The 72089-nt window shown below is 36.2% G+C and overlaps 3 protein-coding genes across 3 annotated transcripts; all 3 read right to left on the reverse strand.

Moving 5' to 3' along the window:
• Nucleotides 1-24652: 24652 nt before the first annotated feature.
• LOC131875957 (uncharacterized) lies at nucleotides 24653-25054 on the reverse strand. The gene has a single exon (XM_059220700.1). The coding sequence runs from the start codon at nucleotides 25052-25054 to the stop codon at nucleotides 24653-24655; it is 402 nt and encodes a 133-aa protein (XP_059076683.1).
• Nucleotides 25055-26224: 1170 nt separating this feature from the next.
• LOC131875958 (uncharacterized) lies at nucleotides 26225-26917 on the reverse strand. The gene has a single exon (XM_059220701.1). The coding sequence runs from the start codon at nucleotides 26915-26917 to the stop codon at nucleotides 26225-26227; it is 693 nt and encodes a 230-aa protein (XP_059076684.1).
• A 707-nt stretch (nucleotides 26918-27624) lies between these two features.
• On the reverse strand, nucleotides 27625-28896 carry LOC131875959 (uncharacterized). Its single transcript, XM_059220702.1, has 2 exons — nucleotides 28179-28896; nucleotides 27625-27986 (listed from the first exon to the last, which is right to left on the reverse strand). The coding sequence occupies exons 1-2, from the start codon at nucleotides 28894-28896 to the stop codon at nucleotides 27625-27627; spliced, it is 1080 nt and encodes a 359-aa protein (XP_059076685.1).
• Nucleotides 28897-72089: the final 43193 nt, after the last annotated feature.

Here is a 72089-nt window from a genome sequence, read left to right on the forward strand (position 1 = left end):
CCCATATGGATAGATGCCTATCCCGTATTGGAGAGATGAAACCTCCTGCTCCGTATGGACAGATGCCTAACCCGTATGGTTAGATGCTCATCCTGGATGGATGAATGCCTAATCCTAATGGATGGATGCCCAGAGTATGCGATTGAATCAAACACAAATGATTAAAGTAAACAAAAAAAAAAGTGGTCGAATTTTTTTGGCTTAAGTAAAGTGGGTTATTACATGTGGTATCAAAGCAAAGGTTCAAATCTAGGCCTTGTGCTCACTTCAATTTACACAACTAAGGGAATGTTTTGCAATGGTAGAAATTAAATTTTAAAATCTTAAATCATGAACTAACTACATAATTTAATTTTCAGGTTAAACCTTAGAATGGCTAGAGGAAGAGGAAGAGGAGGAGGAAGAGGAAGGGGTAATGGAAGACATACTACCACTAGGAGACAAAGGGAAGCTAACCATGAGGAAAATCATGAAGAAAACCATGAAGAAAACCACGAGGAAGACCATGAAGGAAATCAACATAACCAAGGGAATAACGAAGATGGGGTCGAGGCTATAATCAACCTTCTAACCGAACAAAGGGATAAAATCAACTTCCTGGAGCAATCGATGCAGGACCTTAGGGCAAGATAGAATAACATTGAAAATCAAAGTGGAACTGAAAAATGGGAACCCTGGTAGCAATCGGGGGATTATGATGGGCAATAGAAAAGAAAATAACATATTGGAACTCTCCAAGGACTTAAAGAAAATCACCCCTCCTAAGTTCAATGGGAAGCAAATTGGTGAAGAAGCTGAGAATTGGTTAAATGAAATGGAAAAGTATTTTGAACTAAGAGATTTTAGCAAAACAACCAAGGCCTTATGGGGTTCCTATCAACTCACAAGGGAGGTGGCTAGCTGGTGGACCAACATCAAGGAGTAAAATGGGTATAGGAGGAATACGATCACATGGGATCAATTTGTTCACCACTTTTGAGAAAGGTGGCTCCCTCAATTGTTCTTTGATGAGAAGGTGACAAAATTCCATAATCTACGTCAAGGGCCCCTATCGGTCCAACAATATTGGGATAAGTTCGCCAAATTGCTTAAGTATGTACCTATGTACTAGAAAGATGAAGAAGGCCAAGCGAGGAAGTTCATTTTGGGACTAAATACCAACATAGGGGCAGAGGTTGACATGAATGGACCCAAAAATATAAACAAAGTACTTGAAAAGTCCCTAAGGCAGGAGAGAAAGATTCAAACCCTAGCAGGGCAGAACTATAATGGGAACTGTAGATCAGGAAATTGAAAATCATCAAAGCAATAACAATTAGGACAACCACAAAACCTAAAGCAGCTATGAAAGCAATCCCAATCCAATCAATGAAGACATAAAGATAAGATATTCAAATCAAATGAAATTGAAGCAAACCGACGCAAATATCTCCTTCATGTGGCTCCATTGTTCTTCTTTCACCTTCAAATTTGATGTGGATCTCACCTACAAGTGCAAAATGCAAGTAGAAAGCAAGTTGTTGAGAGATGAAATTCATAGCATAAGGTTACTCAAAAATGTGATTGATTGATTCCTTTGATTGAAGAAAATCATCCAATTTATAGACAAATTGGAGAGAGGACAAGATTAGCATGAAGAGATTTGAAAGGAAATTCAAATCAAGAATGGCAAAATTATGACAAATATATGACAATTGCTATGCAAGATGTATGACAAATTATGCACAAATTATGGCAAGTTGCTATGCAATATGTATGACAAATTATGACAAGATTGAAATGCCATTCCCATGAAATTAGGGGAAATATTAGAAAAATTAAAGAAAATAGGAGAAATAGAAATTAGGAATTAGGAGAAATTAGCAAATAAGAAAATTGAGGAAAAAGATGAAATAGAAATTAGGTGAATTAATTAATAGGTTTTCATCCATTAATTAATTCATGAAAGAGACCTAGGACTAAATAAATAGATTTATTTAACCCACGAAGAAGAAGAAAAGGATTAAATGAACAAATCATAAAACCCTAGAAATAAGAGGACAAGGAATTAGGTCAAGACAACAAGAAATGTAGGTTCGATCATGATTCTGATTGAAAAAGGACCAATATTGATAAATGATTGAGATTGGTTGACAAAAATCAATGACAAATTGACCAAGATTGTCAAGGATATCAAATTGAAGGCGCCAATTGACGAGGAACAATGACTAATCGATCCGAATTGACATGATTGAAAAGGACAAGGATCGATGACGAATCGATCGCAAAATGACAAGATTGACAAGGACAAGGATCGATGACGAATCGATCGCAAAATGACGAGATTGACAAGTTGATAATCGCAAATGATTGCTAACAAGCTAAAGATGATTGAAAGATTGACAAGAGGACAAAACCCTAATTCTATCATCGATTAGGATTGACAATGTCCAAAAATGATGATAAATGAGGAATGCAGAAGAAGGAATCGATGCTCGCAAATGATAAAGACCAAGTGCGCAACATAGAAGAAATGTTAATGCGACGCAAAAACCCTAAAATAAGGCAATGCGCAAATGTTAAAGTATGACTCCACAAGCGTTGACCATTTTTAGACGTCTACATTTTGCCCCTCTTTGAGACAATGCGATTCTAAGCATTGTTTCAAAGAACAATAATGAAAATGCCCCAAACAATAACAATGACATATGCATGCCCCCTCAAGGAATTGGCCGGAAAAATCCAGAAAAGAGGCCAAGTGATCGATAAGAATGACAAAAGACGATAGGTTCGAACGGATCAAAAATTGAAGGTCGGATGCACAAAGGACAAGCATTGGAAGGCGCAAAAGACCACGACCATCACAAGATGGAGAGCATGCACATCCATCTAAGTACTGACAAAGATCTATATAAGAGACAAGGAGAAGGAAAAGAGTTCATTTGCACTGGCCAAAGTGGAGGAGTTGTTGCTCAATAAAAAGAACCCTTGCAAAGAGATGACGAATATTCCAATGGCAGATCACCTTGGGGAATGTGTACGCACCTACAGATGATCGAACGACGTGGGAGCAGCGATATGTAGCTCAAAAACCCATATGTTCAATTTCATGAATTTTGCTTGATTGCGGGACATTGCGAGGCCCACAGGGGAGGGAAAAATGCAAATCTGCGCCTATGTTTATGGGTTCTGCACCTATGTTGACATGTTCTGCGCCTGTGTAAGGTACACAGGCACAGCTTGATGCTGTACAAGCGGAAGACAGTGTGCACAAGCTCAATTGTGCACTTATGACTCGAGTTTGATCGAAAGCAGCACGCAGATCATCCTGAAAAGAGGGATAAGGGTAGGATAGGTCAAAAATAGATAAGAAAACCTTGATTGGTGCATGGAACAAGGAAATGCAGCCCTTAGGAGAAAACCCTAAAACTGACAAATTGTGCCCCAATTGTGATGCAGAGTTGACAGTATCCATTGATCGCGCGAGAGAACAAACCCGATTGCTTCATGTTGCGATACAGACTCAAGAGTACGGACAAAGACACATTAGCAGGACTTGGATTATACTATATTACGTACATGCCCGAGATTAAGGCAAACATAAGACTTCTCACCGCATTGGCCAAGCGATGTCATTCAAAGACTTCCTCTTTCCATCTTCTGACTGGGGAGGCGACTGTGACACTAAAGGACGTGTGGCATATCCTCTGCATTCCGATTCATGGGGAGATGGTGGTGTATGACCCAACAATAGGGAAAGACTTGTTGTGCAGATTATTCGAGCGCGACGCAGATGACCTTGATATCATAAAGAGGGAGATCCGCTGGGAGACCATGGCAGCAGAGTATGATCAGCGATATGTGGTGATAGCAGTGGTTATGGCATGCCTATTAGCAGGTGACAGACGAGGACATAGATTCCCTATTAGATGGGGAAGAGTGCTAGAGCGGATGGCGACAGAGGGGACTGTATACGCATGGGGACCATGTGTGCTTGCCATGCTATATTTTCAGTTGCATCAGATAACATATCAGAGGGTACAGACTTTGAGCTGTGGGGTCACACTTTTACAGGTATGGGCATTTGAGTACATAGCCATATGTCGGTCGATTGCAGAGAGACAAGTAGTACCACATCAACCATATGTGTACTGCTATGGGGGAGCATTGAGACAGGGTCCATTCGGATACATATTGTATTCGCGACATGAGCTAGACAGGTTGAGAGATTTCACATGGAGGCCATATCATGATTGCCCTAGATGGTCAGATGATAGTGATGAGCTACCGTATTGTAGACAGGAGAGATACCTGATTGGGCGACCGGTGAATTGCCAGAGAGTGATTGAGATGTATCTGCCAGAGAGAGTCAGATGACAGTTTGGAGAGAGGCAGGTTGTATCGATAGGGACTGCACACTTTGCCCGATCCCACAGAGAGACGAGTCAGTGGGGGAGGATGATTCAGGCACACATAGCATATACCGACTTCACACAGCTACAGCGGAGACAGTGGGATTGGAGATCAGATGTTGTAGATGTCGGGACGACAGAGAGGTATGAGTGATGGTTTGCACGACAATGACCAGTGCCCTTGACGGATCCTGATATTCCAGTACCTAGGAGATAGGAGGACTTCCCACTCGCTGGAGAGGAGGAGGATGACGATGAGAGAGAGGAGGATGATGACGAGGGAGAGGAGGAGGGAGATGATGAGGAGGGAGATGATGAGGACGAGGGAGATGAGGACGAGGGGGATGAGGACGAAGGGGATGAGGAGGATGAGGAGGATGATGAGGGAGAGGAGAGTCCTTGGTGCACATAGAGAGATGAGCCAGATCCAACAGATCATGAGTTATTGCAGGATATACCCATAGGGCAGGAGATAGCTAGCATAGAGGAGATGCATATATGTAGGGCCGCCATAGCGAGTCAGCATGATCACATTGCTACATTGGAGAGACAGAATGCTATCTTGAGGACAGAGCAGGATCATTGGTCAACTGAGAGGGATAGGTATAGAGCAAAGATAGCCAGACTGACAGTGGCTCGAGATACAACGATAGCCCAGACATAGCAAGCAGAGCAGAGAGTGACCGAGTATGTTAGGTCGATTAGGGATGCTATTGCGCGTGAGATGGCATAGATGTTATCAGAGGTAGGAGATGAGATGCGCCATTTGAGGACTCTTTATGAGAGTGCAGTTCTACCAGAGCAGAGAGTAGCGTCATATCGGTCAGGATCGAGGACAAAGAGCATGCCACGCTCTCGGAGGTCAGTGAGCAACATGAGGGTGAGTGGACCTATGAGACCACCACAGCCAGGACCAGGGACAGGAGGGGCTTCATCCTCGAGACAAAGCAAGGATGAGGAGGACAGAGGGAGCACTCAGTGACATAGGCATGTGCTTCTTATGATGGAGACATATATAGTTTGACATTATGTACTTAGCCTACGGGCCATACGTAGGCAGACAGTCCAATTTTTGTACTCTGATATTTTTCTCTTTGTTTTGATATATGATATGATATGCAACTATATGATGGGATGCAATGTGTTATGACTTATGTTTACTTTCCATGTATGGATGTCTGATGCACTGTCTATGTACTATCTGTGTAACATGTATGAATGTTGTTTTTGTTTGTGATGCATTTATAAGATGAAATGGATAAAAATTCTTTGTATGGGCTTGATATAATGCAAATGTACTAACCAATGAATGCAGGATGCAACTTATTTTTATGATTTTTTAGAGATCGGAGAACTAGACCGAACTGACTGCCAAGACTGACGGAAGAAATGTTAGTAAGAAGAAATTAGACAGAGGACAGTTAGAGATGAAGGAAAACTTGCTTTCACAAATGCACATAAGTAGGTGAGAACCTTTATTTATTGTAGCAAAGAAGATGCAGAGCATCATGACATGGAAGGCCAGAGCTTAAATGCAACCCTTTTTGCAAAAGACAGACACATCGCACACAAGGAATGAGTGAAGCATCCTAGGGTGCATACATCAAGGGTCGAGGTCTGTGCGGCGTTCACAAAGCGAACATACTTATCACAGACACCCAATGATATAGTTGCCCCAGTTTGTGACAAACATTCCACAAACAACAAACACAAAAAAAAAGGAAAGGGACCATGAACCATCCCGGTCACTCTAAATCACTCAGTGACATCATCGAGCAACATAGGAACATGATCGAAGCCAAAGATAAATCAGTAAAAAGATAAGACGCACCAATTTAACCAAGTCAAACAAACAGTCTGATCATCATTGTCAAAAGTGGAAAACAAGAATGATCATGCTGTTTGGTTCCAGGCAATGCGGTACCCCGTCGAAGACAGGACATAGTCTGGTTTCGAGTATACCACACCCTGTATAAAACCCATGAAAATAGTGACAAGGACAAATGATATTGATGTTGAGTGATTGATATGACAATTTTGATTAGTTTGAATGCCTGGTTTGATTGAAAAGTTCATCTATTAATGCATGATTTCATTAAAGCACAATGTTTGATTGATTGTCGTTGGATGTATGCTCAGCGATCTGTCTATGCACAGAGGGGACCATTTATTGACAAAATGCAAAATGCCAAATTGTTTTTGGATTTTGATGTTTTTCACTTCATAGGAATTTCGAGTTTTTACAAATTTTTTTGTTTGTTCGTTTTTCAGGACTTTATTTGACTTTTTAGGGATTTTTTTCAGGACATTATTTGTTTTTTAGGGATTTTTTCAGGACATTATATGATTTTTTAGGGATTTTTTCAAGACATTATATGATTTTAAAGCTCCAATCCGCACACAACAATAACTCCAGTAATTGATCATGATAAGGGGCACCCACCCAATGAAAATTTGAAAGACATATACAGCGATCAGGACCAAAACATATGCACAAGGACTGGAAACCTGAGTATGCAAGACAATGATGTTGACCAATCACAGGCTTGGAACAGAACATTGGGTCAGGGCAAGGATAATCGTGATAAACCTGCGGGGAGGAAAAGTACAGCTAGGAGTCATGATAGATAACGTAGCAATAGTCTTTTACACATGGCACCTGTTTGCTAGGTTTTCACCATGGTACTTGCCCAAAGCGCCTGTTTGCCAGGTTTTCACTAAAGGGTGAATTATTTTTCTTTACTTACTTTTTTTTTCTTTTCAATTTTTCACTTTTTTTTTTTTGGATTTTTTTTTGTATTTTTTCAGGATCATATTGAAGAACTGGTGACAGAAAGACTATGCCTAGTACTTTCGAAGGTGCATGCTATTTACAGGATTTGATAGAGGTTCACCGTCTGGGGTTGCAAGCTGATATGCCCCCGAACCATAGGCTGCAGTAACTATGAAAGGCCCAACCCAATTAGGCTCAAATTTTCCTTTGATGATGTCAGTAGATTGTGTATTCTTCGGGTTCGCCTTTAGGACCAAATCTCCCACTTCGAAGTGTCACCCTTTGACCTTCTTATTATAAGAGCGACGGAGATGGTTTTGATATGCTTGCAAATGTGTCAGGGCTGTTTGACGTTTCTCATCTAACATCTCAAGCTGATGCAGCCTAGAGACTCTGTGCGTCTCATCATTAATCAAATGTTGCAGGGAAACACACAAAGAGGGAATTTCCACTTCCAAGGGTAAAATGGCTTCTACACCATACACCAAGGAATAAGGTGTTGCGCCAGTAGGTGTGCGGATGGAAGTGCGATAAGCCCATAGTGTTGGATTCAACTGTACATGCCAATCTCGACCAGTGTCATTGACAACCTTTTTCAAGATCTTAATGATGGTTTTATTTGATGCTTCGGCTTGACCATTACTTTGTGGATACTAAGGACTGGAAAAATGGTGTTGGATGCGAAACTTTTCATAGAGTTCCTTAACATCTTTATTTTTGAATGGACGACCATTATCTGTGACTATTGTAAGGGGAACCCCATATCTGCATATGATATAATTCAGCAAAAACTTTGAAATTTGAACACCAGTGATATAGGTCATAGGGATAGCTTCGATCCATTTTGTAAAGTATTATGTGGCTGTGATGATGAATTTGTGTCCGTTTGCAGATGTCGGGTGAATCTTGCCAATAAGATCCAATCCCCATTGAGAAAAGGGCCACAGAGATATGACAGAGTGAAGTTCTTGAGCTGGTGCACGAATGTAATTTCCATGTATTTGACATTTGTAGCATTTCTTGACAAAATCATGAGCATCCTTTTCCATAGTGGGCCAATAATATCCAACACGAACCAACTTTTTAGCTAGACTCAGACCATTGAAATGGCCCCCACATATACCATCATGAACCTCGCATAAAGCCATTTGTGCCTCGTCAGAATCCAAACACCTGAGGAGGGTGTGGTCAAAGGAACGACGGTAAAGGGTGTCTGTGATGATGACATATTTGGCAGTTTGGCGTATGAAGGCTCGACGTTGGTTAGAAGAAAGGTTAGGTGGTAAGGTTTGGGATTTCAAATACCGATAGATGTCATTGTACCATGAGGAATTAGGACCGACAAGAACACACATCACATCTGCTGTCGAAATTTCAAAAGAAGGCACCAACAACTGTTTGACCAAAAATTCACATTTGTCCATATTGTGGGGCATATTTAACATGGAAGCAATAGTTGCCATAACATCTGCTGACTTGTTTCGAATTCTTGGAACTTGACTGAAATGGATATCAGTAAATTTTATCTTGAAGAAATCCACCATATGCTTGTAGGGAAGAATCTTTTCATCTTTTGTTTCAGAGTCATCATTCACTTGACGGATGACTAACTGGGAATCTCCATAGACTTGCAGATGTGTAATGTTCCATTGGATTGCTATTCTGAGTCCTATGACCAAAGCTTCGTATTCTGCAATATTATTGGTGCAATGGAAAGTGATCCTATATGACTTTGGGATAGCATCTCCTTGAGGGGTGACTAACAATATACCTGCTCCTGAGCCATATTTTGTGTGAGATCCATCAAAGTATAATTGCCATTCCTTAGAAGAAGTAAGAGCAAATACTGATTCATCAGGGAAATCTGTCAACATTGGATGATCATCATGAATAGGTGCCTCTGCAAGTTGATCTGCTATGATTTGTCCTTTTATTGCCTTTCTCTCAATGTACTCAATATCAAACTCACTTAGGATCATAACCCACTTTGCCAGGTGACCTGTCAAAGTTGCCCTGCTAAGCAAGTATTTCAGGGGATCAATTTTTGCAACTAACAATGTCTGCTGATTTAACATATAGTGTCAAAGCTTTTGTGTTGCAAATGCCACTGCTAAACATGCCCATTCAATAGTTGAATAATTTAGTTCATAGCCCACTAGTGTCCGACTGATATAATAAATAGCCCGTTCTTTGCCTTTCTCATCTTGTTGGGCTAAGAGAGCTCCCAGTGCCATTTCAGTTGCAGAGATATACAATATGAATGGCTTCCCTGCTATAGGAGGCATTAGAATAGGTGGCGACATCAGATAATCCTTGAGAGTTTGAAATGTTGATTGACATTGCTCAGTCCATTTAAAAGTGACACCTTTATGCAATAAATGTTGGAAGGGATGACATTTGTCTGCCAAGTGAGCTATAAACCAGCGGATTGACTGTAACTTCCCTTGCAGACTCCTTAGTTGACAGAGATTGGAGGAGGAGGCATATCCATTATTGCTTTAACTTTTTCTGGGTCTACTTCTATGCCTCTGTGAGAAACAATGTACCCTAATAATTTACCGGCTGTGACACCAAAGACACATTTCTTTGGGTTGAGTCTGAGCTTGTAGGTTTCCATTCGATCAAAGATTGGGCCAAGGATGGCTAGATGACTATCTCTTGTGACAGATTTGCATAATAGGTCATCAACATAGTCTTCCATCAAAGTATGCATAAAATCATGGAAAATTGTTGTCATAGCTCTTTGATATGTTGCTCCAGCATTTTTAAGGCCAAAGGGCATCACATTCCAGCAGTAGGTACCCCAAGCACATGTGAATGCAGTCTTATGTTGATCTTCAAGAGCAATGCGATTTTGATTATATTCAAAAAAACCATCCATCAATGATAGCATCTCATATCCGACAGTCCTGTCAACTATGACGTCTATATTCGACAGTGGAAAGTCATCTTTAGGGCATGCTTTATTGAGATCCCTAAAATCCATACAGATTCTGATGCCCCCAGTTACTTTGCTAACCAGTCCCAAATTTGAAATCCAATCTGCATAATCAATTGGTCTGATAAAGCCCACATCTAATAATTTTTTGAGTTCTACTTTGACTAGGAGAGCCACCTGGGGATGCATCTTTCTAAGTTTTTGTTTGACGGGCTTGGCATCTGGCTTTAATGGTAAGCGATGAAGGACTAATTCTGGATCAAGGCTAGGCATATCTGCATAAGACCATGCAAAACTGATCTTCTTCTTGAGAAAGAAATTACCAAAATCTATCTTTTCTTGTTTTGATAGAGAAGCAGCGAAATGAATGACCTTAGGGTTGTCAAGTGTACCCAGATTTATCTCTTTGGTCATTTCCACAAGCAATGTTGATTTATCCCGACTTGACGAGGGTATGTCCAATCTTCCACCTTTGGGCGCCTCAGAGAGGTTTTCACCCACAGGTACGTCTTTTATTTTTACTTTTCCATGGTCAGAGAGTGCCTTACGGTTTTCACTCAAAGACCTATTCTTTTAATGTGAGTGGTTCTTGTTGGTCATGTTGGATAAGTTGTGGATAGACAAGGGGCATGTCATCATTAGTTTCAAGGAGAGTTAGGGCCAAGATGGTATGGATAAGAATGTCCGTGGTATCACTGTCTGAACTGCTCATATCTGATTCGGAGCTTGGGTCCCAGAATGACTCTATCCAAGCATTAGGACACGTTTTGGGAGGGGGAGTTATTTCATGTTTGTCTTTCATGGGCAAATCATCAAGGTCAAGGAAAACATTTTCAAGGGCATAGGAGCTAGAAGAAAAGGAACTCCACTCCCATTCATTGGAATCGGTTTCAGGTTGGGTATCCTCAGGTGTTGTTTCATCATCAGAGTCATGCCCCTTTCCACACGAGGTCAGTTTGGTAGACGAGGGTCCAATTTGTAATGGTACAAAACCTAACCCTAAAGTTGGATGTCGCATCTTAGGTATAATAGGTTCTAGTCTTCCTTTCTTGTCAGGGCCGAAACCACTGTAGCCATCATATCCCTTTTTTTGCATTATAGTAAACCCTTTTCCATACCACTCCACTGGCAATTTGACAGGTGGTGTATCGGTTTGATCCTTATAAAGCCAATCCATTACATCATCATCCAAAGTTTCCTTGTTAAGTTCACCCCATTTTGTAAATGTAGTGGGGGGCTGATATTGAATGACTGTCTTAGGTTCCTTTTGCAACAAATGTGGTTTGCCATGTGATTTTGGAGATATTGGTAAATTCCCAATGAGGAATGTTTGAGCCATTGAATACTCTCCGCATCCTTGGTCCTGTATCTTCAATTTTCCTTTGACAGCATCTAACAACTTATTAGGATCCACATAATTATGTGAGTGGGCCTCTCTATTGACTGGGACTTGTTGCTACGGGGAATCCTTTAGATTAGAACAAAATTGAAATGGATTACGATCTCCTGGAATTGTTATCTCAGTCCCATTGTAAGGATATTTTAAACACTGATGATAAGTAGATGGAACTGCTTTCATTGCGTGGATCCACGGACAGCCAAGAATCATATTATAAGGGAGATCAGGGTCTAAGACCTGCAGGAAAGTGTTTTCGATCACTGGACCTACTATGATAGGCAATGAAATTACCCCTTTAGATGGGCGCTCAACATCATCATATGCTTTGATTGTTATTCTTCTGGAAGAATCAATGTCATTTTCTGTATTACCAAGACCAATAACTACTCTCAAAGTACAGATGTTAAGACCTGCTCTGCCATCTGTCAAGACTCGTCGGATCTTGCAATTATGGACAAAGACTTCAAGATGTAAAGGATCATTATGAGGGAGCTTATCAGGGGAAATATCATTATCAGAAAAGGCAACGTGTTGGGAAACAACGAGATGTCCAATTCGGGCTTGAAATTGGTCAACATCAATGTCTATCGGGATGGTGGACTCAATTAAAGCTTTATCTAGGACTACGTGATGCATAGGGGACATTTTCAACAACTCAAGAATTGATATTTGTGCAGGTGTCTTCCCCAGATGATCTAGGAGATTATACTGACTCGTAGGAGTTGATTTGGGAGGAACTGTAGGAGCTCCTTTCAGGACTATTTTGGATCGACGAGTGGTGACTGCGCAAGAAGGACCTTGTCCCTTTATTCCGATGGTGGAAAAATACTCATTGGATGCTCAAAAACAATTGATGACATTGTTATAACCAATATTTGCATAATTAAGATTCGCTGTTTGGGTAGAGTTTGAAGAAGATGCTTTGCCCTTGTCATGATCAAGCAAAGGAGTTTTGAAAATTGTATGATCAGTGTTAGAGGTCGCGTTGGGTGGGTCTACCTCAATTACTCCTTGATCTAACAAGTCTTGAATCATATGTTTCAATTGAAAACATGATGCAGTTTTATGTCCTTTTGACCGATGGCATTCACAATATGCATTATCATTCCACCAATGCGGCTTTACCAATGGTTCTTCCTTGACATCTGGTAACTTGATAAAATTTGCTTGTATCAATTGTTTCATTACTGATTCAATAGGTTCTCCCAATGGCGTAAACTGTCGAGGAAGCCCATCCCTTGATCTGAAAGGTTTTCGTTGCTGGTTTTGTTGCTGACCTTGTTGTTGATTATACTGTTGGTATTGCGGCTGTTGAATAACATTGCTTGCTTGTGTCTGATTTTGTTGCATAGCTGACATATTAGGAGCACTCAATTTCTTTATCATGAACTTGGGTTGATCTGCATTCACTGCTCTTGCGTCGACAACTCCATCATTAGTGACATTCTTGTTTCTGTACCAAAATCTATTTTTGTCCCCTGAATTGTTTGTGTTGTCACTGTCTTTGTTGAGCTTAATGAGACCCTTAGCTACAAGAGCATTTTCAATGTTCATCCCTTTCTTAATGAGCTTCTCAATGGTACTAGGACTCTTTAGTTTAAGCTCATACATCATTTCTCGGACCAAATTTTGAATAAATAAGTTCACTTGTTGTTCTTCAGGTATATCTAGGGAAGAATGACTGTACAAGCTTCGCCATCTTTGTAAGAAAGTCACTAATGGTTCACCTTGCTTTTGCTTTGTGTTGCATAAATCTGACATGGTCACTTCATTGTCAATATTGAATGTGAAGTGGGATATAAATTTTTGAGCCAATTCCGACCATGTCTTTATGTTCCCTGGCAAATGCGAATACCAATCCATGGCTTGTCCTGTGAGACTTCATGTGAATAAGCGCATCAAATATGTTTCCTCATAGCTCACTTCAGTACATGCTGCGAAAAATGCTCGAATATGGTCTTTTGGATTGCCTTGCCCTTTATATTTCTCAAAATTAGGTGCCTCAAAATGCTTAGGAAAGGGAGGCATGTACAAGCTCTTGTCAAATGGATTAGGACATAAATCTTGGTCTGTGTATAATTTCTTTGTCCCTTTGATTTGCAATGCATCAATTTGTCGTTGCAACTTCTCAAGTTGTTGTGCAATTGTGTCAGATAGTGAAGATTTTGGAAGTTCATCATTCATTCTTGGGTGTACTCTTTGTTGATACATCGTGCTCTCCATTGGCTGTTGATGCTCTAAAATTGCTGTCTTTGGTGTCTCTGGCATATAAAGTTCTTGATACAGCTCTTGTTGCTGTGGTTGTGCCATGCCTTGACATTGACCCTTTTGCTATACTTCTTGTGATGGGATCATCATTTGTAGCCTTGGTTGATATTGTGATTGAGGTTGTTGTTGATATTGCATGGACATCAGTTGTGGTTGTGATGTATGATAACTTGTTTTTCCTGGCACATATTGAGGCACATGTTGTTGTTGATGCTGACGAATCGAAATTTGTTGACTTTGTGCCAATTGTTGTTGTTCTAATGTAAATCCCATCATTTGCAAAAAACTTTGTTTGGGAGGTTTCTGTTGTTTCTCCTTTAGATGGGGTATGGCACTTGCATTGAATTGTTGTGTTGTTTGTCCAATCCATTGTGGTGGTTGCAAGTTTGAATTGACTTGTAATGGTGCAGAAGACACTGCAACTTGTTGTTGAATGTGATATTGTTGTTGTTGCGCATTGCTTGTTTGCACATTCGATTGTGCCTTTTGTGCATTCCTCAATTGTTGCAACACTTGTTGTTGGTGCACACCACTATCTGTGGCTCTTTGTGTCGCCATTATTGAAGGATCTGTCACAATATTTTGCATAATGGGTACTTGAGTATTTGCCAAACGTATTGAACTTGATGGGACATATGAACTTTGTTGCATTGTAGAATTGTTTTGAACATTCGTAAGATCAGGCATTCCAGTCGTAAAGCTTTCTTGCATCTTAGAGTTTGATCCACTTTTAGGTATTCGAGGAATCACTTTTTGTTGAGGGACACCTGTCAACATTTGTGTGGCCATCATTGGATCTTGTGTTAAAGGTGTTGCATTAAACAATGGATTTTTTATTGTTTCGAATGTTGGCTTTTGTGGAATAGTCACTGTCAAAGTTTGTGAAGCATGCTTACTCAACAACGTGTGTGGAGGTTCTTGTTGCACATTTTCTTCGTTTGGATGTGGAGAGAAACTTAACAGATCACTGCCTTGTTGTTCTTGCACATTAGTTTGCTCATTTAAGGAGGTCACATTACTCATCATATCAAGATATTTTTGTGGAAACATCTTAAAGACCTTGTTCAAGAATTTATCCATCTTTTTTGTCAACTTCGGATCTTTAAGGAACATATCAACATCATCGAAAGCATCAGAATCTGATGAAGAATCTGGTAAAACATTTGGATTTATTTCTTGTTGAATGCCTTGATCTGAACCAAATCCTTGTGAAAGAGTTTGTTCCTCATGTAATGTTTGAGTTTGAATTTCATGTTGCAGGTTTAGTTGATTCCAGTCAAAAGGTGCATTTTCCCTTGGCGTTGGTGGAACACTCCCATATCCCGATTTCATGGGTACAAACACTGGCTCATATAATAGAGGTGGTCCAAGTTGAACCATTCCATATTGTGGTAATGATGTGTTTGATGAACCTTCAATTTGTAATGTTTGACTAGGTTGAAACTATGAGTTTGATACATTGTCAATGGGTTGATATGTTGGTTCGCCCATCTTCTTAGATTTTGACCTTGTTTCAACAGGCATGTCACTATGCAAATGCAATATCTTTGGGCTTTTTTTTTTTTAAAGGATGATGTATGATATGCAACTAAATGCAACCAAAATAGATGAAAATGCAATCTATGGAAAGAATGCAACCTATGTTCCTGTTGTTTTTTAAAGATTTGGACAAACTTTTTGGAATGCAAACCTAAAGACTCAACCTTGGGAAGTTGAAATGAAGCCAAGACCTTAAAGGACAAAGGACCAAATGACAATAGGACAAATTGACAATGTCTCACCTATATGCTTGGATACTAATTTAGGTTTGACAAAAATGATATTAATGAAAGGACAAATTTTAGACAAGGTCAAGACTCCCTAACAACAACTTAGGGTATCATCCAAAGTTTTGATTTTTCAAGTTTGACAAACCAAATTTTTGAGACTAAATGCAAGAAGGCAATGATTATGACAATGACTAGGATATGACATGAAAATGATCTAAGGATATGATATGCCAAGATGATGCCAGGACAAGATGACAATACAATGATAAGGATATGCGAAGACCAATGACTTGGGATATGCAAAATGCAACCTAGGCAAGACCTAATTTTAGCATGACAAGGATAATGCACGAATGTCACCTAAATGGAAATCTAGCTTGGATATGACAATGAAATGCAAACTTAGGGAAATGATTTTGAACCTAAGTGCAAAATGAGGACGCTTGCAATGAAAAGGACTAAAATGAAGGGAGATGACAATATGTCCTAGGACCTAAGTTGGACTATGCAAAACCTAGCCTAAAGTGACATGAATTTTGAAACAAAGACATTCAATGTTTTGACAAGCCATGTTCAAATGTTGGATGAATACTTGGACAAATTTGGACTTTTGTTTGGATTTTGTTTTGAATTGAAGGTTGTTGATTTTGAAAATCCAAAGTGATTATGAGCACTTTTGAAAGTTTGTTTTTGATTTAACTTTTGACAGTCACAGAAGACAAAAATGTTTGTTTGACTTTGACTCAAGACAATCAAGCACATTCACAACAAATCCTATGGCTGGCAAGGGAAATATCTGTTGAATCCTCTAACCATAAAATACAACACTCAGCCGGATAGCTAGACGCTTGGTAGCATTGGCTCCCCCTTACAGTGCACTCACTTCTCGGGCATACCAAGCTTCGAGTTCAAGGGGCATCACTTCCCAAGAACTTGCTATCTCTAACTGAGGAGTACATGAGAGGTGTCTTCGACATGCGCATATCACAACACCTGAGCCAACAGATAGAAGGATTTTGGCATCTAAAAACAAGAGATTCTAGTAAGGGCATCCATTCTGGTGGGTATTGATCCGGTGAATAAATCATCGCAATACCATTCCAACACTCATTGTCTACAACTTTCATTGTATCCATAGTTATTTAGAGTGGTTTGGAATAGCTTGGCTTTAGCCCGTCACCACTTTGGGTCATTCCCTCTCACCAATGCCTGTGCGAAGTGCCAAGAAAATCGGGAGGCAGGCCCAATTCTAAGGGTTAAAACATGCAATCAAATTAAAAACAGACATAGCATGCATGGTGTTAATTAACCTTTAAAAAATGAAATGTGCAACTACTTTAAAAAATCACAAGCAAGATGTTTTAATGAGAGTCTTTGACTGCGTCCTGCATAAGATTCGTTAGTAGTTGCATTTTTAGTCTTCATCAAACGTAACGCCAAGATGCTGCACAGAGAATTAGCACCAAAGAAAAACCAGAATGCAGAAAATAGAATGAAAACAAACAAATTTGCAAGTAAAAACCATTGATTTCACCTCTATTTCTAGCCTTGCATAGGCGCATTAGCATGAAGAGATTTGAAAGGAAATTCAAATCAAGAATGACAAAATTATGACAAATGTATGACAATTGCTATGCAAGATGTATGACAAATTATGCACAAATTATGGCAAGTTGCTATGCAAGATGTATGACAAATTATGACAAGATTGAAATGCCATTCCCATGAAATTAGGGGAAATATTGGAAAAATTAAAGAAAATAGGAGAAATAGAAATTAGGAATTAGGAATTAGGAGAAATTAGCAAATTAGAAAATTGAGGAAAAAGATGAAATAGAAATTAGGTGAATTAATTAATAGGTTTTCATCCATTAATTAATTCATGAAAGAGACCTAGGACTAAATAAATAGATTTATTTAACCCACAAAGAAGAAGAAAAGGATTAAATGAACAAATCATAAAACCCTAGAAATAAGAGGACAAGGAATTAGGTCAAAACAACAAGAAATGTAGGTTCGATCATGATTCTGATTGAAAAAGGACCAATATTGATAAATGATTGAGATTGGTTGACAAAAATCAATGACAAATTGACCAAAATTGTCAAGGAGATCAAATTGAAGGCGCCAATTGACGAGGAACAATGACTAATCGATCCAAATTGACATGATTGAAAAGGACAAGGATCGATGATGAATCGATCACAAAATGACAAGATTGACAAGGACAAGGATCGATGATGAATCGATTGCAAAATGATGAGATTGACAAGTTGATAATTGCAAATGATTGCTAACAAGCTAAAGATGATTGAAAGATTGACAAGAGGACAAAACCCTAATTCTATCATCGATTAGGATTGACAATGTCCAAAAATGATGATAAATGAGGAATGCAGAAGGACTCGATGCTCGCAAATGATAAAGACCAAGTGCGCAACATAGAAGAAATGTTAATGCGACGCAAGAACCCTATAATAAGGAAATGCGCAAATGTTAAAGTATGACTCCAGAAGCGTTGACCATTTTTAGACGTCTACAGGAACCACTATTTTAAAAGAAAGTAGGAATTCAAGGGGAACACTAACTTCAACAAAGGTCAAAGGAATAATTCTTCCGAAAGAAGGCCACCCCCTAATCAATATCAGAGGAATGGAAATAATAATAATAACAGGGGCAATAATAACAGAGGCAACTATAACAGGAATGACCAGCAGAACAGGATAACTTATCCACCCATGGCCAATGAAACAAGGAATGATCCCCCTAGGAATCAAGGCAGGAGGGGTCCTCCAGGTGGATGCTTTATGTGTGGGGGAAACCATTTTGCTAGAGAGTGTCCTAGGATGCAAGGTCAGATTAGGGCCAATCAACCCCAACAAGGGCCCCAACAAAGGATTCATGCAGCAGTTAGGAACCAAAGAGCAAGATTCCAGAATGTTCCCATGGAAACTACAGGTACACTATTTGAACAACCAATTTCAATTCTAATCGACACTGGGTCATCTGAATGTTTCATCTCATCTGAATTAGTAAGCAAATATGCATTAAAAGTTAATCAAATGGAGTCATCATGGACGGTTCAATATGGGGATAAGACAACTAGGGAAGTAACTAAGTGTTTTCCGAGGGCAAGGGTACAATTTCCTGAGTTTGAAACAAGGGTAGATCTCTATGTGGCACCCCTAGGATTATATGATGTAATTATTGGAATGAGTTGGTTGACAGATCATTAAGCTAATGTAGATTACTATAACAAAGTTGTTGAATGCTTGGATGATGGGGGGAAAAGGGTCAAAATCCAAGGAAAGTTTAACCCCATTAATATAGAAACCATATCAGCCATGCAATTAAAGAAGGAAAGAAGAAGAGGAGGCCTAATCTATATGGTTGAAATTGATGAAGGAAAAGAGGAAAATACCCCAACCTTTGAAAATACCCCTTTCTTACAAGAATATAAGGATGTATTCCCAAAAGAATTACTCGGCTTACCCCCTAAAAGGAAGTTTGACTTTTCTATCGACGTACTACCGGGAGCTGAACCAGTATCAAGGGAACCTTACCAAATGAACACAACTAAATTACAAGAGCTCAAAATGCAACTAGAGGAACTCTTAGCTAAGGGATTAATAAGGCCAAGTGTATCACCATGGGGAGCGCTAGTCTTATTCGTTAAAAAGAAGGATGGAACCTTAAGGCTATGCATCGACTATAGGATGTTGAACAAGGTCACAATAAAGAATAGGTATCCCTTACCTCGAATAGAGGATCTTTTTGATCAAATGAAAGGAGCAGCAGTTTTCTCAAAAATAGACCTCCGATCAGGATATCATCAACTCAGAATTAAAGAGGACATTCCAAAGACAACTTTCAGGACTAGATATGGGCACTATGAATTCACAGTAGTTCCTTTTGGTGTAACCAATGCCCCAGCTGCATTTATGAACCTAATGAATAATGTACTCCATGAATACTTGGACAAATTTGTTTTGGTATTTCTGGATGACATATTGATTTACTCTAGGAACGAGGAGGAACATTTAGTACACCTACAAATTGTTTTGCAAAGGTTGAGGGAACATAAGTTATATGGGAAACTGTCAAAATGTGCCTTCTTCGAGGAAAATATTCACTACCTTGGGCATATAATATCAAAGTAAGGAATAGAAGTTGATCCAGATAAGATAACGACAATAGTAGAATGGTCGATCCCTAAAAATGTTTCAGAGGTAAGAAGCTTTATGGGGCTAGCAGGGTACTATAGGAGGTTTGTGGAAGGATTCTCTAAGATAGCAAACCCCATCACCTCATTACAGAGGAAGGGTAAAAGGTTCGTGTGGATAGAACAAAGTGATAAGGTATTCCAAATTTTGAAGGGAAAACTAACTTCAGCACCTATTCTAAAAGTACTAGATCCGAATGGACACTTCACAGTCATAAATGACGCTTCTATTGAAGGTTTAGGAGGAGTACTTGTCCAAGATGAAGGGTTAGTAGCTTATGAATCCAGGAAGCTAAAGACTCATGAAGTTAATTATGCACCCCACGACTTAGAGTTAGCAGCGATTGTGCATGCCCTACAGAAATGGAGACACTTCTTCCTAGGGAAGCCCTTTGAGTTAAAGTCAGATAACCAAGGACTAAAGTACATCTTTACCCAACCCCACTTAAATGCTAGACAAAGAAGGTGGTTAGAATTTCTAAGTGAATATGATTTTGAAATCGAATAAATTAAGGGGAAGGAAAATAGGGTGGTAGATGCTTTAAGTAGGAGGAGACACTTGATGACTATAGCAACATTCAAAACTTCTTTCAAAAGGCAAGTAATGGATGAGCAGGGACATGACCCATGGTATGAGCAAGTCAAATTGTCTTTAGAATACGATCCAACCAATCCTAAGGTTGAAGGGTATACATTAGATGAAGATGGGTTGCTCAGATACAATAATAGAATCTATATTCCTAATTCAGGAGACTTAAGGAAAGTAGTCTTGTCGGAGGCTCATAATGCCCCTTCCTCAGGGCACCCAGGGGTTAACAAACTTTATGCAGATCTAAAGAATTTATACTTTTGGCAAGGGATGAAGAATGACATAGTCAAGTATGTGGCTAAATGTTTGGAATGTCAAAGAGTAAAGGCAGAACATAGACATCTAGCTAGATTATTATAGTTACATGATGTACCTCAACACAAGTGACAACCCTAACTCTGAGGAGACTGAACAGGGCAAGGAATCTGCGAACACCATCTTGGACACCACCCGTAACTGCACTGTGGAATTCTTCAATTTCCAGAAATGGGTTGTCGAAAACATCACCAATATGCAAGATAAGCAAAGGGAGCTGGAAGATAAGATTAATAAGCTGATTAAGATTCCTGACTCTGGGAAACAGAATGAGGATACAGAAAATAGTGAAGCTGAGGAGGAAATGGAGATGGAGGACTGGTTGGAGAAAGATCTGATCAAAGGGGACCTGAAACATTTGGAGGATGTTATTAGAGCTCTGAAAGAGCAGGTGGAGGAGGACAAAGACAACGTCAACACTCGGATCGCCTGTAATGAGAAGGCTTTGAAAAGCCTTATGAACCACAGCCTCCAGGTCCTTAAAGTTTCTTCCCAGAATATGAATGCGTTGGTGGATCATTTAGAAAGGAAAAATTAGGATAAGAACCTCGTAATTATAGAAGATGCTCCAACTTCCAGCCCCACCCACCAGAACCCTAGGCGCAGAACTAGGCAGACCACTATTGGGAAGGACACCAAAATGAAAGAGAGCCAGCTGGGACAGGAAAACAACGACCTGAGGGAAGTGGCCAAGGCAATGATGCTCTTGGTACAGAATGCCGAGGAAACTATGAAGAGTTTTTAATTAACTTGTAATGCTGGGCTTGGGGCCACTTTCTTGCTGGCCTCTTGCTATCCCTTTCTCTGCTGCTGGTTTTTTTTTTGCTGGTCTTTTGCAGCTGTCTTGTTTTGTTTCCTTCTTGGATATCTTTCGAATGTAATCGGGTTTTGGGTCCCTTAAAACCTGTTTTTACTTAATCAAAAACACAAGTGGCAAGTTATTAGCATGGATTTTGTGCAAGGGGTACCCATGTCACCTTCTAGGCATGATACAATAATGGCGGTAATTGACAAACTCACTAAGGTGGCACACTTTATACCAGGGAATTTGATGGATGATGCACCTACCTTGGCAAGGCGCTTTGTTAAGGAAATATTTAGGTTGCATGGAATGCTAGAGAAAATCATATCAGATAAAGATGCTAGATTCACTTCAAGGTTTTGGACAACTCTTCAATCAGCTCTGGGAACTCAATTAAATTTTAGTACTGCATACCATCCTGGAACCGACGGTCAAACAGAAAGGACAAATCAGATTTTGGAAGACCTACTTCGCATGTACTGCATGGACCAATAAAATAAATGAGAAGATTACCTACCTCTCTGGTAGAGTTTGCTTACAATAATACATATCAAACATCTTTGGGAATGGTACCTTTCAAAGCATTGTATGGTAGACCATGTCGAACACCTTTGAGTTGGGATAGCCTTGAAGATAGAGTAATTGTTGGACCAGATATGTTGAAGGAAATGGAAAGGAAAACTAAGGAAATTAGGCAAAGATTGAAGGAAGCCTTAGATAGGCAGAAAAGTTATGCAAACAAGAACAGGAAACCAAGGGAGTTTGAGGTGGGAGAGAAAGTCTTCCCAAGGGTTAGGTCACACAAGAGTTCCATAAGGTTTGAGAAAAAGACCAAGCTTGCACCTCGTTATGTTGGAACTTTTGAAATATTGGAAAGGATTAATCTAGTTACATATCGGTTGGCCTTACCTCCCCAGTTGAGCCAAATCCATGATGTCTTCCATGTATCTCTTCTTAAAAAGTATGTACCTGATGAGAAACATATTTTGAATTGGGATGCTTTACAGGTCCAGGAAATGGGAGGAATAATGATAGAGTCATTCAAAATCTTGGAGAGGCGCTAGTGCCAATTGTGCAATAGAGATGTTGATCAATGCAAAGTGCAATGGAACCAGTATGATGAGAAGAATGTCACGTGGGGAGATACTAGGGAAATGCAACAATTGTTTCCTTTTTTGTTTTAAACTAATCATGAACTATAGACTCTTTTGAATACATTCAATAAGTGCATCAAGATGATGCACAAATTAAGGGGGGGAGGATGTCACAACCCTCCTTTATCACTTTTTAATTTGATACAGTTCTATTATATTTTTGGTTGAGCTATTGAAAATAATTGAATGAATATTAAAAAAAATATATAAATAATGGACCCACACACACACACTTGCAGAATATAATTCAAAAGGCATTATTTATTTTATTTTTATTTTTATTTTCCCACTCCCAATTATGGCACATGTTGTAGGAGGAATTAGAAGCTTCTAGAGGAATCTTCAATACCTTGCATGTAACTCCCCCACTAGGATTTTAATCAATGTTTGCATGAGTCCAATATTGGAAAAGAATCTCATTCTTAATTAATTTCTCTAGATAGTGGAATTAAGGGTTTATTCTTATATATTGTATGCAAGTTTTCATAAGAGGGAGTTGATTATGTTTTGAAGAAAAATCTTCCAAGTTTTAGTAGTAGGATCTTCTTTGGTAGTCTCATTTTCGTTGTAGGATTGTTAAGTTGTTCTTGAAGATTTCTCTCAAGTTGCAAGGAAGGATAAAAAATGATAGCTAGAAGATTCAACATCAAGCTTCGATAAGCCAGGTTCTCTTTTTTGTCATCTCTCATTTACATATGAGAAATTTGTATTATAAAAAAAAATAGCTTCTAGATCTTCCTTGATATAATTTTTTTTTTATTAGATTGTAAATCTTTTCTTCTTATTTAGGGATAAATATTGATAAAAGTATTTTTCATATAATGCATGTAAAAGATAGCTTTATCATTTATTTAATTTTCCTTTAGAAAATATATATCAGATCTTGCTTTTGCTTTTCCAAAAAATTTTAGATCTGTGCAAAAATCATATTTCCCCTTATTTAAATTTCTTTTTTTGAGATTAAAATCTTCTCTGTGTGATTAAATGATAACCACTTGTGTATGAATCTGTCCTTGTTTTTCTTCTCTTAAATTCATTACTGGATTGGGAATTTAAATGTAAATCGTTTTTTACATTAAATCTTACTTCCCTGTGAAAAAAAATAAAAAATAAAAAATCTCGCCTCTGTGTGAATACAAGTTGATATTCTACATATGAAGTTATTTAAATATTTTTTTTCTTGTGAGTAAAAACCCATCTCTCTCTCTCTCTCTGAATGTAGATTTGATCATAAATCTTAATTCCTTATGAGCAGTCTTACTTCTCTGTGAACAGAAAATGTATGATAATAAAATATAAACCTAATTATATCCATTACTCTCTGTGAAAAATGAAGTATGAATCTCTCTGTGAATATTAGTTCTGTACATTGCTGAAACAATTTAGTTCTCTGTGTTATTCATCCGTGTGAATAAATTCTTATTCTCATTTGTTTTACATTAATATTTCTATTACACATATATCTGTTTATATATTTCTCTCTATGCTTAAACAAATTGAAAATGAAAACTATATATATATATAAAGTATTTATATTATCATAAAATTTTATGCGAAACAGTGCAAAATCCGTAGATTAAACTCTGCATGGAACGATGTGCCGATGTAGGGGGAGTGGGCGGAGTTATTATCACCACAGGGGACCACGACGGTCCCTTCACCATTGCAGGCCTATACCCGCAGGTCCGCAGTGGTGATGGGACCCATGGGCCCCCTCTCCCACTTGCCTATTAAAAGCCACAACATAAATTCTATTTTTTTTTTGGCAAATGAATTTGTTAAAATCTTTTTGTATATATATATATATATATATATATTTAAGGTAAGTGCTACTTTTACGGGGATAGTGCCCTATATTAATGTATCAAAATACAGTTACATACTATTTGCCTTCAGACATAACATAAAAACTAAGACTATCCACCCGCCACCCTGATTACATAATCCCGATCCAAGATATACTATGAAGGCAGACCCATATATCTCTTGCCACCTACATATCTTGGGTCGGGATGTTAATTCCTTGGATTTTTTAACCGATGCCTTTGCATGAAGAATCCATCTTGCTCAGCTCAATAATACTTTCTGTCATCGAGCATTTGTCAAATGTGACAATTTCATTATTGCATTCAACTCCCAGATTTGCTAGATGGTCTGCCAACCGATTCCCTTCTCTGTATACATGATTGATATCGTAAGTTCCAATCGAGCTGAGTAGCTGGTTAATTTGAGGAAGCCATTTTTCCAAATTCCAACTGTGAAAATATGATTTGATTATCCCATTTATAACAATCTGTGAGTCTCCCTCAATGATGATTTTGGAGAGTCCTTTTTGTACACATAGATTCAATCCTGCCTCTAAAGCTCTGATTTCTGCCACATTATTGGTGACATGGCCAAGGTCACCATATGCTCCATGAAGAATATCTCCCATGTTATTTCTAATCATGACACCCAGGCCAGCTTCTCCCAGGTTTCCTCTACTCGCACCATCGAAGTTTAGTTTTAGCCAATCCTCTTGCGGAGCTTTCCATCTGACGTTCTTTCTATCCAGTTTCTTATTGGTGGTGAGCGGGATGTATGTCTATCTTTTCAGAAGCCAATATTTTTCCATCATGTGATCCCATTCATTATATCCATTATTTTTATATTTGCTTACTTTTCCATTGATAGTTTCTTCAATTGCACTTTTGATATTGCAGATGAGTTTGTCTATTGGGAGCTCTTTTTCTTTAAATATCCTCCTGTTCCTTTCATTCCATATATGCCATGTAATCAATGATGGTCCAACTATCCAGAGGTCGCTCCATTTTGAGTTGTGCTTGATAGGCCATGCAATGAGGAAGTTATATAATTGTTCATTCCTGACACATTTGAAATTTGTATTCTCAAAGAACCAATTCCAGCAAGTTTCCACATAAGGACAGTTATAAAGTAGATGATTGGCAGTTTCTTCTTGTGTTCTACACATGATGCACATGTTGGGGCCCTCAATGCCTACCATTTTTAATCTATCCCCAGTTATAATTTTGTTGTAGAGTGCTATCCACAAGAATGCTCTTGCTTTTGGTAGGAGCTTCTTGTCCCAACATAACTTGTTCGGCCATTCTGGATTAGAATTTTTATTCCTTTGAACTTCATATCCAAGTTTTATTGAATATGCACCAGATTTGGCAGCACACCAGAAAATCTTGTCTTCTTCTAATGATATTGGGATGACTCTGCCTTTTAGTATTTTGTTTGTTTGGTTGCATAATATTGGGCATCCATTAGTGAACTGTTTCCATGCTCTTTTCCCATCCTTTTCTTTAGCTGTGTCAAAGTAATCACCCACAAATTGGCCCCAAGTGTTCTCCATGCTCTCGATCCAATCATGATTGTTGATTAATTCCATCAGAGCGGGTTCCCCTTCCCAAGAATCTCTCCAAAATTTAGCCGTTCTGTCATTCCCAACATGCCAAGAAATATGCTCCGTTATGATGCTTCTACAGTCCCACAGAAAGTTCCATGTGGCTGATCCTCTTTCAGAGTTCTCCATGGTAAGAATTCTGTTTGGGTTTTCCGAGTCCAGATACTTCCTTTGGAATATCCTGCACCATAGCTTCTAGGGCTCAGTGTACATTTTCCATGCCAGTTTTGCGCCCAAGGCTTTATTCTGCAGGTCCATTTTCCCTACTCCAGCACCTCCTTCTTCTTTTACTAAGCACATTGTATCCCAATTTATGAGAGGTATCTTTTTGGTCTCCTTAACTCCTTCCCATACAAATTTCCTTAGAATATTGTCTAAGTTTTTTCCAGCAGCATATGGAAGCTTGAAGCAAGACATACTGTAAATTGGGATAGCTGAAAGTACTGATTTTACCATGGTGAGTCTCCCTGCCTGTGATAGCCATCTATTCTTCCATTGATCTAATTTTGCTAAACAAGAATTCTTCACATCATCCCATATTTGGGATTGTCTGCAACGTTTGTCTATTCTGACTCCATGATATTTGAGGGGGAGGTCTGCAATTTCTATCCCCATGAGATTTCCAATTCTTTGCTGAGATTTCTTATTGGTGTTCAAAAATATTACTTGTGATTTCTGCTTGTTCATAATCTGCCCGGACTGTTCTGAGTAGTTGTCCAATGTATTCATAATGCATTTTGCTTCCTCAATTGTCACTTCTCCAAAGATAATGGTGTCATTGACAAACTGAGAATGGGTGACAACTCTCATATGTTCATGCACTTTGATTCCTTTCCATGTGTTTTCTACTTGTCTTTTTTGAATCAGTTTTCCTAACACTTCAGCCATGAGCACAAAAAGGGCTGGGGACAGAGGGTCACCCTATCGCAGACCATTGATGGCACCAAAGAATCCGCATACATTTCCATTTACCAATAGTGAAAAGTTTACCTTAGATATGCAAAATTTGATACACTCAATCCATTTTCCAGGGAATCCAAATTTTTTAAGGACACATATTAAGAAATTCCAAACAACATGATCATATGCTTTAGCTACATCAAGTTTGATGATCATACCTTTTTGCTTTTCTTTATGGATAGAGTGAATGATTTCAGAAACCAAGATGATGCTGTCCGCTATTTCCCTTCCTGGAGTGAATCCATTTTGATTTTTCAAGATGAGTTTAGGAAGTAGGTTCTTTAGTCTTTCAACCAAGGCTTTGGAGATGATTTTGTAAATTGTGTTGCATAGGGATATGGGACGAAAATCCTTCATTGATTCACAGTCCTGCTTCTTGGGTATTAGCGCAATTAGAGTGTGGTTTATTTCTTTAACGAACTTCTGCTTCTTTCTGAATTCCTCAACTACAGAACAGATGTCTTTGCCCATAAAATCCCAACATTTCTGGAAGAATTCTGTAGTCAGTCCATCCAGGTTGGGTGCCTTATGTGGATGTAGAGCAAAGGTAGCCTTTTTGATTTCTTCTAGTGAAAAAGGTGCAAGAAGCATTTCACAATCCCCTTCTGTTATAAGTTTGTTAATCACCTTTGAAATTATAGGGAAATTCTCATTGTCATTCTGGTCCTTTTCTCCCATAGCCCTATGAAGTAATCTAGTGCTGCTTGCTCTATTTCTTTCTCAGATGTTTTTAGTGAGCCCTGTTCATCCTTGATTGCGCTGATTTTGTTCTTGGCTCTTCTAGCTTTGGAGGATGCATGAAATAATTTTGTGTTCAAATCTCCATCCGCTATCCACAGTTCTCTAGACTTGTCCTTCCAGTATGTTTCTTCCCTCTTTAAAATCTCCCCATACTGTTCTTTTAATTTTTTTTCTAATTCATTGTCGAAATTTGTCATTCCGTCCACCATAACCCGATTACTAATAGTTTCCATTTCCTCTTCTAATCTGGTTTTTTCTGCAAATATGTTCTTGAAGGAGAATCTATTCTAGATTTTGAGTTTATTTTTCAGAAAGTGGATCAATTTCATGAATTTGTAGCTTGGGGAACCAAAAAAAATGTTTCCTTCTAACCACCAATTTTTAAGATTGGTCATGAGATTTGGATCGTGCCACCACATGCTTAAAAATTTGAAATGGTTTTTCTTACCTGTCAACTCTTGCGTGATTGAAAGGGATAGAGGGAAGTGATCTGAGCCGATTTGAGGAACAATGTTAGTCTCCATGAAAAATTCACCCCTTATCCACCAATCCCCGACAAAGAAGTGGTCTAATCTTTCTGAGATTTTTGAAAAATTAAGTCTTCTGTTTGTCCAAGTAAACTGACCATTTTTTGGTATAATATCTATCAATTTGCAATTTGATAGAAAATCCCTGAAATCATCTATCACCTTTGTAGATTTCTTGAGACCTCCCTCCTTTTCATCGATGTCCAGTATAGCATTGAAGTCTCCTACCATTATTGTTTTATCCAAATCAAGCAACCTAGCTTGATCAGTAATTTCTGTCCAGGCTTTCAGTTTCTCTTCTGTTCTAATAGGTCCATATATGTTGAACAGAGGAAAATTGAGGTTTGTTGTTTTATGGTGAATAATGCATGCCATCCAATTGTTGCATGATGCAATCGGATTGACCTCCACACAAGCGGGGTTCCACATTAATCCCAGCCCTCCAGCAGTGCCTTGAGCATCTTGGAAAACACCTTCCCATCTGAAGCAGTATTTCATAAGTTCCATAGCTTTTTCTCCACTGAGCTTGGTTTCTTGCAATATAACTAGATCTGAATCTAACTTGTTCAAAACTCTTTTGAACAAGTGCTTTTTGTCAGGGGCAGATAGGCCCCTGACATTCCAGGATGTAATCTTCATCTTTCTCCAAGGGAGGGGTTTCCTCCCTTGGGTACTTTCATGTAATCCAATATACTAATAATTCCTTTTTCCTTTGCTCTTTGTTCTCTTATCATCATGTGGCTCCTTCTCCCTCTCATTCCTTTGGATCTGCCAAGAAAGGTGTTAGTGAATTGACTTATGCATCTTGGATCTAATATATCGAGCTCATCTCTGTCCTCTGTTGGTTATGAGTTCTCCGAGCAGGTTTCAACTTGTCCTTCCAAGTCTTCCTCTTGATTGTCTTGTGCCTCCTTCTTAGTTAATTTTGGCTCAATTCCTTTGTCAGATTGGATTTTGTCTGAAGACTTGTTCACCAAATCCTCAGAGGGGGTCTGTGAGACGTTCTGTGGGGTGCCATCTGTTTGTACTTTTAGGGGGATGACCTCTAATCCTTGGCCTTCCTGTGGCAGAATGTTTTCTTTTCTTCTCCAAACTTTTTTAGGGTTCCTTTGGGGTCTGTCAAAAGCTTTTTTAACAAAAATTCTGCAACTTTCAGTTTGATGTAGTCTACTTCCACATTTTGTGCATGGCTTTATTTCCTTTCTATTTCAATGTTTTGGGTCCATTCTCCATCCATTGATAGGAGGGTGATTGATTGTGGAATCTTTTTAATGGCTGCAATTTTCAATCTCGCATGTGTATAGATCTTGTTCTATAATTCCTTCGTCAATTTCTAGCAGAATACCCAATGTTCGACCAATTTTTTCCAGACTTTGATCGCTCCAATACTCTATTGGAAAATTAAATAATCTTATCCAAACTGGTGTTTCATATTCTGCCAAGGATGTTGGATCAAAATTTGGTGTCCATGGTTGGATGTATAGAGGATATGTGTCTAAAAACCAGTTTTTTAGATCTAGGGTGTAATCTCTGTCCATGCCACCTTTGAATATAGTGACGAAGAAATTTGATGACAACATGCTTTCCCCAATTTTCATCCACCCATGTGCGAATGATTTTCTTGGGTATTTTTGGTCCAACAAATTTGGCGATAGCTGCATGAGTTTCAAGGATGTGTCTGTCTTCATCTACTTCCTCAGTGAGGTCGATTTCAATTGTGTTGCTTTCTATTTTTTGTTTTGGATGCCAATTGTTCCAGGCATTTGTGGTTTTCTCCATTGGTTTGTGACATGCTTGTTCTGCTTGACTGTTTGGCATTCCCTGATCGTCACAGTCTACTTCCAGTATTCTCCATTTGACAGGTTTTCGCAGGTGGTCTTGCCCTAGTTTCTCTCTTTCACATGCATCCTGGTGGCTTTCGCTATTCGGCTGCTCCTTTTCGCAATTCGACTGCTCTTTCTCACTCCCCATTGTTGTTGTTGGAGTTTCAACTTCAAAATTTAAAGATAATTATTCTTTGACTGGTTCTAATCGCTCTTTTTCCCTCACTGGTAGACACAGGCATTTTCTTCCATGCTTTTTTCCTTACCGCAGACCTTCGCAAGAAAAATAACAGGCAGTATGCTATCTTATTTCTGATATCTTTTAATATATTTGTTGACTGCAGAATAATCAAACCATACATAGTTTGAAAGGATCCGAATCTGATTGTTGTGTTCAACCTTTTCTATTCACCAATTATCGCTGAGAGTATATCACTAGTCTTATAATGGATAATTGAGGAAAAAAGAAATGCCTTAATATAGTTGAAATTCTCCCTCAAGGTATTCAGAGGTGAGAATTCTGGGATTTACCATTTACATTGCTCAGGTGTAATCCCCTGCTTGTTGGGATTATTTGGCTTCCAGCAATTAGTGTCTATCCCCAGCACAAGAATTTCTCTAAAGTAGAGTTTGGACCTTGGGCGTCCTAATAAGTGTGGGCTAGGGCTACTTTCGGGGGCCTCACCATCTGGAATACCAATCATCATTTGAGTGTCAAGATAATGTTCATATTGATAATTTGCTATTTATTTATTATCTCTTTCCCATTAGTCACTCGCAAAAGCTGAGAATCTTTTTGTATATATATTTATTTACTTAGTTTAAATAAAATCAACTCAAGTAGATTTATAATTAAATTATCTTTAGTAAATTTACAATTAATTTACCCTTAGTAAATTTTATAATTGTAAAATTTAATTATAATTAGATCTTTCAATCTATTTAAGATTCGTTGGGCCACTTAGTTGGCATTTTGGATTCATCAAAAATAATTAATTCATGATTGAACCAAGAATTGTCAAATGTCTCAACTAATTGCTATTTTTGGAACCTATGACTATAATTAATTATTCCCGTGGTAGGAATAATACATTGCTTAATCTTGCACGCAAGTTACACTATTCTTGTATCATGCAAATTACTTATACATTAATTGCATTTATTAACGTTTTCATCTCCATGCAAGTTACACATTTTTAATTATCAATATGCGAGTTTGTAATTGGCATTATTATGTAAGTTAGATTTCAAGTTTGAAATATTAATTGTAGAAAGATGGTTATTTTTTTTTATCAAGTGGTACATGAATACCATTGATGTAGTTATTTCAATTAATTAAACTTTACAATGTCTAATTACGTACATTCATTTCACAATTGTTTAAACCATGATGTTTTTCATAGCTTCTTAGTTAGAAAACTAAATAAAGGAAGTTGGAAAACCAAAACCTAGCAGCGTTCGGTATATACAGTGCCTCTGGGTCATGCTTACGGGTAATGCCGTCGTGTTGAACTACTGCACTTAATGCCTAATAAAGCTACATCAACGACATCTGTGGCATCGTCCCTATAAATCGTCGGGGAGTAATGAGGGACACTTGGAAGTTAAAATCAAAGGGGTAGGTAATCCCCCTTGGATTGATAATCTAATAAGATAATTCTAAAATGATCTTTCATCCGCTGAGTTAAACCATAGCAAACCCCTATAGGGATGATTGAGTGAAATGCTTTTATGAAATTGATTTAATCTCAAAGAATTGTTGATGATTGACAATTGGTCAAGGGAGACGCTTATGATAGGTATTAGGATCTAGTTGTTTTAGGCCACAAGCAATAGGCCATCTTGAGCCTTTGCTTAAGTGCTACCACCGTGGGTAGCAACCGCAGAGAAATTGTCTGGGACATTGACCCTAGAAAGGGTTGCGTACCCACTAAATAGTTTACATCAAACCATAGAGTAGAAAATTGAACTACATACTTTACGCCTTGATCTCGTGCTGAAACGGGTATGTAGGTAGTCTAGGGACGGAGTTGTCCCTAGTACTTAGGCGTTCATGGATGGGGTCTAGGTTTGGTAAGAAGAAGGATTGAGTAGAATCCTAATTTGAAAGATAAGTATAATAAAAAGGAAAAAAGTAATTCAATGCATACTCGGAAGGAATCCTGTATGGATTCTCTTGACTTCCCAAGGCTTTAAAGCCAAATTCCGAGGTGGAATTCAAGCTTGTATTATGTTATTTTAATTTCTCCTAAGGACGGCAACCTCGGTGCACTCCTATTAGAAGAGTGTAGTACTTAGTGAGTGACTCAGGACCCGGATGGTCCCGATGAGTCTAAGTCTTTGGCCAGAGCACCTCCTATCCCAATTGGATAGATGCCTACCCCGTATGGATAGATGCCTATCCCATATTGGATAGATGAAAACTCCTGCTCCGTATGGATAGATGCCTAACCCGTATGGTTAGATGCTCATCCCGGATGGATGAATGCCTAATCCTAATGGATGGATGCCCAGAGTATGCGATTGAATCAAACACAAATGATTAAAGTAAACAAAAAAAAAAGTGGTCGAATTTTGTTGGGTTAAGTAAAGTGGGTTATTACATGTGGTATGTGCTGACTCTCGCTTAGAAGATTTTTCTGCTTTTGTTGCTGATGATGTTTTTATTCATTCCAAAGAATTTAAAACATTCTTGTACAATTTTAAAGGGAAGAAATTGAGGGACTCTATTCCCAACATAACGCCTGATAACGAGGCTAAGTTGTTAAAGAAATTAAAAGAGGAAATTGATGCAGAGATAACCACAATGACCCCTCAAAAGGGGATGCAACATCTTACAAAGGCTGGGGTGATTTTGTTTCCTGGATGGGACCTCAGTGCTTCTTTTATCTTTGACAGTTTATTGCATTCAGAAAACAAGGAATTCAAATTGGATATACAAAGTGTAAATGATGTATTTATTGGTTCAAGATTTGATTAGGATGAGGAATCTTTGAGTTTATGGGCTCTGTACCCTCCCCACAAGAGACCAAAGATCATTGATGTTTACAAGGCCTTTGGCCATATGATGAAACTAAAAGTTGGTGAAATTGATCCAATTGTTTCTGCTGATATCGGAGTGGATATTTCAAAATTCAATAAAGCACAGATGGTCAGAGTAGTGAGGGAGAGGAACTAGTACAAGGCGTTTTATGAAGAAACTCTAAGGAGAAGTGGGAAACATGTGCCAATGGCTCTTACTCCGGATAGCTCTCAATGGAAGAAAAAATGTGAGGAGTTGCAGCAAGAAAATAAAAGGATATTAAAACAGATGCAACGTGTGAGGGTAGATACTGCTGGTGTATTACTAACTAAAAGATTTGAGGTTTTACAAGGCTTTCTGAAAGAATTTTGGACAGTGTTTCAAAAGAACACGGACAATGTAGTTTCGCACAACATAATTTCAAACAGATTGGGAACAAGGTTGCATGATGAAACAATGGCCAAAGAGGAAACATAGGAAATTGAAAAAATAAAGAGGTTGCGGGCTAAACACAATAAATTTGATGAAAAATTACAATTTGAATATGATGAATGCAAAGACATTGTTCATCATGGTTTCCCATAGTTAATTGATCAGAAGGGTGAGATAAAGGATAAAGATGTATGGATCTCAGTATGTCGCAGTCTTCTTAATGCCGCCCTTGATATTGCCCAAATTGATGGAATTTAATTGAAAGAGACTGCGAAACAGATGGAAAACTTTGTCATGCTGAAAGTCATTGTCAGAGATATCATCCACGATGCAGACACATATAAGTCAGAGAAGTACTTGGAGCATATCCAGAAGTGCGGCAAGATGCTGGGAGACCAGACCTGATGTCTAAGTTGGAGCCTAGAGTCATGGTTTTCTATGTTTTTATAATATGTTCATATTGTAAAGACAATTTTTAGGAAGTTAGTTTTTAGTTAGTTTTTGTTAATTTTAGTTTTAATGAAAGGGTATGCCCTTTCACTTTCAAATTGAATCCTCATCTATAAATGGAGGATCTTTTAGAACAAGTGGGGGAGATACCTCAAGTTTTTTGATCTTATCAAGACAACTTTATACAACACTTATGCAGTTTGTTTTCTAGAAATATCAAAGTTGATGGATGATACATATTGAAATCAACTGGTTTGATTATCTATTTTCAATATAAATTTCAAGTGTTCTTCATTCTGAATGGTATATGCTTTTCAATTGATTGATTAGTTCCATGTGATAAATCTATTTTATTAGATTGCATCAATGTGCTATCTTATGCTATTGTGATTGTGACTAATTTCCAGTTTCAAAGGTTGGTTGGCAAGTTTCAAATTGTCTTATTGGTCTTTCAGAGCAAAGTTAAAATTCAATAAGACTAACTGCATTTTATATTTCAGTTACAATCCATATAGATGCTTTTGATGTGATGCTCTTATTTTGAAAACAAGTTATTAAAACTGTCTCCATGGTTATATGTACGATCTTTCAATTTGAAATAATATGAAATCAGTAAGGGATGAAGGCACTGGTCTGTTGTTGATCTGATATAATTAAATCAGATATTTTCAGAAGCAATCTTCATCAAGGAATCATACTTTTAATTTATACAGGCATAACTTCATAAACATTTATAAGTAAGCATTTCATAATTTTCAACAAGCAATAAATATAACTAGACAAAATTCAAGAATCATTTGCCTCCTCGAAAATTCGCTATAGAAAAGCCTTTAACTGGAATTCAAGAAGTTCATGTTTCTCAGCCTAATTGAAATTGAAGATCATTAGAAAACTATTCAAATGCTAAATTACATCCCACTTTAACTTAAATGAAAGAACCAATAGAGAAGTTCCTCTCACCCTCTGAGCAAGCCCTATCTGATCAAAGTTATCGTGCATATCTATAGATTCTCGAAGCCTATCATAATCTTCCTCTTCTACATAAATTTCATTCAAAGCCTCATTAACAACAACTACATTGCTGCTCTATACTGCAACCATGTATGGCTTCACAAGATGGATATGTCCAACGTGGATAACAAATACAATAGAACAAAAGATACTCATGAAATTTTTCCAAACCAAATAGATGCTAAAGAGAACATCTAGAAAAACTTAATACCCAAGTGAAAGACATCTAGGTAATCCTAAAAATAGTAATAGAATAAAAGAGTTTAGAACCATACCTTACACATGATGTCAACCACTCGTGTGTGGTCTACCCTAAGGGAAAGGACATTCAAGAGGTCATTAATAAGATCTAGGTGTTCTTTCAAATAAAAGTGTACAACTTTGTAGTACAATTCAACATTGGCCACTTTAACTACAACATCTTTGAATTACATATGATCCCATGCCTCTGGAGAATGGTTCATGATAGTAGTGGCAACATTATCATATTCATCATCTTGAATATATAAATATGTAAGTTCCTTCTAGTGTTGCTGCTCATCACAAACACATATATGAGTTCATCAAAGCGACCCCTATTTTGATAGTAATCACTGACCTCTTCCAAGTCATCCACCTAGAACAAAAAATATAAATTTCTCACCTTCACAGTTACACATAACACTACAGATGAACCTTCTCAGATTATCATGAAAAAAAAAACAAAAAAAACAAACCACTTACTTGTGGGGTTGTTGTTCGTGTTGGCTCTGTTGGACCCTGCAATTAAGATTCAATATACATTATTCAATAAGATTAACTGTGCAACATAATGAAATATTGAAAAGTGTGTTATCTTATTGAGCTTCGCTTGGTCATTCATTGTTTCATCCATTAATAAAATATAACATTCATTCATTATCACATAACGTTCAATAACACATAACATTCATTAACACTCATTAACACGCAACATTCATCAATATTAATTAACACATATCATTCATGAATATTCATTAGCACATAATTACATTCATTAACACATAAAAATCAATCATTATCAAATAATTTAGATTACAATCATTTTTTTATTTATTTTTATTTTTTGAAGCTATGGAAAGTCTAAGTGGAGCATCGTTTTCTTCATCACTTCCCCCCTCTTTAGTTGTTCTGCCCTCTGCCTGTGATCTTGATGTATGCCTATTCCTCTTCTGAGGATGAGGACACCGATGCAAAGGGGGGTCCTCTGCAATAACAAAGAAATGGATTAAATTCAAATCATTTTTTATTTTTGTTACAAGTATTTCATTAATTTAAAGAACATAACCATGGTGCTCTTTACCTGATGGGGCCACATCATCTTCGAAATCATTTTGTCTAGCCTCAACCTCAACATGCTGAACACCCTCTAGATCCTCTAGAGTTGAAATACGAAAGGTTACATTAATAAATACACCAATTGCAATTAAATATGTTTAAAGGATTAACAGTGGTCCTCTTTACTTGACTGGGGAACATCATGTTCCCGATGTTGTCTACCCGGATCATGCTCCACTTGGTCACCACCGACTGCATGCTCTAAAATATTAACAAAAAAGGTTACATTAATTTCTACACCAATTACAATTTAAGATGCTTATTTGTATTAATAATTACATAAAAAAAATTGAATAGCAAATGAATACCTCCACTACTAGGATGCACATCCAGACCTTCATGTGGAGGTTGTGTTCCATGATTATCAGGCTGAATTCCAATGTCATACGCAATGTTATGATTGCTTTCTTAATTCAAACAAATAAATTCACTTTATGTTGGAACTTAACATCAAATAGATTATTGGTAAGGTATTCAATTTGAAATTATTTTCATATAGCTTATTTACTTGTGTGACGGATGCACCAGAATCTCGTGTTTTCCCACTCAATTCTCATAGCCGTTTAGCCACGGTTGTATAGCCTTGTTGGTAGGCAATTCTCTTGCCATCTTATGTGGGCGTTCTATTGAAATCAAAGCCCTGCATTTTTGCTTAGTATCATGAATTTCGCTTGTATTTTTTGATAAAAAAAAATTGTTTGCAAATTCTAAATATTTTGATGCGATATTTCATTTACTGATTCTTACAATTCATGCGACAAGTTTCATATAACTACCAGAGCCAAGTTTGTGTTGCCCGTGCTTTTCTTGTCTTTCCTTAGTTGCCTTTGACATGTCACTCAGTCTATGAAAAGTTTGAAATATGTTAGATTATATAAATATAAAAAGTAATCAGTACATAATTACATTCTTAATAGTATCACATACCTTCTTCTAGCATCTAGTGGTGTATTTCCTTTTTTCCTTTCAATTCTCTCATTCGCATCCAAAATCAAGTCCTTCCACTCCCTCTCTAGAATCATGGGGGGATGCTCATACTTTACATTCTTCTCTAAATGTGTCTTATACTGGTCCCTCACATACTTTAGATATGTGCCAGCTTTTTCAAGGAGCTTGGTTTTGTCGAACGTGTCATTTCTGAACAACTCAACCATACGGTTTGTGAGTTCATCTTTTAACCTGTTTTCTTGGTCATTCCACCTTTTAAGCAAAAACAAACCTATTGGATTTAGAAATAAACTGAAGCTACCTTTAATATAGTTCAAGAAATGGATCAAAGGAAAACTATTCTAAAAATGACGTGAAATAAAAATAGTGGATTAGGGTTAGTTCACATATGATGTTCCACCTTTTATGTATGGTGGGCCCAAACATCTGCAATGCAATGTGATTAAGATTTTTATAAAAAATATCATTTCCTACAAAAAAATCATGGGATAATTAGTCCAAAATGAGTGATCAGTAAGTAAATTACAATTATACTATATATAATAATAATAATTTTAAAGTACCTCGAACCTTTTGTATCTTCAAGGGAATCAATTCTTCATCGCTCACCACCAATGTGGTCTGCAACGTTCCTATACTAGCAATACGGGAAGATCCAGGAAATGATGGTACACTATCACTAGTATTCGCTTCTAGCGCATCCTCATGTGCATCTCTTGCTGCAGAAAATGAATCCACTGTGAAATGACCCCAAGAAAGAACACTTCAAGGGAAATAAACACATAACAAAAGAGAGAGAAAAAGAGGGATCTACCAATAGTGGGCGGGTCAACATGACGAGTAGTAGAGGACGTCTGCATGCTGCTTGTTGCCGACATTGCAGTCAGCAATACAGATGGGGATAACCTCAAATGAGACTGCCTTTCCACAGGAACATTGGTAGCACCTGAAGAATAATACATTAAATATATGAAAACTGCAAGAATTGTAAACAAGGATGAACCTTTATTAAGAGTTATAATGAAATATGAACCTTTATTAAGTGTTCGATGGTAATCTTAATGATACAACAATATGAAGGAGAATAAGGAAGGTAGGTTTTGATGCAGGACAAAGGTATGCAAATTTGTGATAAGAGGGCAGTGTAAGTGATAAACTAGTATAGTCCTTACAAAAGATAGTCCATGGAATCTATTTATTTAGATTGCTTCAATGTGCTATCTCATGTTGTCAAACTTCATGCTGTTTTATTGGTCTTTGTAATGTCTCTACTTTGAAATATAACTTAATAATAGTAAATTAAAATACAAGTGATCAGATCAGATCAAATGAGAACTTCTAATTATGCAACTAAATACTTTATTAACAATTTAATAAACTATTATTACAATCATATATACACACAAAACTTATTATTATTCATTCTAAAGAGAGAGAAATAGTATAGACATGGAAAGGCATGTGTAAATAACACTGGCACTAAAAAAGAAAGTTCACAAGTCCAAAGAACGAGTAGTTTTAATGTGTAGAACATGATCATCACCTGCACTACCTGCAATACCTTGATCATGTCCACCAGGTTGATGATGACACATGAAATTATGTAAAAACAACATGTACATATTTTAGTTAGTGACATAAAAGTGTATAAAATATAAACCATTATTGAACTTTTGTTATAATTAAAACTTTCATTACTGCTTACTTGCATATTTTCTGCTGCTTGCATCAATTGATTCACCCTATCTTTTATCTCATCAGTCTGAGGGGTCGTGCATACCAAAGAAATAATATCTTTATTAATTTTTGTGATAGACATTTTTATCACTTCTACAGGGTTTGTGGAAATTGCATAGTCCTCATTGCTTAATACTGTACTGAGGTGCTGATGTAAGGGAGTTTCCTTTCCCTTTCCCCGAACATCCGTCTATGACAAGAATATTATTAACACTATAAAAATTACTCCAAAACACTCAAGAAAATAACATAATAATGTAACAGTTTGCTTTTATCTAGTTTGTACAATTACAATGAGGTTTACCTGCTTGGTAGAAGTGTCGAGACCTACATCCCTGTCTGTGCTATGTGACGAATCCAGGTAGCCCTATGACAAAGAAAAAATATAAACACGTTAGCAAAATGAAACCAATAGACTTAGCAAAAAAACTTAATAATAAGATGGTATATTGGAGTCATTAATTGGAGGTTGGTTTAAATGGTATATAGTACGTACCACCCCATGTTAGTAACTTTGTTTGTATCTATACGATTCAAATTGTAATCGATTAGCAGCTCTTCCCCTGCACTTATTGATTTTATTGCACATATGAATAGTTGACCCAGGTCGCATACTATTTATAAAACCTGCAATATTCCTTGTTGCTTTTGGCCTTCCAGCAATGTATAAAACCACTCATTTGCTTTGATCATTATCTTTCTGTTGTATATAATTTGCTGACAATGCATACCTACGCATACTTTTTTATATCGAACAATCGACATCCAATTTTTGTAATTGTAACAAGGTCCGACATACTCCATCAATTCAACAACTTTGTTGTAACAAACCTTTATGTCGTCCATGGAAAATAGGCCCAAACCATGTAACGATGAAGGTGTTATGCGATATATCCTCTCGTTAACACAAAAATTGGTGTTTATTGGAGGAAGTTTCTTGGGTACCCATTGTTTCTCTAGATGTTTGTACCTCAAGGGCACCTTGATGTCACCTTTGGTCTCATTATCATAAGAACATGACCCCCCTTGAGCAAGGAAAAATTCCATGCATTTATTGAATTTTCTTCTAATCTTTTAACCTCTAGTTGATCTCCCTATTTTAGACCTACTACATGTCTCACTTTCGTCAACTATTCTTACATTTCCCTCACTCGAGGAAGACACATCTGACAAATACCTATTTGGTGGTACCTGCACTCCATCAAATGAGAGAGTTAGTTGGTAATGAGAGAGATATTTTGCAAATGAGGGTAATGTTGATGAAGAAGTCGACCCTGAAGTTGACGTTGAGATTAAAAATTGAATAAGTCCAACTAGGGCCTCAAGTGTTGATAACTGTATTAGATTTGCTGCTAATGTCAAGGTTTGAAGAACTAAGGAAGTTTGTTTTCCTAGTAATTTTTTTAAAATAAACCATTTCTATATGGTGTATTGACTTATACCTATCGATCCATGAGACTGTGTAGGATCCTCGTCAAAGGGGTTCAGGTTCCTGCATATGTAATTCAGTTATCTTATGTTAGCTACAAATTACATGATACGTGTACTAAAAATTACATAGTACACAACATGAACAATATGCAATCATCATAATCATTGTATATTTTTTATTTCTTACCTTTACTTTATGTAGACTGTGTAGGATCCTCAACTAAAGGGTTGACAATGTCAATAGTCAATTACTTGTTTACACCAAGGGTGGCAGCATCACACAAAATATATACATGAAATCAAAACCAATAATTGAGCATAATAAGCATTACATTTGTAATTTGATAAACAATAAATACATATATATCATGAGCATCATAAGCATCATATATGTATCATCATATATGTAATTGAGCATCATAGACATCACATATGTATCATCATAAAAATGTAATCTATCACATATGTATCATAAATCACCGTCCATCACATAGCTAATAGAGAATCCACATTCCATAAATAAACACAAAGTTCAAAACATGTCAAATGTATCATCACAAACATGTAATCCATCACATATGTATTTTAAATCACCATCCATCACATAACTAATAAACAATCCAAATTCCATAAATAAACACAAAGTTCAAAAAATGTCATACATTTCATTCATGTCATTGATCTTCTTCTTCATCGCCATCATCATCATGATCATCATCGCCATCATCATCATTGCCATCATCATCATCATCATCATCATCATCATCATCATCATCATCATCATCATCATCATCATCATCATCATCATCATCATCATCATCATCGTCGTCGTCGTCGTCGTCGTCATCATCGTCGTCATCATCACCATCATCACCATAACCATCACCACCACCACCATCGCCACCACCACCATCATCATCAGCACCAACATCATCATCATCATCATCATCATCATCATCATCATCATCATCATCATCATCATCATCATCATCATCATCATCATCATCATCATCATCATCATCATCATCTTCTACTTCTTCGGTATCTTCTTCTTCCATCTCATTATACTTTATCAACCTTCCTCTTGGATCGTGTCTAACAACAAATGACCAACCCAGTTTATGTGGAACCTTTGAGTAAAATACCTGCTCACATTGGCTTGGAAGAACATAAGACTCATCCCCAACTAGCTCAAACAACCTTGTATTAACCATTGTAAATCCATTATCATGTTCAATAACAGTTCTATCAGGATCATTTTTATTTAGTCGTAGCCTATACCATTTGATGACAAACAAAACTAATTTAAAGGAATTAAAGTCACACTCAAGTATATCATCCAAAATGCCATAGTATCGATTTTGAGACTCTTGAGGATGTATGCCATTTCTAGATGAAATATTGGTCACCTCAAAGACTGCAGTTATCCCAGAATCACAAGTTTTCTTCGTGTCATCCAACTTTTTAATGCAAAATTTATGACCATTGCAACACATAGCCTTGTGGTGTTTGACCTACAATATATATAACATGTTAAAATTATTGCATCGTGAGTTGATAAACATACGGGTGATTAATAAAATTATACGTATCTGTTTATCTCTTAAACCATATGCTAAATCAATTTCCCTTTGCGTAACATTGGAATCTCCATTATGATGAGCTTCTTTAACCAATGAAGCCACACCTTCCCATGTTAATGTGCGACCAAAATGTTAACATCGTTCAATCCATACCGTCATCCAATCAAGATTGTTTGCAATATACAAATGTAGTGCATCCCACTCCCGACCAACTATACAAATAATTAATAGATGACTTACAACCGATTTATTTAAAACATTAAGAATTAATTAACTACAATAACATCTTATAATTACCTCTCACTTTCCTCAATCTACCTTCTGCCATCAAGTACTCCCCTTCGAATTTGTTAATGGGGTTGGGATCCCAAATGTGATCTACGTGGATCTCTGCTGCAAACTTAGGAAGATATTCAACAATGTACACCATAGTCTGGTATACCGTATATCCCTCCACCATAGAACCCTCAAGATGTGCTCTTTGTCAAACCAAAGCCTTCAAAATTTTTAAGTGCCTCTCAACCATCCACATTGACCTAGTGTGTACAGGTCCACACAATTCAATCTCCTCAACTTGGTGTATGAGATAGTGTTCTTGTGCATTGAGTTGAAGGTAGACACTTTTGCGTTTCACACATTAAATGGGGAATTTTTCTCTTCCAATATTTTATTTCTTTTTTATGGATTTCTTTAAATGACAACCACCTAGAAGAGATTCAAGACGCAAAAATATATAAACGAGACTTTACAAAATAATATATAATATCAAGTAAAACAAATTGCAAATATATTATCTATACAACAAATTGAACAAAGATCACTACTTACCTCATGTATTTTCCAAGATCATATATGACTTGCTTGACATTATTGTCAAAGTTGTCTAGGAGAGATAGAGGTAGAATGTACTACAACAATTATCAAATGATCTTTTCATTGTTTTCTAACATAATACAATGAAAAGTACATGCGTCGTATACAAATATTTAGTAATTACCTTAATGAAGGTATGCCAATCATGTGTTTTCATCCCTGGCCCAAATTCACTTTTCTTTGATATGAGATTGTTTATGTTCTCAACAAATCCTTTGGGAAATCAAATTTTTCGTATGACTTCCTTTATAGCATTGCTTTGTTGGTTTGTTAATAACCAAGGAAGGGCACTTATATTAATCTGGTCTCAATTTCTATTTGATTAAATGACATTTTTCATTGCATGATTGGATTCCACAATGTCACTACAAATTTTGACAATTTTTTCTTTGTCACGCCTTCCATCCAATATTTTCCATAATGTCTCTGTTATATTCTTTCCAATATGCATTGTATCAAACAAATGCACAATTTGTAGTTGCTCGTAGTAAGGCAACCTACTGAATTGTCTGGGATAAGTTTTTAGTCCCTTTGGAAGGTGGTCATCCATGCCTTGACGACCTTCAGTATCATCAATTACATCATCAGTAAACAAAACAAAATAGAAAAATACAAATTCCAAACATAAACCATTAAATGAAATGACATTACCTTGATGATTAATTCTATTATATTCCAACTTCCATAGGCAAGGTGTCATTCTTCGTGGCTTTGATGTAATCTTTTCTTTCCCATTGAAAAGATGTTTTTCAGTATTTGGATACTTAATGATTTATGTGGAGGAAGTGCCCATACTCATCAAACACCTGCTTTCCTAAACTTTTTGAATGACGGGATTTCATCTTTGGACCACAAACTGGACATGCAAATTTTCCCTTTGTTTGAAGACCTACAAGATAATGTATAATTGGATTAAATATATTAATTTTTATAATTATATTTATAATGCGCAACTTGAACACTGTAACATACCACAAATATGTGTTAGCCCTGGGGCATCATGTATTGTCCATACAAGCATTGCATGGAATTAAAATTGTTTTTCTCCTATTGGTCTAGAGACGTCATACATAGTGACACCATTCCATAACTCTAGCAACTCATTGATAAGAGGCTCAATATACACATTCATATCTTAACTTGGTACTTACCTAGTTGAATGAACAAAAATATTACATAATTATTATGACCATTTTACTGCAATATTTATAATTAAATGTACTTGACTATTAAATGATAAAATACCTGGAACAATCATCACCAACATTATGCGCTCCCTCTTTATTGACATCCATGGAGGAATGTTATTATTGATAACAAAAACTGACCACACTGAGTAAACATATCTCATCTCTCCAAATGGATTGACACCATCCGCTACCAATGAAAGATTGAGATTATGAGGTTCTTCTTTAAAGTGTGGCCACTTTTCCTCTATGTCCATAAATGTCGAACCATCCACAAGAATTCAAATAATGTCATCTTGACTTCTATTGCGTGCATGGTAATCCATTAATTGTGCCAAGCTAGTGCACTTGAATAATCGTTGCATACGTGGAATAATAGGAATATAACGAAGAACCTTGCGAGACACCTTTTTTGTTATTTGATCTGTTCGATATTTACTGATATGACATTAAAGGCATTCTATTGAAAATTCATGTTGTTTATGATATATAATATGATCATTGGGACAAGCATCTATTTCTTGATACTCCATTCCAATATCTTTCAGAATCGAAGATAATTCTCGGTATGAGCGAGGTAGAATATTTGATGGTGGTAACAAAAACTCACCTATCAATCTATAGAATATTAATTTGTTAATATAAAGAATATTAATGGCACATGATTCACCCTTTATTAACTATAATGACATATACAACATACCTTAACATACATGAGATTGTTATGTTGGATAAACCATTCATAACCTTGAAGTTCACCAACAACAATACATCAGAGATAAGAGTTGTTTGAGAGCCTTCATAAAGGGGCTCGCATGCCTTCTCAAGTATAGGTAAATCATGAACAACATCAAAGTCATCTTGATCATCATGATCAGCTACGCCAGTACTAAATGTGTCATGGATCAATGTATTTGTACCATCATCTTCAATTATGTTTTCTGGCACATGATCGTCATCTTCCATGGGATCATTATCTTCAGCTTCAATATTCACACCTCCATGTTCCTCCACATCGAAAACATATTCTCTGGGTTGTGTTGGTCCATATCATGTGCCTTGAGGAGCTCTACCTATATAAAAATGATCAACATAAATAAACTATGATCATGATCTCATCATGAAGTGATTTTTTATGTATATAAATTATTAAAAAGATATAATGAACAACTTACCAATAGATGATAATCATGTCCCCCTTCAATGTGACCATGCTCCCTACAATGTTTCTTACTTGTTTTGATTAGAAGTCTTCTAGTTTTTAATCCCTTACAAATTTTGTAGGGACAATAAAATTTTCCATCACCTTTTATTTTCAAGTTAGACCACAGTCTAGCAATTGTCTCCTTATTTTGTTCTTTGCTGATATTTTTTGACATGGTCTTTCTTCACAGGCAAAAAGTTGGGCTATCGAAACTTCGGTGCGTAACCTTCACAAACTACGCAAAAGGATAACATAAGTACGTAGAACTTGTTATATAGAAGTTGAAATTTTACTTAAAATTAGACTCTTTTCAATTACGAAGACTATTTTATTTAAATAGTTTTCTTGGCTAAAAACGAAGCTTGATTTTGGCAAGTTGATGAAAAATATTTGAGTTTTAAAAAAAGAGAAACCTTTTTATTGTGTCATCTAATAGAATCAACTTAGGAATGATGAATTTACAAAGAAGTCAACATGAAACCAACTTCATATGAAAGAGAATTGAATTGACTATTAGAATCCAAAATATGAAGAAACTTGAGCGGTTACATTAAGAGTTATAATCAGTTCTTTTGTTGCAACCCTTTCAACAAGGGTTTTATGATAGTTTTGACATAAACCATTAGAACTTTCTTTATAGTCCATGGATGACCTTCAAAACTGTCTTGAATTAAAGATAACTCTTCATTCTACAACCTCAAATAGGTTATGTAATAACCCACTTCTACATAACCCAAGAATTTTTGACTATTTTTTTTTTTAAATTTATTTGATTGTGTTTGATTTGATCACATACTCTGGGCATCTATCCAATTGGATTAGGCATTCACCCATCCGGGATGAGAATCTAACCGTATGGGTTAGGCATCTATCCATATGGGACAGGAGGTTTCATCTATCCAATACGGGATAGGCATCTACCCAAACGAGGTAGGCATCTATCCAACTTGGGATAGGAGGTGCTCTGGCCAGAGACTTAGACTCATCGGGACCATCCGGGTCCTGAGTTACTCACTAAGTACTACACTCTTCTAATAGGAGTGCACCGAGGTCACCGTCCTTAGGAGAAAATAAAATAGCATAATGCAAGCTTGAATTCTACCTCGGAATTTGGCCTAAAGCCTCGGGAAGTCAAGCGAATCCATACGAGATTCCTTCCAAGTATGCATTGAATTACTTTTTCCTTTATTTCCCTTATCCTTCAATTATGAGACTTTGCAAACCATCTACTTGCCTTAACCAAAATCCTAGACCCCATCCCCAAACGCCTGAGTACTAGGGACAACTCTGTCCCTAGACTGCCTACATACCCGTTTCAGCACGGGATGAAGGCGTAAAGTATGTAGTTCTATTTTCTAATCTATGGTTTATTGTAAACTATTTTGGTGGGTATGCAACCCTTTCTAGGGTCAATGTCCTAGACAGTTTCTCTGCGGTTGCTACCCACGATGGTAGCTCTAAGCAAAGGCTCAAGGTGGCCTATTTTTTGTGGCCTAAAACAACTAGATCTTATTTCCTATCATAACCGTCACCCTTGACCCATTTATCATCTGTTGAAAAACTTTAAGATAAATAAAATCTGAATCATACGCAACCAATCCCTAATGGGATTTCCTAAGGTTAAACTAAGCAGATGTAAAATTCATTTAAAAATTATCATTTTAGATTATCGATCTAAGGGGAATTACCCGCCCCTTGGACTTTAACTTCCATATGACCCTTATTACTCCCTAACGATTTATAGGGACGATGCCACATACGTCGTTGTTGTAGCTTTCTTAGGCGTTAAGTGCAGTAGTTCAACATGATGACGTTAACCATAAGTGTGACCCAGAGGCACCATATATACCGAATGCTACCAAGGTTTTTGTTTCCAGCTCCTCTTGCTTAGTTTTCTATCAAGAAATTCAACTATGATACTCTTGAAAAGATTAAAATAACATTACTCTAATGTAGTTGAAGTCGAGACCATTATTGCAAGAATTAAATAATTAAAAATTAACCCATGAAATTAATTTTATATATCAAGAAAGAGAATCACTTGAAAGTATCAACCTACTACGGCAAAGTGATCAAAGTTCAAAGGAGAGAACTATCATCTAGTTTTTTGACATGCAACATCATTTACGCAACTAGTGAGATAATAAATATGTAAAAGGTGTAACTTGCATGATAATAGTAATGAGTAACTTGCATAATAATAATAAAGTAACTTGCATGGTAATATTAAATATAACTTGCATGAAAAATAAAGAATAGGAAATTAAATTTCATTTTCTAAACTTGATTACTTGGAAGAGAAAAGTTCCTTGGACAACTTGAACAATGAATTAACTTAATTTGCTGATTATATCCATTTAAATTAATAATTCAAATAAAATGAACCAACTAATTAACTAAAGGAAACTATTTAGGTGAGTCTAAACCATGAGTCTATTTGCAAGTCCATTCTACAATTTAGATCCTCTCGATTTGTCTCAGCAAGGTTGCGATATCCTTAGCACAATTAATTATTCCACCTAAAGTTTGCCCCAATCATTTGGCAAAGTAAATTCCCAATTTTGTTCCCTTTAATTAAATTTTTTTAAAATTTAGTTCATAAACTAATCAACTCCATTTGTAAAATAGACTTTAATTATAAACCACCCCATACCAATAAATTGTTTTAAATTAATACAAATCAAAAATTTCATATTAGTATTAAAAAAAGATTTCATCTTAATAAATCTATCATTCCACTAATAAATAAAAAACAAAATTTACATTAAAGAATTTTTTCTTTAAGAGAAAAAAAAAAACAGCAAATAATAAATAAATAAATAAAAGAAATAAACTAAAATATATTTATTAATTCTTTCTTGATAAGGATTAAGGGAGGTGGGGAGTGGGGTCCCGCGGGCCCCTCCCCACTACCTACATGCAAGGAGTTAGATGCCAAAAAAAGATTTATTCCCTTTTCGAATAAAGTTGAATGATATTAATATATTTATTTTTATATGTACATATTCATATATTCACACACACAGAGAGATATATAAGTTTTAATAAAACTTCAGAGAGGGGTTTATTAAATCTGAAAAGATAATTGTAAATTTTCACAGAGATAGAATTTTACTAATAGGTACAACGTAGATGATAAGAGTTAAAAATTTGTTGTAGGTGCATTCACAGAGAAAATAAAAAAAAAGATGAATAGAGAATAAAATTTATCACATAAATGATAAATAAGTAAAATAAGATTTATAGACAGATGAACAAATATATGTTAGAGAATAAAATTTATCACATAAATGATAAATAAGTAAAATAAGATTTATTGACAGATGAACAAATATATGTTCGGAGAGAGATAAATTTATTCACAGAGAAATAATAAATAAGTATAAAAGATTCATTTACAGAGAAAGAATTAAATTTTATCCATAGGGAAAGTAAAATTTATTTGCAGGGAAAGATTTTTTTTTTTTTTTACATAGATGAACAAATATATGTTTGTAGAGAGATGAATTTATTTCATAGAGAAACAATAAATAAGTATAAAATAAATTATACACAGATGAACAAATATATGTTCACATAGAGAGGGAAATTTATTCAGAGAGAAATAATAAATAAGTATAAAAGATTCATTTACAGAGAAATAATAAAATTTTATCCACAAGGAAATTAAAATTTATTTGCAGGGAAAGAAAAATATATACACAGATGAACAAATATATGTTCACATTTATTCACAGAGAAATAATAAAATGCTCGCATAGAGATAAATTTATTTACAGAGGAATAATAAATAAGTATAAAATATTCATTCACAAGAAATAAGTATACAGAAGAATTAAATTTCTCAGGAGATTATTATAAAAAGTACAAGAGGATTCATTCACAAAGAAATGATAAATAAGCATAAAAGATTTATGCCCAAATAAATATTACAAGCTTTTTGCAGGAGCATCAAAGGGAGAAATTTTATTGGAAAGAAAAGATTTTTATTCACAAATTATTTAAGATTAAAATCCAATAAGGCAAAAAGTAAAAATCAGATTTTCTTTCTTTCCTTCTAAATAGATTTAGTAAATAAAAAGGAAATCTGCATATTCATATTTGAACGAATTATATATATATATATATATATATATATATATATATATATATATATATATATATATATATATATATAATAGAATTTCCTTTGATTAACCTTTCTAAAAAACTAAGATGATGGTTTCTCAAGCATAGATCTTTTATATGAAATAAAATCTGAGAGAGGCATAAAACTATTTCCTTTTGCAAAATACAAAGTTTTACATATGTAAATAAAAGAATGCGAAGAGAGGAGAACTTGGATTATCGAAGCTTGATATAGAATCCTCTCCAAATTTTCTAGCTATCCTTCTTAGATCCTTCCTTGCAACTTGGTGAGAATCCTTCAAGGGTAACTTAACAAATCTAAAAAATAAATTTGACTACTAGAAAGATCCTATTACTATTAGCAAGAAACTTGAGAAAATTTTCTTCCCATCCAAACACAATCAGCCTCCCCTTTTTGAAAGCTTGCATACACTATATAGAAAAGAGTCTTCAATTCCACTATCAAGAGAGTTAATTGAAAATAAGATTCTTTTTCCTAAATTATCCTCATGCAAAATTGATTGATCACTTAATGGAGGAGTTACATGCAAGAAAATGGAAATTGAAAATTCCCTCTAGAAGCTTCCAATTTCTCCTACGACATGTGCTCAATTGAATTTGAGTAATTAAATAATTTTCCATTTAAATTATATTTTCAAGTGTGTGTATGTGTGTGCCCACTATTTAATCCTCTTTTATTATAATAATTTCTTCAACCTTATTCAATAAATCATTTCTAACAAAACCACAAAATAATAATAATAACAACAACAATAGTAGTAGCAAGTTTTTATCAAAAATGGAGAAAGAGGGTTATGACAGGTTACTAGGGGCTGGATTCAATCCAAATCTTATTAAGAAAAACATCTAAAGCAACAAATAATCATGACTGTAAAAAACAACAGTTAAAAGTATTGAACAAAATATCAATTTTCTCATTGAATCTTCATCAAAAACATTTTCCAATACATACTTTATAGAAATACACTTCCTTCCTATTTATCCAACAAACAATTACATGGAAGTTTTACTTTCAAATTGATATACAACCCTGTAATTGTCACAACCCTACAAAATTAAGTTACAGTCAGAGGCTTTATTTGATCTAGCCTTACAAGACTTTCCTCCAACTCTGTCACACACATTTAATCCAAATAAATGATGGATTTTATAGCCTCTCATGGTTCTATAACTATTCCAACTGCCCCTAAGACCGAAATGTACAATTTGACAACATTTTATGCATTGTTGCATTACAACTTTTTAGTGAGACCTTGACAACTTTTGCCTTTTGACATGAATGACCACTAAACATTACTTAGATACTTTGAACACCTTATAATGGACTCAAAACAACATATTAAACCTTTATTAACCTTCTATGGGTACATTTACATTATTTGAACAATCAGGACCTGAATAAGACTATTTGACAACTTTTGACAAAATGACTCAGTTAGCCTTACACATTGATTTCAAGCTTGACAAGCTTGTTTATTTCTCATTACTCATGATGAGTATGTAGCTTCTTAATATTAGTACCATTTAGTTATCCATTTTCTTTAAGCAACAAGAGAGTATGGATGTCTTTAAGTATGGATGTCTAGAAGTGGAAGAGAAATGGAAGAAGTCCATTAGAACTCCACAAGTCTGCAAATCAAACCATCGGTGTAGCCTACCCCAAAGAAAGCACCCTAGAAAATCCAAAGGTCACCGGGAAGTGATTAACTATCTCTAAAAGGGGATAGGAGTTATCCCGATACCCAATAGACACATCGGGAGGATATACACCGACCGAGTCATTACTAAAGTATCATCAGCGTGACTTTCGCTATCTGAACATGCGAATTGTTGTCTTATCAATAGTCGATAAGGCTATCAGTAAGACTTACACCGATAGGAAGAGAAGGCTTACTCTTCTGTAAAAATTAAAGAGATCAGGGTATAACATTTCAAGCTATCCTGACGCCCAATGGAAATAATGGAGGGCTCAGGAAGATACACACCGATAAAAAACAAAGTGACTTAAGGAATGAAATATTGCCGATGGCGCCAAGGGAGTAATTCGCCGGGAAAGTATATACCGATGAGCCATTACAAACACAATTCAAAACTAAAACCAAAGTAGCTTGTATTTAATGTATGCAATTGAGTAGATTGAAGGCTGACACAAGGCAAATTAAGAACCAAATGCAGATTGCGTCTTAGTAAAAAACTCACAAGGTGAGAATTATTGCTCACAATTTATCACACTTCATGGAGGCTGCAAGTTCATCAGGAAGAAAGAGGAGTGCTAAGGGCTCCGAATCCATGTCTAAAAAATCCAAAACAACGAAAGTCTCCCCTACACGGAAATTAAATCAAGATATCATTGATCAATTGCAGTCCCCAGGCCCAAAATCAAGGAGGTCGAAACAACATTTGCCCAGAAAAGACCAGCTTGAGGACAACTTTAAAGGGGTTCGAGATGTGTGGACAAAGGTGAGAGGTTATGAACTCTTCCTGTTTCATTTTATGAGAAAGGATAGATAAGTGCCAATTTGTAACCCGTGGATAACCAACTTAGGTAAACTAGTTGTTCCAAATGTTTTTGTAAATATCAGATTGATGGAAGTCTTGGTCAAAAATTACAATTCTGTGAAGAGATGCATTCAGTTTCCAAATGACGAAGTGTTTATCAGATTTAGCCATGGCACCATAGATGAATTTTTTTATCTTAGACCCTAACCCTAATGTACCCTTGTCATTTGAAGAACTAGTGGAGGAATTTGTTAAAATGGATACTACTTATAAAGGGTGGAACTTATCTTTCCATAGGATTTAGAAGGGCATTCTAACCAAAGAGGATGGTCCCCCATTCAACATGGACATTTTCAAACACTACTTACAATACACCTATATTTCATGCGGACAGGTTGGAGGTGTAGAGGTCCCTGATGTAGCTAATATTGGGTCGCTAGTGTTAGCAACAAATGTACAAATGTATAAGCTAAGACCCTTTGATTATGCTACTTATGTTGTACAAAAATTACATGAAGGTTTCTTGAACCTCAAAGATAATAGGGAGCCCACTTTCAAGTTTTACTCGTTGTTAATGCATTTGATTTTATTTTATGGAATATTTAGGGGTATGTGGCCAATGACTTTAAAATTGAACACATTGGACAGAGATGGTAAAGAACAACCAGTACAGATGTAGACATCAGTTTGGGATTCATGATATGTGAAATCAAACTGTATCAAGTTTGAAGAGCTAATAGTAAAGCCATTATACCAGATGTATGGTGTCCCGTGTGAAGGATCTATTTCCATTGAAGTTAAAAGATTTCTTAGACCTGTTGTTTTTGATGAAAGAGGTATTGTCAATCACAACTGGGGCAATTGGTTTGTTCTCAAGGATTTTACTTGCTTCAGGATTTATGGTTTTGAAGGAACCCCATATCTATTGCCAAAACTTGTACCAGACAGAATTGCTTATCTGGAGATTGTGAGACAATTAAGTGTTTCTAATGCCAAACATTTTGGAGGTATGCATAAGCAGAGTTTCCTGCCTGGGACTCTTAGTTTTGGGGATTTTACCATTGTATCAACAAAGGCTTATGAAGCCATTGATAGGAAACTGATTGAAGAATATAATTTGTTCAAATATGCTGCTAGGGTCAATTATGACCTTGAGGGATATATTCACAATTGCAAGAAAAGTCAAAATATGGGAGATTATATTCATGTTTACTTGGAAATAGAGGACATGTTTAGAAACATGGAGGAGGAAGAGGCCCAAATGACCATTGATGAATTAAACAAGAAATTGGAAGAAATGAAAAAGAGATTGCAATAAATGGAAACTGAAGAAGAAGAGAGTGAAGGCGAGTCCGAAGAAGTTGAGGTGGTATCTAGGCATCAAGCACCAGACACAATAGAAGAGCCAAACTTGAAAGAGCAAATTGTTGCCAGGGTGAACATCCATAGTGATGCAAGATATGATGAGTATTCTGCCTTTGTGTCTGATGATGTTTTTATTAAGTCAAAAGAATTTAAATCCTTTTTATATAATTTCAAAGGGAAAAAACTGAGAGACTCTATCCCAAATGTAACCCCTGAAAAAGAATCATAATTGTTGGGGAAACTAAAGGAAGAAATCAGTTTAGAATTGACCATTATAACCCCTTAAAGGGGAAGACAACTTCTTAGTGAAGTATGCATCATCATCTTTCCAGGATGGGACATGAGTGCATCATTTATTTTTGATAGCATGTTACATTATGAGAATAAGGATTTTAAATTGGATATTCAGGGGGTAAATGATATGTATGTCGGCTCTAGATTTGACTAGAATGAAGAGGCTTTTCTTTTATGGGCTCTTTACCCTCTAAATGAGAGGCCAAAAATTATTGATGTGGATAAAGCCTTTGGTCACATGATGAAATTGAAAGTTGGTGAACTAGATCCCATTGTTACTGCTAATATGGGTATTGATATTTCAAAATTTAATAAAGCACAATTGGTCAAAGTGATCAAAGAAAGAGATCAGTACAAGGGATTATATGAAGAATTGCTAAAAAGAGGAGGATAGCCTATGCCACAAATCCATGATGGGTCTTGGTGGAAAAAGAAATGTGAGGAAGTGCAATTAGAAAAAAAAAAAGGTTGAAAAGGAAAATGCAGAGTGTGAGGGCTGACACAACCTTTGTTTTATTGACTAAGAGATTTGAAAAATTGCAGGGTTTCCTTGAAGATTTTTGGGCTGTTTATCAAAAGAATATGGATAATGCAATATCTCACAACCGAATTTATAACAGACTACGAACTCTGTTGCATGATAAGATAATGACCATTACAGATGCTGAAGTCATTAAAGGAATACAAAAGTTGTTGAAAAAGCATGAAGACTTTGACACAAAATTGCAAAATGAATTAATGAATGTAAGGAAATAGTACAACATGGTTTTTCAAAAATTAAAGATCATAATGGACAGATTAAGGATAAGGATAAATGGATTGTGGAGTGCGAAAGTCTTCTTAGTGCTTCCCTTAACATTGCTTGGTCTGATGTACTTGACATGATAGTGACAATCGAGTAGATGGAAAACTTCATCACTTTGGAGATTGTGGTTAGAGATATTATCTACGATATAGATACCTACAAATCAGAGGGTTATTTGAAGCACATTCAAAAGTGTGATTAGATGCTTGGAGACTAGCCATAGATATCAAAAGATGTTTAAAGATGCGACTTTGTATTTTATAGTTTTAGTTTGTTAGGGCAGTTTTTATGTAGTTAGTTTTTTGTTAATTTTAGTTTAATGAAAGGGTATGCCCTTTAATTTTTCAAACCAAATCCTCATCTATATGTGGAGGATCTTTTAGGAGAGACAAATATCACAAGTTTATATTTTTTTTTTATCAAGACAATCTCTATGCATTTTCTTATGAACTCGTTGTTTGGAAGTACCAAGTTGATAGAGGATATGCACTGAAATCAACTGGTTTAAGTATTTTATTTTTAATATAAAGATTCAAGTGTTTCTCATTCATGATGGTATCTATCTTTTCAATGGATTGATCAGTTCATTGGATAAATCTATTTACATAGGTTGTTTCATTGTGCAATCTTATGTTGTTGTAATTAAGATTGATTTTTAGTTTGAATATCAGTTTGAAGGATTGGTTGGCAAACTTCATATTGTCTTATTGGTCTTTCAAAGTAAAGTTAAATTCAGTAAGACTAACTAGATGTCACATTTTAATTGCAATTCATATGGAAGCCTTTGAGATGATGGTCTTGTTACATTAACAAGTTATTAAAACTATCTCTAAGGTTAAACATAGGATTTTTCGTTTGAAATGATATGAAACCAATAAGGAATCAAGGCACTAGTCTTTTATTGATTTTATATATTTGAATCAAGTATTTCCAAAGCAAGTTTCATTAAGGAATCATATTTCTAATTCATACAATCACTACTTTATAAACATTAATTTACAAGTAAGCAGATGGAAAACATTCATTTACAAGCAAGCAAGCAGATTGATTCTAGTATAGTAAATAGGGTTTACTTATTTTAAAAATTTTATACAATACTTTTAGCCTTTATCTAACATAATCGATAATTGGAAGACTTTTCAATAACTAGGAATTGCAGCATTAGGAAAGTAAAGAAAAATAGATAAATGAGAACATAACGGTAGGATGACAAGCTCAAATTTATGAGAGGCACACTTTGAAATGAACTTGTCTGCAATCAACTTTACATGATTCAAACACACAACTTGCAAGTCCACGGGAATTTACAGGCATGCAAAAATCTACAAGAATTTCGCCATCTCCAATAGTTCGATACCCTCCAAACTACAGAATCAATCCTTCGATATCACCTGCTAGACAACCTAATTTGCAGAGGGAGAGGTAGAGGAAGAGGTAGAGGCAAAAGAGGCAAAGAAAATGTCAAACCTGATTTGGAGAGGCATAGGCAGAGGAAGTCGAGAGTTAATTCAATCCGTCGCGCGTGGTTTTCAAATGAACGCGCGCTCTTTTTTTTTTTTTTTTAATAATGCCTCTGGTCGTCATAATTCCAACTAACACGAGCTTCATTGAAAAATGTCAACGACATTTCGACATTATTAGGCATTTAAAAAAAAATCAAATTTGATCACAAAATACCTTGTCCGTCGAAAACCTCCGTCAGAATTTGAGGCCAAATGTATTAGTGTATTTTATTTAGCAAGTGTGTCATAGACATTGACTGGTACTTAAAAATCCTTCTATTTCTCTCTTTCCATACAACCCATAGAAGGATAGATGGAGAGATAATCCAAAGAATGCCATAAAGACTGTCTAAGATGAGTAGGCCATCCCAAGATGAAGTCAAAAAAGGTATTGGACATTGCCACATACTAGTTAAGTTTATTAATCAACCACATCCAATAGTGATCGGTGAACTCACAATTGAGTAACAAATGATCTGCTATTTCTTTAGCTCTCAGATAGAGGAGACACCTACTTGGGCCAGCAAAGCCGAACTTCTTAAACCAATCCATAGTCAGAATTCTATTTTGCGTATCCGCCCAAAGGAAAAGCCCTGCTTTTTGGAGGCACATTTTATCCCAACATAGGGTGATAGGCATATTTATTTTGTTATGGCAATGTTTTCTACTGATAAGGTTATAACCCTCTTTAGAATTTAGACTCCTATCGAGGCCCTATTCTAGATTAGCATGTCTGAGCCATTGCAGAGGGTTATCTTCCTATAGTTTAAAATCTCCATAAGTTGTTTGGTTTCATCACTTTGAAGACCCAAGGTAGAAAAATATTTCCACTGCCAGCCAAGGGCTGGGTCAACCGAGTTTCTAATAATACAGTCTTCCACAAATCTCCCTGTATACACGAAAAAATGGCTATGAGCAATTAAATAAATATTTTATATTTATTTAATATTTATTCTTCTATTAAATGGTTAATTTGAAAAGATTAATTTATTTAATTCATTTCATGTCTTTCTATTAATTAATTTAATTGAAGTATTTTATTAATTAATTCATCTATCCTATTCCTCTAATTAATTAAATATCTAATATTTAATTATTCTTCTAATTAGTCAATTAAATATCTAATATTTAATTATTTCTCCAATCATTTAAATATTTAATATTTAATGGTTATTCTTCTATCCTATAGTCTCAAATATTAAATAATTCTTAATTATTTAATCCCTTTTCCAGCTCATTCTTCCATCTCCACTTCATCTTCCCTTTTCCAACTTATTAATCATGTGGGTAAAGATATTAATATTTCTTAAATATTAATTCATCATTTATCTCCAACTTCCAAATTTAATGAAATATTGTGTACGTACACATATTTCTTAACCTTCTTCTATATTCTCTCCAACATCCCTACATCTTAGGAAGGACTTGAGTCCACTTGTTCTCTCATGCCTAAATCTTCTCCAACCATCCCTAGATTCCCTCAGTCAACAACCCAGTCAAGGTGAGATGAGTGACACTTGTTTTCTCCTTCCCCCTTTCTCTCAACCTTCACCTTTGCTCACAACCATCCAAATCTACAGAACTGATCATGATCGTTGATCCAGGCCACATCATCTTATCCTCTCAAAGTCTATAAAAATGGGAGTTTGAGTTGAGAAAGAGTTAATCTTCAAGTGAATTTACAAGTTAACAATTTGTGAAAACTTATGCATCCGTGAGTTTTAATCTTGAAGCAATTAGCATAATCATTTTGCATTGCATATCATAGTATCGATTAACTATCAGATATCAGTCCATTCTTCATATGACATCTTAGAAGCTATCAGTGCTTGTCTAAGAGCACATCATCTGCAACTAGGAATAGTGGAGTTAGGACACCATGAGACTTAAATCATGAAGGTAAAAATAATGTTTTTATTTTAAATATTCATTTCATGCAGTTTCATTGGTTGAGTTTGGATTTCTTGTAGCATTTCCTTTGTATTTTGTGAAACTAACATGTTGCAGGTAGTATTCTGAGGATGAAATTCAAGTCAACACATTTTGGCACCCATTGTGGGGCTAGAGCCTCACATATATCTTTCTAATATCCTGTCTAGTTCTCGCAAAAAAAAAATTAATGCATTTGTAATCCAGATTCATGCCTGTGTGAGTTCTGACAACACTTTTATTTAATAGGTTAGCGCTTTTGTCCTTCAGGTTAGCGCATTTGTCATTTAGGTTAGCGCTTTTATCTATAAATCAACGCATTTAATCTTCAGAACAACGCTTTTGTCCTGCAAGTTAACACGTGTAATTTTGGTTAGCACTTTTGTCAGTGATTTCTCACTTCTTAGTCCGCAGAGCATCGCTTTTGTATCATAGATTAGCTTTTTTCCTTTAGGTTAGCACTTTTGAGGTGAAAGACAACACATTTATTAGGATAGCGCTTTTATTTATAACTGACAAAATTTTCTTGCAGGTCCGAATGTCCAAGAACTGAAATTTTCAAACTACTAACATGTCTATGTGCAGGATTCTTTTTAAGCAAATTTCATGCATTTCCTCACCTAGTTAATTAAGAGCTCTATTTTGGAAAGTAACGCATCATATCTTGCTCATTTAGCTTAACTAAGGGGATAAATTGACAACATGAAACTTGCATTTTGAGTGACTTCTTTAAAGTAGTTGCACATAGATTTTTGCAAGTAACACCCAAAACATAGATGATCCAAATAACGAAGATGTAAACAAAGAAAGTTGTGCGGCCCTACCCCGAATCATCCTAGCATTTCAGTGATTTTAATGTTGAGACTATTATGAATGCTTTATTTTTATTTTTATGGATTTAGAACTTATATGATTTCATGATTTGGGTAACATTGATATATATGGATGCTTCATTTCTATGCATTATCGATATAGAACTCTATATGATTCTAGAATAGGATAACTTTGTGATGATGTATGTCATTATTGGATTTGCAGGACTTTACTATGATGATAGAAATAGGATGCATGTCTTATGTATGGATCAAAATTATGAGGATTATGATAATCACTTATGTGGATTTATTTTGATACAAGATATATTGATTTTGTTTAATGTCAATTGTATGCAGAGTGTTTAACATGTATTCTTATTCATGTGTTTAATATTTTATGAGGTTATTTGGAAGTACTAATGTGTAATTGAGATGCGCAAGAAAATTATCCATGTGACCATGGAAATATATGGAGAACCAAACCTAGACCTATTTACGTTCGTAAAACAAGGGGTTGTCTATTTGGAGAGACCACACCCCGTATGTATCCTATTTTATTTGTGAAAGTAAATGATGCATGTGTGTTAAATTGAATTTATTAATTTGTGTAAATCCAACAAGAGACAAATTTCATGTGTAATTTTGTAATGTATTTTGTTGTGTCACTTGACACATGTGTTGATTTATGTCTTGATTTTTGACTTGTCTCTTGGAGGGAGTTGTTTCAACCATAGCTTTTTCAAACATTTGAATGTGGTTCTAAATTTTCCTTGGGTAGAGAGTCTTTGGAGTGGTCAACACAGGTTTGACCCGAAATTTAACTTCAGATGGGTTTATAAGGGGTCAAATGGACTCCTAGGGGTAGTTTAAAGGTGTTGCCTAAAGCCCATAAGGTATACCTATGGGTTAGGTTAGTATTTTTAGGCATGTGTCCACTCCCATGTGATTGTTTAGTCACCTCAAAAAGTGGGTTTCCTAAGGTGAGAGAAAATTGAAATTAGAAGGTGCCATCTAGGTTAGATAACCTTCCCTTTTTGATGAGAGATCCTTTTCCACTTTTTCTTACTTTTTCCTTTTTTAGTTTTAGAAACCTGTGAGAACTCTCACTGAGGTCTTCTTAGGCAAGAATGAGAGATTTTGTGGGTAATCACCCACTCTCCATGTTTGGAGACTATGTAATTTTGAAAAGATAGTTTTGGGATAGAATTTTGGCGAAGTGTAGAAGAAAGAATTTGTGGAATTGGGCTGCTGATCCTCAAACTAGTTCTAGCACACCTTTGGACAGTTTGAAGGTTGGTTCATCTCCTCCTTTTGTTGCTTTTTACATTGCATGTTTATGTTGGGAAGATTGTTTGTATGAAGAAGTTGTTTCCTTGTATTTTCTTTTGTGAAAATTATTATGCGTCCTATCTTTTATTCTTTTATGCATTTTCTGTAATTTGGGAGTAACCAAGGCCTTCTACTCTTGGGAGAGTAGGATGGTCTTGCCGGTGGTAGAAGTTTGACAGCCCTTGAGTGAGAGGCTCTCATTATGAGAGTGATCTCAAGGGGTGTATATGTGACCCTTGCTGCATGGCCTGGTTTGTGCATTTGGGGGTCATAAGGGGAGAAAGTATGGCATGAATGCCTTGGGGGGCATAAGGAATGTGGGGTTACTGAACTTATGATATATCTTTGTTTGCCATGAGGTGGCTTTGTGATCTACCATTCTTGCAGTCTCCTCAGGGTATTTGGTCCACTACCACCCATGTAAAATCATCACATTTTATGATGAAGTGTAGCCTTGGTTGGGAAAGTGTTGTTGTGTGTTTTTCCCTTGCTTGTTGTGTTTGCATGTGTGTAACTTGTCTAGGGCTTGGTTCTCCAAGCTCGGAGGTGGCTTCTAGTAAGCCTAGGCTGGGAGGTGAGCACTCCATGGTCAAGCCTTATGATTTATTTGCAGGTTGCTTGGAAAGGAAAGAAAAAGTCAAGCTAGGTGTTGCTGTTTTTACTTGGTTTGCAGAAAAAGATTAAGAAAAGGGATGCTATATTTTCATGTTGCAGAAATGTAAATAAAATGATGCATGTTGTATTTACTTAAAAAAAAAAGAGAAAATGTATCTATTTTATTTAAAGTCCTCATTTAATAGAAATGAGAGACTAGTTGGGTATCTCACCCATTTGTATTGTTGGCTATATTGTATTTTACATACACTTTAAAGAAATGCATTATTTTTATTAAGTATTATTTTGTTGCAAAAATGATATGCTTATCTTGGATTAAGTTCCCTATAGTTAATGAAATAATATTTGTAGTATGCATGTTAGTTTTGAAAATAAAGGTTCATTTTATCTCCTTATGCATATTGAAATAATGGGGAATGAGTAAAGTAGAAAGCTTGCATGTTAGTAAAAGAAAATTTTGCATTTAGTTCTAATTATTTATTTCCAAATACATATCATGGTTTAATAAATTTAACATGCATATCTCTAAGATTTATTTCAATGATTTCTAGTCTAATATAGTTGTTGCTTAAATTTATTTAATTCTGTCATTTTACTTAATTGTAGAAAATAAATCTAAAGTTAATTAGTCTATCTCTAATTTTAGCTACATGGTATTAAAAAAAAATAAAAATACATTGTTTTAAATCTGAAAATTTTAATTAATCTGTTTAAAAGTTCAAAAAAAAGAATATAATATATATTTGCATAGTAAAGTCAGCCCTAGATATCTTATGCATCTAATATATATATATATATATATATATATATATATATATATATATATATATATATATATATATATATATAAACACACACACACACACACATATATATATATACAAATAAATAAATAAATAAATAAATAAATAAATAAATAAATAAATAAATAAATAAATAAATATATATATATATCTTAAACAAAACAAAAAAGATTTAATTTATTAAAAAAAAAAAAAACAATAAGCAAAAAAGGGGGGAAACCTTGGCCCCTCCCGCGCAATGGGCGGCGACCCCCAACGGCGGCCGCAGCCGCCACTGTGGGCCACAACCCATAGTTGGGGAGGCTTCGGCCCCCACTATGGGTGGCGCCCCATAGCGACGACGCAATCGGGCTGCGGGCTGCGCCTCACAGTGGCGGCCAAGGCCGCCTCTATGGGACGCGACCTACAGGCACGACTGTTGCCATCCCTGCGGGGAGCCTTCCCCCCATGGGTTCCTCTCGCCTTCGCCACCACCGCCTCCTGTGAACCAAACCCTCCTCTGCCATTTGCCTTCGGCCTCCTCCCTGCAAAAAAAAAAAATGAAACCCTAACCCGGTTTAGGTTAGGGTATTTTGAAATTATGAAAGGAATAAAAGAAAATGGTTTGAAAGGGCATTTTATAATATTTTAAATTAGGTTTCATGGGTATTTTTATGATATTGTTGTTTAGAATAAATATCCTCATATATAAATATATAGGTGTTTAATATATATATATATATAGTTTAAAATTATGAATGTATAAATTCAACTTTAATTTAATTAGTTTATTTAAACATTCATAGTTTATAAGCGTTTATATAAACAGTTAAATTTGGTGTTTTAGATTTTCAATTATTGTGGAGTTTAATCCCTTAGAAAATTTATAACGAATTTATTTTGTTAGTAAGTTATTTGACTGTAGGGGATTATTTAGTCTACCTAAATTTAGGCTATTCCAGACTAAATTTTATAGGGCAATTTACATTATGGATTTAATTGACCCTTTAGTCGAATTAGTTTAACCATATTTTAATTATTGTTAAAATAAAATATAGGCATTAATAATCTAATGCTAGGACTAATTTATTTAGTTCCTAAAAGCAATTAATGGTTATTGGATATTAATATTATCTTTGTCAATTAATTTAGAAATTTTTGGTTAAATTAATTTATTGATTTAAAATTGATGAGGTAATAAATAATTCTTTTAGTATTCCGCATTTAAATTAATTTCACTTACTTGAGTTAGTGGTAGAGTTAACTCACACATAGTTAAGACAAAACTTGCTAGTGCGTTTCATATTAGCAAATTTAATGTTATTAAGTTATTTAAATTTTTGTTTCTTTTAATCCCGTTCGTGCCCAAAAGTTTGGGCATGAGAAAAGTCATGAAGAGACAAGAAAAGAACATGATGAAACAAGAAGAGAGCGTAGTGATAGAAGAACTTATGAAGAGACAAGGAGGAACCATATGGATAATCTATTGTTAAATCTCACTCAGCAAATGCAAACTCTAGAACAATAGATACAATATATGTAGAATAGATACAATATATGCAGAATGGAACAAGCTCCAAGACTTTCATTGGAAGATATCTGCCCGTATCCTTTTGATAAAAGTCTGAATATGATACCATTTCCATAGCATTGCGAGATCCCTAAATATGAGAAGTACGATGGAAAATCTGATCCTCAATCACATTAGGGAGTTTTGTACTATGAGTATGGAATTTGCACACGATGAGACTTACCTGATGCATCTTCTCCCTAGGAGTTTAAATGGACAATCAATGGAATAATTTTCAAGATTACTATCTGGAATTAAATATTTTGAAGAACTCATGAATAGATTTATTTCACAAAACTCCTACAATGTAAGGAATGAGATAACAATGCTGGATTTATGCAATGTTAAACAAAAAAAATGGTGAATCTTTTATGATCTTCTTGCAACAATGGAAATGAATGTTTAATAGGTATCCAAGAGATGTACCTGATCAAGAAAAGATGGACATATTCATAGATAATCTTATCAGTGAAATGAGTTATCGACTAAAAATGCAATGTCCTCCCTCTTTCGCCAAGATGATTGAGAATGATCTAAAAATAGAAGACGCGATGGTAGAGAAAGGTGAACTAAAACTTTACAATAATTCTTACAACAACAACAACAATCACAACAACAATAGCAACAATGACAAACCTAATTTCTGGTCAAAGAATAGGAATGTCATCAATGGAGGAAACAACGACAATAATGCTATGAAATAGAAACCAATCTTTAATCTATCAAGTTAGATCCCAAACAATAACAATCAAGAAAGAAGTAAATTCGTCTTTATTCTCCAATCCTCGCAGGAAATTCACAAACATTGGAGAACCCTTGGAATCAGCTTTAAAAAATCTTCTTGCAAACAAACTGATTATTTTACTAGAAGCAAGAAGTTATGAACCACAAGTCAAGCCTAATTGGTGGAATGCCAATCATTTTTGTAATTACCATCAGAATAAAGGACACCAAACTAATGATTGTCAGAGATTGAAACACCTTATCCAAGATTTAATCGATAATGGAACTATCACAGTGGATAGCCATAAGACAAACGAATCACACCTAACCTTCAAAACTCTGCTTCCGAACTATGAAAAAGGTGAACAATCAAATTAAAAGATGAAAAAGGAAAAGCCAAAGTGAACTATACTTATATATATGATGATGTGGTAAATGTCAACATCGTTAAAGATAACACACCTTCAGAACCAATCAATGCCATTACGAGAAGCAAAGCAAATGTCACATTTCTGGGTATAACAAAGGAATCAACATCCACTTCACAACAATATAATTTAGTAGAGCAATTAAAAAGAATACCTGCTCAAATATCAATTTTGGAACTTCTCAAAGTTTCACCTATGCATAAGGAAATTTTGGAAAAGATCTAACGGAAACAATAGTTTCAAAAGACTTGGATGTAGATCAGTTCCAAAACATGGTGGGACATCTTATAGCCCCTCATTGCTTATCATTTTTTGAAAATAATGACGTGTCCTTGCAACATCCTCACAACCCTCCCTTACATGTTGAAGTCACCATTAATTAAACTCGTGTCAAACACGTACTCATAGATGGTGGAGCTAGCTTAAACATTTGTGCATTAAGTTTAATAAAGGCTCTGTGATATTCAGAACATGCAGTAGATCCAAAGAAGAAAATAACCATTAAGGCTTATTGTGTGGGAGAAAAAGTGACACTAAGCAAACATGCCCTAATCTCACTTTCAAGCACACATTTGTGGAATACGAAAGAGCCTAGAGGTATCACACAATTGGCTACTTCTTTTTGTGGAAGAGAGAGCCACAGGCTACCTATTAGGATTTCTATTCCTTTGTTGCAATTGAAAGATGAAATGATGCAAGTTCAGTCCCTAACCCCAAAGTGCAAGTATGAACTAATAACAAGATTGCAGAATTGAACTTAAACAATGGAAAGCTGTAAACACAAGGACAAGACAAGAATGCAAATGCATACCCAGAGTTAAAATCTGACTGAAAATGTTTGGGACGGGGGCGCGGGTGCCACTGTCCTGATTCTGCCCCTGAAACTGCTCCGGAAACTGCTGTTTTGCACTCTGGAAAAGCTGTCAAAAATGCTGAAAATGCTATCTATCAGGAGGACCAGGGTGCCCAGCGCCCCTGTCCCAGGGACCAGGGCACCCAATGCCCCTATCCTCGCAGGACCAGGGCGCCCCATGCCCTTGTCCTGGTCTTTTTCTCTGAAATTTGGTGGGAAGGTCGGTCTCAGTCTGCTTCTCCCGGATCTGCAACCTGCGGCGTCGTCCGAGTCCCGAAACCTGCACTTATATCTGAAAAGGTGTTTGGGCGGCTATATAGGGTTTTGCCTTAGTCAAACCCCCGCTTCGGTGATTTCCACCTCCACGAATAGCCAAGTTGTATTGTAAAATGTATTGTGTGTGCAGACCTAGTGTGTGTGCAAGGTCTTAAAATGCAAGAAAGCAAACTAGAGCAACCTAGAAAGTAAACCCTAATTGCTTGTAAATGATAAGATAAATGCTCTAAATCAAGATGCAAAGTGATCTAAAGCATGAATAAGTGATATATTGAAGCTTATGCAAAGACATGAAAACAACATGAAATCATACCCAACCCTCAAGGGAGGAGTACAAGCCAATCTTCAGTCGGTAATCTCCTATTGTTCTTCAATGTCTTCCAAGCCCTAAAATGGATGAATGAAATTGAATGAATGCTTGATAGATGGATGTTGAGTGTTGTTGAAGTCTTAAAAGATCTTCTCTTTCGCTGCATATGAGGTCCTCCAAACAAAAATCGGATCCCTTCAAATGAAGAAGGAGAGCTCTTATGTAGGAAACCCTAGATCGAAAATTCATATTTTGGCCGACCTAGAGATTGAATATCCTGCCAATTTCTTGGGGTTAAGCTTTATTTTATGATTGGATCGCGCTCCTAAAATTTCGGGAAAACTGTCCGGGACCATGTGCACCGGGCGCCATGGTCCCGACAACTTTTCACCAAATTTTCAGGGCCGTCAGATATGATGATTTTAGAGAGAATCCCGAAGTTACAGGTGATTTCGAGATGTTTTGACCCCCGAAATCAAGCCCCCAAGTTCAAAATAGGACCTAATTAGGGTTTTTGATTAAATGATGTATTGGAGGAATAAAATGAAAGGGGCACACTTTAATGAAAGGGCCCAACTTTATGATGTAGGAAATGATAAAATAGGACCTTAGACCTAATTAATTTGATTAATTAAGTGCTAAAGGGGAAATGTAATGCAAAATGTAAAATGCACTAAGGCGGGTGCTAAACTAGGTGTGAAATTGTACCACCCTAGCAAGTGCGTACAATTTACGACGCTACATTTAGCCCCCACTTTAGCGGTCATATGAACACTACGTGCATATGCAAGCTAAAGTACAGAAAAGTAAACATTATTTGAAAAAGGATATATCCATAAGTCTATCGAACGAAGCCCCCAGCGGTATCTGCAGTACACAGTTAGGAACCGCACCCTACAAAACACACGTTAGATCACAAAATCACCTAATGCTTACTAAGGAAGGTGATGAAAATTCGAGGGTAGCTATATACCCCCCCCTGTTTCGGCTTGCTAATTTTAGTGAGTTGAAACAGGGTATCATGTTTACCACTTCGAATTGTTAAAGAAAATTGATGACAAATGCTCACAAGAAGATTTGATATGAGATCAAAAACTAATGGAGAATCATTTGGTAAGAAAGAGGACTAAATCTCAATTCCAACACAACAAAGAGTGTGAGGATTTGGGAGTTCTCTAACACAAGATGAAGGATGTAAATGGAAACAAAATGCAAAGAGAAAGAAAGGAAAAAAAAAAAAAAAAGCATGAATACACACATTGGTGATCCATGAGAAGAATAGTGAGAGAGAAAACATGGACTTTTCGCCCCTAGATCTTGTCTAGGTGATCCATGGGAAAAAGGACATGGAAAACTAGCCCCTAGAGTCTGTCTAGGTGATCCATGTAAGGGAGGAGAGTGAGAAAGTCTAGCCTTATGCCGCTAGTTCCACTCAACCTCATGCATGTGTGTGTAAGGGAGGTTAGAAGCACCTCATAGGAGTCTATGTCCGAGTATGCTACAACCTGTATATGTATATAAAAAAAAACCGTGACATCTCGCTCTAAGAGTCTGTGCTCTGGTTCCGAGAATAATCACCTTGCGTAAAAGAAAAATGGAGACATCTCGCTCTAAGAGTCTGTGCTCTGGTTCCGAGAATGACCCATTGCTCAAAAAGTGTAATGTTTATGTCATAAGCAAAGTAGAACAAGGATACCTACCTTCATCACAAAAGAAGATACCCCAAAAAATGCAACAATGTCATAGATCCAAGCAAGGGAGTTTTTGCACTCTTTAAGCAAGGATAAGATAGTTGAAAAGGGATATCTTGTAATATGTGTAAAGGAGATCCTTAGAGGAGAAGAGATCTTTGTACAAAAGCCACCTATCCCCAAGAGGAATTGTCTTAAACAAATATAACATCTTCTAGAATAAGACAAAGAAGAGAATAAGAATGCAATACTTCCTTCTTTTGCGAGGTGAAAGTGATTCTTAATGAAGGATGACACTCTTTTTAACCCAATTGGGAGAGTGAATTCATTATGGATGTATTTTACCAACTGCAAAAGAGGTTGTAGTCAAGGACTTACACCTCTTGTAAGAGAGAATCCTTGAACAAACAACAACAAATGCATACAAGGAATAACATCGAGTAATAAAGTTCACACCATCCACAAAATAGGAAAAAGTTGATCCTTAGATAAAAATAAGGAAAGATCATTGCCTCCCAAGGATAAGGACAATGAGAAGGACTTACACAATCTTCTAGGGAGAGATTTGGACATAAGCAAAAGAAGAGATGTATGAAATCATTCTTGTCCCCATAGGAACAAGAAAATTAGGCTATTATGTTGCTTCAAAAAATATGATTGCACTTGAAATTGTACCATCATGAATGACAATGAGCCCCCAGTAAATGAGCTACCAATGTCACATAATGATGAGCAACATAATAGCCATTAATGTTATTTAAAGACATGATAGACTAAATGAGGTATTTGAATATGACATGCTAAATGCTCAACTATAAGTGAGATCAAAAACATGTATAAAATGACAAAAATTGAAGAAGAAAAGTCACAAGAAATCCTAGAAGAGGGATGAGTGTAATCTATTAGAGCCTTATCCCTAGAGGAAAGGATTTTATGATGAATAGGAGATAAAGATTCATAAGTGGGTTTAGAAATCTGAGGGGAGTCATAAAGAGATTTGTTCATCACCAATATTTCCTTATGAGGGGAATGAGAGTTGATAGAAGTAGGAGATGATTTAGTTGAAGTGAGATCATCATCACTACTAAATATAGCATTCACATTGAGAGATGGTCTTTTAGATGCTTTGGTGCGTTTGCAGGGATTATAGCCAAGTCCAAAGGAATAATTGTGAAAATTAGTCTCTAGAGGAACCTTCATCCCTTGTTCATGAGCACCACAACCATTTCCATGATACCCATGCTTAGCAAAAATGCGAAAACCATGACCATAACGATCAGCCATTTCAGGAAGAGAAGGTGGTTTTTCATAAGACAAAGAATCAAACTCTTCATAATTAGAGGTGTGAGGAGAAGAAGTTTGAGAAGCGGCCACAAAATTATTGCTCATAGGTTCAGGTAAGATTGATTGATTTTTGGTGTCTTCCTTCTCTTTACCTTTAAGCTCTCTAGGAGGAACCCTATACTCACCTACAAAGGTGGGATTAAAATCAAGAGATCCCCAATCGTCTTCTGCGAGAACCTTCTTAGGATCAAAAGCCTTTTTATGCGTATATTCAAGTCGAGAAGGATCTTCTTCAGGAGCTTTAGACTCATCCAAAGAATTTTGATTATCAGAGGGTACTGATGTGTTCATAGGTATCTTGTTTAAAGAGTCATCATTAGAAGAGGAAGATTTGGAAGAACTCCCTTTGGAAGTAGATGTTTGCAAACAAGCCTGAAGATTAGTATCACCTATCAAGGTATATGTCTTATTGTTATAAATAAATTTAACTTGTCTATGCAATGTAGAGGGGACAGCTTGCATACTGTGAATCCAAGGTCTCCCTAATAACAAGTTGTATGTTAGATTTCCCGACATAACATGGATAGGAGTAGGCAAGGTTACAGGTCCCACTGTGATGGGTAAGGTGATAATACCTAATGAAGACTTAGCCACATTATCAAAGCCTCGAATGGGACGAGGGTCAGGCTCAATAAGGGATGTATCCACATTCATCTTATGCAATAGATTAATGCTACACACATTAAGGCCAAAACCATTATCTACCAGTGTTCGTCTTATAGCAGTATCATTTATGATAACCACAATCATCAAGGGATCATATTGATGTTGAATTTCACTAGTAAGCAACTCATCTTGGGTAAACACAATTTGAGCTTTAGGATTCATCACAGAGTTAACCAAAGATGCTATATTACTAGATGTATTCGGTGGAGGAACATTCAAATCTTTCAAGGCATCTTGTAACATTCCATGATGAGCGAAAGAAGTTTGAATCAAATCCCAGAGGGATATCTTAGCAGGGGTAGCTTTAAGTTGTTCTATGAGATCATATTCCTTACCAAGAACTTGTGAAATACGAGGAGCTTGAGGAAGAATAGGTTGGGAAGGAGGAAGTGAAGTTGGGATAACTGGAGGAGGATTAGGTTGCCTATTGTTTCTTGTGTTATAAGTATGGGCAACCGCACGATAACTCTCTCTAGTTAGTTGCTTAGCATACTCATAAGGGCTCTTAGTAGAATAACCTCCTTGCACAGTAATAATAGGTTTCTTAGGAGTGCAAAAAGAATCATTAGCATAACCACCTTGAACCACTAAGATAGGCTTATTTAAAGGTTGAGAATTTTGAGAAGGACAAGCACCTTGGATAGTGAAGAGAGGTTTGTTAGCTGTCTCATTCACATGTATCAAATTGATTGAGGATGGTTTAGAGGAATGAACAAAAGTGTTGGAAGAATTATTGATAGTCTTCTCTTGCACTAAAATCTTATCACGAATTAAATCAATTTTAGGAGAGAGACAAGGGGTAGGCATTGATGTCCTAGTAGGAAGAGGAAAGGTCATATCATCCTCTATCATCACAGGATCTACATGGGGAATAAACTCTCTAGGAGAAGGATCAACATTACTCTCTAAAGTCTCATTTTTGAGAGGGAGATCTTTGAAAGAGATGTTAACCATCTTGCTTTGAACTAGGGTTTCCTTATGAGTAGAACCAAGTTGAGGAGAGGGAGATGCTTTATTTTTAGAGGGAGAATAATTGAGATTCAAGGAAGGTGAGAAATTATCAAGGGAGAGAGAATAATCTACACCTTCTTCTAATGGTTCATCCCAAATAGTGAGGTTGTTGAAAGGAATGTTTGAAGTATTGTCAATTTCGGTAGAGGAGATAACATTGTTTATTAATTCCTCATCCTTAGAAGGGAGAGCATCAATAGATGTGTTAAACTCATCCTCTTTCCTCAAAATATGTTCAATATGATCTTTAGGGGAGAGAGAATTAAGGAAATTACTTATTATTTCATCTTCTTTCTCTAAGGGATGCTTATGGGTAAGACAAACTTTAGGAGAAGGGTAAGCATTTATTATTAATTCATCATCTCTAGTGGGAATTTTGTTGGAAAAGGAAATGCCATCACTAGGAAATGTAGGGATAATGTCATCTTCTTGCACAAAAGGATCCTCATGAAGGGAGTGTTTTTTAGGAGGAACATGAACATATTTCTCCAAAGATTCATGCTTAGGAAGGAGATCTTTGAAAGAAGTGTTCATAACCTCTTGTTGCACTAACTTGCCCTCATTGGAAGGACCAACTTTAGGAGAAAATAATTCAATGTCCATCAATACCTTTTCACTTAGAGAGGCATCATGGAGGGAAGGTGAAGTAACATTAAGAAAGGTGTTTATGATATCATTCTCTTCCTCTAGGATAGCTAAATAGGAAGGGCACATTTTAGGAGAATTGTCAAGATCACTCTTAAAGTCTACATCCTTGGAGCATGGGAGAGTCTCAAAGGGATTGGTAGCAATTCTTTTAGGCACTAAAATGTTGTTATAGATAGGGGGAGGTTCCTTAGGAGAAGGAAAAATTGAAACAAGGGAAGCTAACCCATTATCACATCTATGAGATAAATGCATCATGACAACAATTTTCCTCTTTCAAATGATAACACATGCAAAATAGAAGAAAATGTTCAATTTTAACCAATGAAAGCACTTAGAATGTAGATTTAGAAAATGAAACTTATGATTCAAATGAGTTCCTAAATTAGATTTAAAATTATTGATCCAAATTAAGCTATCCACAAGTTCAACTTTGAATTGAAAAATTAGGGTTTTAACAAATTTTTTTTTTTGAATCTTGCAAGAAATTAAGACTTGTAAATACAAATTTGAATTTGAAATAGCATAAGAACTCAAATTTGAAAACATAAATCAGAATTAGAGAAGATTTGAGTTCACGTCGGGTTCACCAAAATGTGTGGGAGAAAAAGTGACACTAAGCAAACATGCCCTAATCTCACTTTCAAGCACACATTTGTGGAATACGAAAGAGCCTAGAGGTATCACACAATTGGCTACTTCTTTTTGTGGAAGAGAGAGCCATGGGCTACCTATTAGGATTTCTATTCCTTTGTTGCAATTGAAAGATGAAATGATGCAAGTTCAATCCCTAACCCCAAAGTGCAAGTATGAACTAATAACAAGATTGCAGAATTGAACTTAAACAATGGAAAGCTGTAAACACAAGGACAAGACAAGAATGCAAATGCATACCCGGAGTTAAAATCTGACTGAAAATGTTCAGGACGGGGGCGCGGGCGCCACTGTCCTGATTCTGCCCCTGAAACTGCTTTGGAAACTGCTGTTTTGCACTCTGGAAAAGCTGTCAAAAATGCTGAAAATGCTGTCTGTCAGGAGGACCAGGGCGCCCAGCGCCCCTGTCCCAGGGACCAGGGCACCCAACGCCCCTGTCCTGGTAGGACCAAGGCGCCCCACGCCCCTGTCCTGGTCTTTTTCTCTGAAATTTGGTGGGAAGGTCGGTCTCAGTCTGCTT

Source organism: Cryptomeria japonica, chromosome 5 (genome assembly GCF_030272615.1).
Source record: "Cryptomeria japonica chromosome 5, Sugi_1.0, whole genome shotgun sequence".
NCBI classification, from domain to species: Eukaryota; Viridiplantae; Streptophyta; class Pinopsida; order Cupressales; family Cupressaceae; genus Cryptomeria; species Cryptomeria japonica.

Excerpts from the sequence above, each read along its gene's own strand:
- LOC131875959 (XM_059220702.1), bottom strand. The coding sequence starts at position 28,896 with ATGAAGATTACATCCTGGAATGTCAGGGGCCTATCTGCCCCTGACAAA. Across the intron at positions 27,987-28,178 it reads AATCACGCAAGAGTTGACAG|AAAAAACCAGATTAGAAGAG; the intron begins GTAAGAAAAACC and ends ACATATTTGCAG.
- LOC131875957 (XM_059220700.1), bottom strand. The coding sequence starts at position 25,054 with ATGGGAGATATTCTTCATGGAGCATATGGTGACCTTGGCCATGTCACC.
- LOC131875958 (XM_059220701.1), bottom strand. The coding sequence starts at position 26,917 with ATGGCTGAAGTGTTAGGAAAACTGATTCAAAAAAGACAAGTAGAAAAC.